This window comes from Podarcis pityusensis (genome assembly GCF_964106645.2).
Source record: "Podarcis pityusensis genome assembly, chromosome: 17".
NCBI classification, from domain to species: domain Eukaryota; kingdom Metazoa; phylum Chordata; class Lepidosauria; order Squamata; family Lacertidae; genus Podarcis; species Podarcis pityusensis.
Genome location: NC_138042.1, coordinates 35,861,268 through 35,932,495, shown reverse-complemented (window position 1 = coordinate 35,932,495; position 71,228 = coordinate 35,861,268). Strand labels below are relative to the sequence as shown.

The window sequence follows — 71,228 nt, the reverse complement described above, 5'->3', positions numbered from 1 at the left end:
AATAAAGTGAGATGAGCGCCGCAACCCCAGAGTCAGTCACGACTGGACCTAATGATCAGGCGTCCCTTTACCTTATATTTACTTATGGTTTATCTATGAAAGCACTCCATGTGGCAAGAGTACGCAGGATAGAATGGTGGGACCTGAAAAAGCCAGGAGATTCAACCTCCCTTTAAATCCATATGAGCGAAAAGACAAGAACGCACTCTGAAACTCACTTACAGGTGGTACCTAACACCATGGAAACTAACACCAATACGCCCAGGAACCTCACCAAAATGCTGGAGAGGATGCACCTCCACAGGCACATGTGGTGGGAATGTCCTAAAATCCAACATTTCTGGACATCAATCATACAAGAAATATGTAAAATAACTAAGCAAGTATTAGAAGTCACCTCACAACTGGCCCTACTAAACATCTTCCAAGATAACAATGCCCACTCACATCACAAAGAGCTCATAACCCACCTAGTCTCAGCAGCCAGAAACATCATAGCCAGACACTGGAGAGACCTGTCAGGAGTACGCATAGACCGGTATCAAATTGTATGGGAAACAGCCTTATTAGAAAAACTAACCAATAATCTGAAACAGACATGGGAACAAATAGAAGACGCCTTCACCCCGATATGGTTACCCTTTATCACATACACAGCCCAACAAAACAACAAGCATCCTCCAACAGCACACAAATCAATACAGTCAGGTTAAGAACTTAATTCGTTCTGGAGGTCCGTTCTTAACCTGAAACTGTTCTTAACCTGAGGTGTGACTTTAGCTAATGGGGCCTCCTGCTGCCGCCACACGATTTCTGTTCTCATCCTGAAGCAAAGTTCTTAACCTGAGGTACTATTTCTGGGTTAGTGGAGTCTGTAACCTGAAGCGTCTGTAACCTGAGGTACCACTGTATGGCTAACCTGATCCAAAACACACACCCACACCCCACTCACACACGAAAACAAATTTCATTACAGCCAATCAAAGACAACCAACCACCCCCTAGGCCACCCCCAACTTCTCTCACCACCAAAGAAATACAAGCAAATAGTAAAGAGAACCCACAAAAGTGACACTGACACAAAACCCCACACATACACTAAGCAGAAAAATAGAAGCATTGCCACTCCACACACCCCTCACCATCCCCCCCACCTCTTTCCCCCTTTTCTTCCTAATGTAATACTAATGTCTCACAACAAACGAAACTGATCGGTCAAAAACACAACTTGAAAAAAGAGACATTGCACATACTTTTATAAACTGAGAAATTTTTAATAAAGTATATATTTTAAAAAGTTGGAGATTCCAGCAGTAAAAGGGGGAAACTTAGTGGGGATTTACCCTTTAGTTTAGCTCAACGGAACAGAGCATCTTTACCCCAATAAGGATAGTTTACTTAGATTTACCTCTAATATAGGAGCAATGCTCAACCAATGAATGAGTTAACGTGATGCGATGCATTGAAGGTGGACTCGAGAGACCTCAGCTCAAGTCGCTGCTCAGACATGAACCCAACACTTAGAGACAATCACTATTTGTCTGCCTATCGTAACTCACAAGACTGTTGAGAGGATAGCAACACACAAAGCAGCCTTGAGCCAAACCACTGTTCCATCTATACAGTGGTACCTTGGTTCTCAAATGCCTTGGTACTCAAACAACTTGGAACCCAAACTCTGCAAACCCGGAAGTAAGTGTTCGGTTTGCGAACCCTTTTTGGAAGCCAAATGTGCTCCGTTTTGAGTGATACACTTCAGTTTCAGAGTAACACTTCCGTTTTGAGTGCCACACTTCCAATCTGAGTGCAATCTATTTTGTGTTTTTGCGGCTCTTTTTTGTTTTGTTTTTGTGACTGTGTGGAACCCAGTTCAGCTACTGATTGATAGATAGATTGTGTGACTGCAGCACATGGTTTATTGCTTTCATTTTATGGATCAATGGTCTCGTTAGATAGTAAAATTCATGTTAAATTGCTGTTTCAGGGGTTGTTTTTAAAAGTCTGGAACGGATTAATCCGTTTTGCATTACTTTCTATGGGAAAGTGCACCTTGGTTTTGGAACGCTTTGGTTTTGGAACGGACTTCCAGAACGGATCAAGTTTGAGAATGAAGGTGCCACTGTACTGACAACACGGATTGCCAGCACCTCTCAGGGTTTCAGATTGGGGATGCTCCCAGTCTTACCTATAGAGCTAATGAGGATCAACCTGGCATTTTCAGCATGCAAACCTGGCATCCTCCACAGAGCTAAGAACCTTCCCTGTGCCCACTGCCCCAAGCTGCTTGGACAAAGGGCAAGAGACCCACATGATTAAAAACTGGCCTTCTTTAACACCAGTCAGATGAAATCAAATAAACAAGGAATATTCGGTGTTACGTTGGAGGGGATGCCAGGAAACAGGGAATTACGTTCACATGTGGTGGGGGTGCAAATATGTACAAATTTTTTGGCAAAGGGTGCTTAAGGAGATAACAGAAACCACCGGGTTAAAGCTGGCTGAAAGTCCAGAGGTAACATTATTATCAATTGACGAAGGGGTGGAAGGTTCGCAGGCTATGAAGGACTTGCTCACAAATTTATTGACAGTTGCACAAATTATTATAGCCAGGAAGTGGAAGGGGCAAGTGGAATATAAAGTAGAAGAATGGTATAAAGAGGTGTGGGATATAGCTATTAACGATAAATTAACATGCACCATTAAAGTAAGAAGGGGAATACGCAGGAGAAATTATTTTGAGGAGATATGGAGGGTGTTTGTAGAATTTGTACTGTTAAAACAGAAAGGGGTCAAACCATAGCTAGAGGTGTTGAAATTTTGGGAGGTTGGATTGTTACAATGGAATGGTCTCGAGGGTGGAGTGCACATTTTTATTCTTATTCATTTATGATTATTACTTTGTCAAAAACAAACAAACCCACCCACTGGCCTTCATTTGGAGGATGAAATCTTTGTCCACATGTCCTATTAAGAAGTGGCTGTCGAGCTTTCTGCTTTTCAGAGAACCCCTTCCAACTGGCTGGCCTGCCAAGGAATTCTTGCATGTTTGTTACGCAATCTGCACACAGTGCAAAGGGTTCTGGGAAATTGTTCAAGGGTGTACATTCAGTTCCAATTGGATGCTGGCCAAGGCTCTTACCCTCACTCTTCTTGTCCACAGGAACTGATAACACACCCTCAGGCAGAGATGGAGAATGGGCAGCTCTCCAGAGACCAAGGGATAAGAGGAGTCATATCCACCAACCCCTAGAGGGCTCCTGGCTCCCCATCCCTTCCCTAAAGACTCCCCCAATATCCCCTGGCACCCCCCTCCCTATAGCAGCATGTTGCCTTGGATGGAAGTAATGAACTGTCTTCAAAGGAAACACATCCACAACTGATCTTTTAAAGGAGCCATAGTTTTCTGCTGACCACGGTTTTGAAGCCAAATAGGATGGAGGAAGGGGAATAGTGCAGGCAAATCCACACCATGCATTTAAAGTTCAGTCAGTGTGCATTGAAAGTACATGGCTTCCTCTACACCACTTAAGAGTTTCAATTTACAATCCAGAGATATATACAGTTTGCTAAATAAACAAACCTTCAGTGGCCTGGTTTGCACATGATAAACCAGGGTTTATTAAGCCATTGATTGGCATTATCTGTGAACCCTGGCCCAGCGGCTTAACTAGAGTTTGTTTGCTGTCAACAAACTATGATCTGAAGCCATGGTTTGTTGCTGGCTTGCAAACCTTGATATGTTTAAGGCATAGCTTGGCACTGTGCATGAACATTGTGCATGCTTAAAGCATAGCTTGGCATTGTGCATGAACATTGCATGTGTTTAAAGCATAGCTTGGCATTGTGCATGCTGGAAGCTGCCCAGAGTGGCTGGAGAAACCCAGCCAGATGGGCAGGGTATAAACAACAACAACAACAACACACTTTTCCTTAACTATGATTTGTTTGACCACTTGACCCCAGAAGCTTGCCAAAGTGCCAAAGGACAAGGCACGAGAAGTTGGAAAACAAAGCAACTTTAGAGAAACGAGCCATGGTTTCATCATCTGTGGTTTGTTTGATCATCTTGAAAAGCACAGGGCCTGAAGTATTTCGGCAGAAATCGTTTGCATGATGAAATCTGTAGGATTTGATCTGTGAAGGCGTGCAACTTGTCACTTACTGCTGCTGTCACCGAGTGAGGAAAGTCCATGCTGAACTAGATCTAAGAAGACCATGTCAGGACAAAACAACTTCCAAATCTATAATTTAAACAGTACTGTAACTTTAACTCACTATGGCTCCAGTCCTGTGTATACTTTCTTGAATGCAAGTCCCCTAGAGCTCAGTGTGATTTTCCTTAGACTAAATATGTATAGGAGCAGCCCACCGGACTGGCAATAGCCCTTGTGCCTGGGGGAAATCCCAACCTTGCTTCTCTGTTACAGAAATATACAGATATCCCAAAATCTATTTGAATAAATTCCACTGAGTTGCATTGCGAGAGTCATTAGTCCAATAAGCACAATTATTATACTGTGTGAGTGCCATGGGTTCATCTCTGTAGGAAAATAAGCATGTACACACCCCTTGCCATAATTTCTCTCAGAGATGTGGCACTCTTAGCATGTGTGATAATTTCCTCCATCACCATACCCATGTCAGGAAAAACTTTACCTGACGAGCGTCTAAAATGTCAGATGGTGGGAAGAAAAGTAAAGAACTTCCAATTCTTCATCTGTCTGCTATTTAAACACAATATGCACTTCATCCAATTCAATTTTATTTTTCCATCTTTCTCTTCCCCCCTTTCCCCCCATAACAATTACAGTCATACCTCATGTTACGTTTGCTTCATGTTACAGTTTTTCAGGTTGCGTCCCGCGGCGACCTGGAAATACTGGAAAGGGTTACTTCCGGGTTTCGCCGCTCGCTCATGCGCAGTAGCGCTAAATCGCGCTTCGCGCATGTGCACAAGCACCACACCTACACAGATACAGTGCTTCAAGTTGCAGGCTTTTCATGTTGTGAACAGGCCTACGGAACAGATCCCATTCGCAACCAGAGGTACCACTGTATCTTTTTAACAAAGTTTTTATTTATACTTTTCAAATTGATACATTTCCTTAGTTTTACAATCATGTTAACATTTCAAAGTTTGACTTCCTTCCCCATCTTTCTGCAGTTCCTTAAATTTTTTTAAAATATCTTCTGCATATCCAAATTTATTTAATTTGCTCATTTAATTATCTACTTTAAATATATACTCTTGTGAAACTGCAGGTTTTTACAATAATCCTGCCAGTGTTTTTATTTGTTTGCAATTTATCTGTAAATATTCAATAAACCATTTCCATTCTTTTATAAAAAGTTTGTTATCCTGATTTCATATTCTTCCAGTAAGTTTCGGTAAGTAATTTTTCTATCTATATATTCTCTATATATATATTCTCTATATATATATTATATATATATATATATATATATATTCTTCCTTCTCTATTTCTCCTCCCCCCTTCATGATTTTACTGTATCTAAATAAAGTCTTGGTTTGGTTTAAAAAAGGGAAAAGATATTAAGTTTCATGTTTTTCTCTATAAACCTTAATAAATTGTATTTTAGATAAATAAAATAGCAGGTGGCAGTGGAGAGAAATGGGAGGAGAGCAAATAAAATGAAAAAGAAAAAAAAAAGCTGGCAATGCTTTTGTTGGGCTTTAAATTCACATTGCTAGTGGCACTATAGAACTAACGCCAAACTTTCTCCCAGCCCAGATATATGCGCATCCAAACAATGGCCCAACAACTGCCAAGCACACGCCTACCTAATGAACAGGCAGGATGTCAAATCCTGCTTTTACTAAACATCCAAACTTTAAAAAACAAAACCAAGCAGTGCCTGATCTGTGCTTCTTTGTGGAAAGGGCGATCATTAGCCTGTGAATATTTCATGCTCTTGTTCCCAGCTGACAGCCAGGCATTTGCAACCAAGTTGTACTTTCAAATTTGCACCTGGATTGCTATTTCTGCAAGCTGTTCAGTCCTGAGGTCATGGAACTTTAGATGCAAGAATGGGATGATGCTGTGCACCTTTAACCCCTGTATAGAAGGGGTTGTGCCAGGTATAGCTCCCTCGAGTTCTGCCAGGTGTAGCTCTCCTCATTTCTCCATTACAGCAGTCTGAATCTGCAAAAATCTCTCATCCACAGGATAGTTAAAAAGGAGCTAGCTAGCATAATCTGCTGGAAGGGGGGGGGGGGGGGACCAGACAGGTCCCTGGTGCCTTTAATTAGCTGTGTAAACTTTTAGGCACAGCTATTAAAGGTACAGGGACACGGGTGGTGCTGTGGGTTAAACCACAGAGCCTAGGACTTGCTGATCAGAAGGTCAGTGGTTCGAATCCCCGTGACGGGGTGAGCTCCCGTTGCCTGGTCCCTGCTCCTGCCCACCTAGCAGTTTGAAAGCACGTCAAAGTGCAAGTAGATAAGTAGGTACCACTCCGGCGGGAAGGTAAACGGCGTTTCCGTGTGCTGCTCTGGTTCGCCAGAAGCGGCTTAGTCATGCTGGCTGCATGACCCAGAAGCTGTACGCCAGCTCCCTCAGCCAATAAAGCGAGATGAGCGCTGCAACCCCAGAGTCGGCCACGACTGGACTTAATGGTCAGGGGTCCCTTTACCTTATTAAAGGTACAGGAGCACTGTTTACTTTTTCACCAGGCCCACCCTAACAGAAGTCCTGAGTAGCAGGAGCTCTATAAAGGAAGGACTTTGCTTACAGAAGGTCTCAACTTCAATCCTGGGTATCTCCAGGAGATTTTGCAGGTGGGATTTGCAAATTAAGGTTGCAAAGTTAAAGGGGATTTTGCGCTTTTCTGCAACAGCCACCCCCCCCCAAATCAAACGAGTTGCCCCTTGTGGGGAAATGCACTTGAAAGTACGAGTTCACAGTTGCTTGATGCAATTGTCCTTGCAGACAAATCAGAATGACTGCCCAGCAAACAGCTGCTGCTGTAGGGCCTCCCCACAAACTGTGGGCACTTCCAGTCTAATTTTTGGGTGGGATTCAGTCACAAAGCAGAAAATCCAGACCGAGCAGTTATTGTTGATTGGCAGTGCTTGCAACACAAACCTGCTCCCGCAAGATATCAGACTTTTTTTTGCAGAAAAGAATGTGTGGGATAACACTTGTTTTGACTGAGCATCATCTAACCTCCCTGCAAACAAATAGGAATAAACGGTCATTAAATAGCCACGGTCATCTCATCTCCCTGGAAACCAGCTGGGAGGACTGCTCAATTGACAGTCATCTGGTAGCAACTGAAGACTGTGGAAAACCATCAGCAGTCGGTCATGCTTTGTCTTTGAACACAGTAGCAGCTTGAAATGCAACAAGGTTGCTTCCTCCCCCGTCCTGCTACATTTCAAGCCATTTTTTAAAGTTGCTGTACAGACCAGAGAGAGGGCAGGGGGTGTCTTCACCTGATATGCATTACCTGACTTGTTTCCCCTGCACGGAACTCCAATTATTCACTGGCACTGTCATTTGAGCATGTGCAATGGCTGCCGGAAGTGTACACACCTCGGCCTAACTTTGGCTTCCGTTTTCAAACTGGATGGAAGCTGGTTTAAGGGAAAGTGAACCAGACGTATTTCTCAAAAAACGGCAGAGTACCTATGGATGTTGGCTCACGCCACATGTGCTGAGCTTCAACCACTGGCAGTGGTGTCACACTGGAGCCAGAGGAGAGGGTAAAATGCACATAGCCTGGCCTAGATTATTGCTACTCAGTTCATTATGTGTTTAGCCCAATTTAATACTTGGTGGGAAATATTTTTTGGCAGAGAACAACCTGCTTTGGAGGGATGGCATTTCTGCAGAGACTGTCTATTGGGGCTTGAATATCTCACACTATTTCGCTGTTGTTGTTTTTTTGGAGGGGGGAGTTATTGGGTTGTTGTTTTTATTTTGATTATGTATTTTGTGCTTTTATATTTTGATTTTATTCTGTGAACTGCCCTGAGACCTCCGGGTCTAGGGCAGTAGGTAAAGGTAAAGGGACCCCTGACCATTAGGTCCAGTTATGGCCAACTCTGGGGTTGTGGCGCTCATCTTGTTTTATGGGCCAAGTGAGCCGGCGTACAGCTTCCGGGTCATGTGGCCAGCATGACTAAGCCGCTTCTGGCAAACCAGAGCAGCGCACGGAAACGCTGTTTACCTTCCCACCAGAGTGGTACCTATTTATCTACTTGCACTTGACATGCTTTTGGACTGCTAGGTTGGCAGGAGCAGGGACCGAGGAACAGGAGCTCACCCTGTCGTAGGGATTCGAACCACCGACCTTCTGATCGGCAAGCCCTAGGCTCAGTGGTTTAACCCACAGCGCCACCTGCGTCCCCTCTAAGGCGGTATATGAAGTCAATAAATAATAAGATGTCTCAAAATGTCTCCAGTATGAAGGCAGCTATTTATCCTCAGAGCGATTTCCTAGCGTGTACCCAGAAGAGACGTTGGGAAGATCATATGGATAGGATCCAATACCCCATATTAGTTAACCCTGAGGATTTCCCCGCCTCCTTTTTGCGAGGGGTTCGATACTGCGTTACAACGACAGAAACGAAGCACGAGAATAGCGTTTTCAAAGCAGATCATGAAGGAGACGCGCAAAATTGCAGGTTGCATTGAACTCAGCATCATTACGCAGAACGCCAAGGCGCTCCCTGAGTTCCAGGCTGGGAGCGAAGCTAGGTTAGGAACGCGGCAGTCCCGAATGCAATTGGATCGACTTCCTAGCAATGTGATCTACTACTCTGCGCTGATGCCACTAGGTTTTGGATGGGGCCACAGTCCAAGCGCAGTATCTCCATTTGGGGCTTGCTTGATGGAAGGCAGAAGTAAAGCACAACAGAAATATTGGGCGGAGCGGGGGGTTGCGTTATTTTTGACCAAAGCGCCTTACGATCTGGCTATCCTACTTTAAACTCACTCTCCGGCGACATTAGGAGGCGGGAGGGAGGAAGCGATTTCAGATCGGCAGGGAGTGGCCGGATCGCAAAAGTTAAAACGCACCATTTCAATCCATCCTCGCAGAGGACGGACAGAGGGTCGCGGAGGGTGCGAGAGCCGCCTGCCACTTTCCGCCAGGGGTAGGGATACTGAACGCCCCCTAGAAAGCAGCGGAGCACCCCAAGCGAGGAATGGGGTGGCACGGCAGCGCTTGACCCCCAGAGGTAAGCGCGCCCTGCAGCTTGGAGCCGCGATCGTCACCTCTCCCTGCCCCCTGCCTGCCTTCCCTGGCAATCGCAGGAGGCGAAGGGCAGCCTCGGCCGAGAGAAAGAGCCCCGTCGGACGCCTCTCCATCAGGGCGACTCAATTCAAGAAGCGCAAAATTGCCTTGCGCTCCCGGCGCTCGCTTCTCTGGGATTAAGTCGCCCTCCTTGCTTATTTCAAGCGCAGGATCGGGACGCTTACCTCTGCCGCCAAACCTGCCCGAGTGATGCTCAGAGCGCGCTTTCCCAGCTCCACGTCCCGCCGTTCAGGAGCCGGAGGTCTGGGGAACTTTTTCCGCCGGCGCGCGCAAAGGAGACGGGGAATTACGGTACCCTGAATTACGCCGCTCCGTCCGCACGAAGCAACTGCAAGCGAGCGAGAACTGGGAGCCTCCATCCGGCCAGCAGTGGCAGGTGGGGGCTGTGCTCTGGGGCCCCGCCCCGCCCGGAAAGCCCCGCCCCTGCCGGCTGGAGCCTCTGCTGCTTGGAGAGCCTGTGATTCAAGGCATTCAAAATTCTGTGATTCAAACTCCGATCTTTCCGGGAAGCAGTTTTGCTGCGCAAGACCTTGAAATCAGCTTTAATTGTGCAAGCTGAATTTACTAGGGTGTGACTGGATCTCACCTGATAAATAGTGACAGTCCCAAAGTGCAATCCAAGTCTGCATCCAAACAAATGTTTTAATTACCTTGTACAAGGATAGAAATGGTCACCTGTCCCATTTAATTACAACATTGCATTTGTCAAGAGCAAAAATAATGACTAGCCCCTTGATATATGAGCTACTGCATGTAGCTCCATCCCTTTTTTATAATCTTTTTATTTGATTTTCAAAAAGAGAAAAAGAAAAACAAAGAGAAAATAAACATACATAAAAAAATAGTACTAAATTGCTCTGAATCTTCTGACTTCCCCCCCATCCCTTCCACGGGTCCATTCCATTTACAACTACATATAAATATATCTCCAGTTTTTCATCTTCCTGAGTTATCTATACATTCTGTTACATTACAAATGTATTTAAAATCCTGCTAATGTTTTAACCTATTTACCATAATTTTGCATATAAATTATAAACATTTCCCATTCTTTTTTAAATTTCTTGTTTTCTTGATTCTTGAGCTTCCCAGTTAGTTTTGCCATTTCGGCATAGTCCATCAACTGGATTTGCCATTCTACTCTGGTCGGGGCTGTCTCTTCCTTCCATCTCCATGTAGTTCTATCCTAAGCTTGTTTAGCTGAAACCCAGCCAGATGGGCAGGGTATAAATAAATTACTACTGCTACTGCTACTATTACTACTACTTGGATACAAGGTCTGTGGAGAGCAAACCAGCAAGTTAAATATAACTGCATGCAATAAAACCCCAATGGCTGCTTCTTCTAGGGAAAAGCAGCTTCAGGAGGGAGGCAACTGGAAGCAGGGACTTTCACGCCACCCCACAAAATTTGCCCTCGCCACAGGGTCAGGTTTTTGCCAAAAATCCAACACTGTCCAATTCACTCGAAAGTGGTGTCAAAGACTGACAAGGGCCCCCTGAAACGTTTGGCAGTGGAAATAGAATGTTTTACGGAAGGCAAAAAAACCAGTTCTTGGTGCCCTAACCCGCAGGGTCAGGATTTCGCCAAAAATCCAACATTGTCCAATTCACTAGAAAACAGCGCCAAACACCTGCAAATGGTCCCCTACAACCTTTGGCGGTGCAAACTCTACGTTTCACAGTAGGCCATAAAATGAGCCCTGATTCGTGAGGCAGGGATTTGCCAAAAATCCAACGTCTCTTCAAAACAGCACCAAACACCCAGAAAAGGCCCTCTGCAATGATTGGTGGTGACAATACTACGTTTCACGGCGCCCCACAAAATCTGCCCCCAGCGCCCTAACCCGTGGGGGTCAGGATTTTGCCAAAAATCTGACGTCGTCCAATTCACTCAAAAGTGGTGCCAAACACTTGCAAATTCTCTCCTGCAACGTTCGGCGGTGCAAACAACACATTTCACAGAAGGCCAAAAAACCAGTCCTCAATGCCCTAACCTGCGGGAGGGGTCAGGATTTTGCCAAAAATCTGACGTCATCCAATTCACTCGAAAGTGGTGCCAAACACTTGCAAATTGGCCCCTGTTCTATCACTGAACCACAAGCTCTTCCCCAAAGAGACGGTTCTCTTGGTGTATTATTCTCAGAGAGTGAGTGGCATGTACTCCTCAACAGGAGCACATGATTGAAGTTTAAAGGCCGTGTTGTATTTATGCGGGGACTTCCAGTTCATCTCGCTCAGCTTCCCATCCTGATATTAACAATGCCTCTGGTGTCTCTGGCACATATTTTTAATGAGCTACTCCCTGCCCTGTAAGTACTGTTGAGATCACATGATCCCTTCCTCTCTCTGATAATAGCACACCAGATCTCTGTGTGATGCTCGATGCTGTATTCTGTTCTGCAGGAGATGCCTGTTTCATAAGTCAGAGAAGGGAGTTTTTAAACGGTATTCAACACCAAATTATAAACATGACTCAGGATGACATTGGGGGATCAGCCTGAGCTGGCCTTGGCTTATGGGTTTGCCAGCTGATTTGGACTCAACAGAGGCTGCCTTTTTTTGAACTAAAAGCCAGGCTGAAAATCAGCTGGAAATGGCTCTCAAGGGATTACAAGATGGAACAGAACAGTGACATCAACTTCCCATTCCTTCTAGCAAGCTGCTATTGCAATTTGATTTATATTAAATTACTCAGCATAAGAGTTTTCGTAGAAAAAGCTTATCTGGGTGACCTCTCTCTCTCTCTCTCTCTCTCTCTCTCTCTCTCTCTCTCTCACACACACACACACGGTTGGAAATTGAATTTCTAGCAACAGATATTAACAAATTTTCACAGATTGCTCCCCAAGTGGAACAAAATTAATGGAATGAAATAGATTCACAATTTGAATGTGAGCACAGTCTTATACATGTCTGCCCAGGGGTGAGTACCAATGAGTTCAATGAGACTTACCCTCAGGTAAGTATAGTATAGGATTGCCCTTTCTATCCATCGGCAGAGTACTTATCTGGGAGTAAGTCCAATGAGCAAAGTAGATTTGACTTCTGAGTAAACATGCATGGGATCTCACTGTTAACGATGGGCGGCATTTGGTGGTTTTGCTCTCGGGGAAGAAAGGATTTCTGAGGATCCCAATTCCGTCTTTAACTCCTAAAACCTGCACCTCTTGCTGAAGCCCTTAACCTCAGAAAAGATTGTCACATCTCTCTATGGCATGTGTGTTGTCCATCGATGCTCCTCCACCTGCTGCTCCCAAGGGGCTCAGGATTCTGCGTCTGCAGTGCTTCCAGCCTCTGCCAAAGGAAGGAGTGAGGATGAATTATAGATAACTGCTAATTGCCAATGTGTGAATGTGTGAACTCCCTAGACGCCGCTGCTTTCCTCAGACTTCTCATATAAAGTGCAGAGCAGTGACGAAGCACTTGCATGACTTCACTCTAATCCCTCAGGAACCTTCAAGCAGCGAGATCAGGAGAAACTTCTCTGAACCTGTGCATTGATGATCAATCATCTTCTTTTGCGATCACTCATAGCCGAGTAAGATTGTCTTCCATGAACACAGTCTTAACAGGGAGTCCGTAAGTGACTGTGGAGGCCAATTCTGAATCCACATGTCCTTCCACAGTGGGGACATTGGTTTCTGGTCGGGAGTTGATCACAGTGAAGGTTTGCCAATCATGCCTTCCTCTTAGCACGTTTCTCCCTTGCATCCTGAGTTCGAGCGTCTTCAAAGCCCATGACACCTTTGGTAAAGGCTGTTCTCCAATTGGAGCGTTCGCAGGCCAGTGTTTCCCAGTCGTTGGTGTTTATACCACATTTTTTTTTTAAGATTTGGCTTGAGAGTCTTTAAGCCTCTTTTGTTGACCAATAGCATTACGCTTTCCATTTTTAAGTTCGGAATAGAGTGGTTGCTTTGGAAGACGATCATCAGGCATCTACACAACATGGCCAGTCCAACGAAGTTGACGTTGAAGAATCATTGCTTCGACACTGGCTCAGCCGGCCTGCTTTTATAGGCAGCCAGCTGTCAACATTGTAGCAACAACCCAGGGTTTCCTGCCTAAAGTAACTGATGTGGACCTGAGTGAAAACTATATACATGATACTCCTGGTGGCCAGGGTGAGGACTTCAATACATAACAGTAAGTTCTTTGGTTGGAACTTCGCTCGTTTTCCATTTCTGGGCTAACAAAACAAGGGCCACAGTAGTAGCGTACATAAATAACCTTTTCTGACACCTGGGAATTTCAGTCTGAATTATCCCCAACAGAAAGGACTCTGGTTTTTTTGGGAAAGTACTTTTTAACATTTTTTCCCAATTCATTATGGATCTTTCCCCAATACTCTTTTGCCCTTTTACAAGTCCACCACATATGACAGAACGTTCCCTCCACCTTTGCATCCCCAGCACTAGTCTGATTCAGTCTTACACATCTTAGTAAGCCTACTTGGAGTTAAATACCAGCTGTAAATCATTTCCAAGTAGTTCTCCTTCAAAGAGTAACATGCTGTAAACTTCAAGTCACTTTTCCAGAGTTTCCCCCAGAGGTTAAAATCTGCATTGTGTCCTATATCTATTGCCCAAATCAGCTGTACGCTCCTGTTTGAAAGCTGCAATTTGGGTGCCAGGCTAAGACCCAGAAACCTCTACCTGCATCCTTCCACTGGACAATGCTTGGCATCAGTTGCCACCACCCAAATGATCCTGTCTGACTAAAAACAAGAAGTGTGGCTCAAACATCCACCTGTGCTGCAATGTGGGTTTGCCATTATTCTGCCTTGCGCCTTTGGGATTTACATTCCTGTTGGACATACATGGCTACCTGCAATTGTGCCAATATGGGACAATTCAGGGAGCCAGAATTCTGTAAATCAGAATGCCAATATGGGACAATTCAGGGAGCCAGAATGAAGGAATGACCAAGTACGCAGTCTTGAGAAGGGGACGCGGGCTTAATTCCATGCAACGGCAGATGTTGTCTTAAGCCAGAACCGACGGCTGCTCCGTTTAATCAGGTTACTGGCTGCAAGCAGCCAAAACAAAATCCACATTGCGCCGCAATTGAATTACACCCCTGTTGTGATGCCTAGCTGCGATCGCAGTGGGACATGCAACTATCCTGCTGTCGGTGATTTGTGATCAAGGTCACACGCATTAGGGGATTGCCTCTCAACCTGCTCTCGTGCGAAACAGGCCCTTTTGACAGATGGACAACCAGGTACCACAGTTTTCCACCTGCGCCTGGAAACTGCTTCTTATAGGTTTTGAATTCCTGGGTAGCCTGGCCAAGCTTGGGCCATTAAGGGAAGACGGGACATGGGTAGTACTGTGGTCTAAACCACTGAGCCTCTTGGCCTTGCCAGTCAGAAGGTTGGCGGTTCGAATCCTTGCGTTGGGGTGAGCTCCCGTTGCTCTGTCCCAGCTCCTGCCAACCTAGCAGTTTGAAAGCACGCCAGTGCAAGTGGATAAACAGATACTGCTGCGGCAGGAAGGTAAATGGCATTTCCATGCGCTCTGGTTTCTGTCATGGTGTCCCGTTGTGCTAGAAGCGGTTGAGTCATGCTGGCCACATGACCCGGAAAACTGTCTGTGAACAAACACCAGCTCCTTCATCCTGAAAGCAAGATGAGCGCTGCAACCCTATAGCCACCTTTGACTGGACTTAACCACCCAGGGGTCCTTTACATTATTACTATTATTATTATTATTAGAATAGAGGGCCATTGAAGGCCTGTTGCCAGTGCAAGAGAACTCCTTCCCCCCTTGCCCTGAAGTGTGGACAGAGACAGAAGTTTGAAAGGTTGACAAGGTGACGGGGTGTATATTTGAGGTGACAGGAAAAGGGAGTCTGGTCTGGGAGTAAGGGTTGCTGGAAAGAAGAGGCATGAAGAAGAGCTGAGGTCCATTTGGGGCAGGCTGGCTGAAGGCTGCCTGTGCTGCTGCCTCTTGAAATGCCCATGCTGTACGACCTGGATTTCTTCCATGCAGACTGAAGGTGCAAATAGGCGAATAAACCATATTTCTTAAAGCCATGGCAGTCTCCACAGTGTCTTCCATCCCCCAAAGGGATGGGTGCCTGGGACCCCATGGGCTTTTGCCACCGCTCGGCAGAAAGACGGGCAGACACCCGACTTTTGCAGCAATACTATTCCTTGCCTTTGGTCTACCCCATCAATTTGCTCGTGACATGTTTCATCTCTTTGTAGCTTTTGGGAACAGGAGCAAACTGAGTCACTTAGGCAAGTGCTGCCATAGACTGGCAAAATGAGTTTCTAACAGAGAATAAGGGAGGGCAGAGGATCTGCTCTGCATGTGGAAAGCCCCAGGTTCACCCTCGGTGTCTCCAAGTAGGATGGGGAAAGTCTCCTGTCTGGGAGCTGTTGCCAGTCAGTGCAGAATACTGGGCCATTGGTCTGACTCAGGATAAGGCCACTGCCTATGTTCCTGTGAGTCTTAAGAACATGGGAGGGAGTGACAGATATTCACAGGAAGGTCCACAGAGGAGAGTTCAGATTGTACCAAGACTTGCTGGAACAACCAGCACAACAGCAGCTAATGCCCCATTTTCCAGAAATGAATCTCTACCACGGTTGATATTAAGGATACCTAGTGTCACTGTCCGGTTCACAGTCAATCAAAGTCCTGGCTGGGGATGTCTGGACCAGGGGCAAGATGGCGGGGTGGGAGCAGGAACGGGAGTCCAGAAGCCAGGAGTCAGAAAGCCAAGAATCCGAGGGTCAGAGAGCAGGGAGTCAAGAAGCCAAGGGTCTGAGGGTCAGGAAGCAAGGAGTCATGAAGTCAGGGATCCGAGGATCAAGAAGCAAGGAGTCACAAAATCAGGGGTCTGAGGATCAAGAAGCAAGGAGTCACAAAGTCAGGGGTCCGAGGGTCAGGAAGCAAGGAGTCACAAAGTCAGGGGTCCGAGGATCAAGAAGCAGGGATTCAAGAAGCCGAGGTTCAAGGATCAGGAAACAAGAAGCCAAACACAGCAAGGGAGGAAGCGTTTTGCTGTGGCAAAGAGCCGAAGGGAAATGCTGACCTTATATCCCTTCCCGGCTCTTGCCACCAGGTGCTGTGAGTTACTAATTGGCCTCACCTGTGTGGCTGCGCCTTGCCTCTTCAGAACAAACTTAGGAAGGCCCTAGTCCTATAGAGTCCTATTGGTCACAGGGCCTGGCTTCTGCACTCACACCTGACACCTAGTTCCTCTTCCTTCCTGTTTTCCACCTACCAAGGAACCTGTGTGTTTTGCCTAGGGATGGAGGCAGACCTGGGAAACAGGTGGGTTTTGCATTTCCAGGTGGTGATAATGATAATAAAATGATGGTGGTGATGATAATGAAAGCAAAGCAGACACAATAGGTCCATTTACACAGCATGCAAAGGATTGCCACCTTTTAAGCTGCATTGTCAGTGCAGCCATTTATCATGCCATCAGGGAAAATGAATAGGTTATTTAGGGGCTTAATTTGACTAGTGTATAATCACAGCTATCTGGTCTCATTATTTAAATCTATTAAAGACAGAGCTGGAAAACCGATGACTAATGCCTTCATTCAAGGGTCCCTCAGCCCATGTCATTTCTCCAGGGATTGCATAATTTGCTCAATCACACACACACACACACACACACACACACACACACACGTACATTTGGCTGAGTGTGACTGGCCCATTGAGCTTCCCGGCTAAGTGGAAATTTGAACTCTAGTCTCCCAAGGTCCTTGTCCAGCCCTCTAACAACTACACCACACTGCCTCAGACTGTTGCATTTTATTAATTTCTGTTTTGTACAGAAACCAGCTGCTCTGAAGGACTTCAACAACTAGCTTAAGGTTGCAGAGAGGATGATGATGATTTGGAGTGGATGTTTAGAGCTTAGTGATGTGAAATCTGGGTCTGCATGAATACTGAGAACTTTCCCTGCCCTCGTTTCTCCACTTCATCCCAGCTTGAATTATACATCTGATTTCCACCAGGGCAGTTCAGGGTCAAGAACCGTAGAAAAAGGATAGTATGAGATGCTCTTAATTTTAAATCTAACAGAGAACGACCCCTGCTGGCAGCGTAATAATTATTTCCATGCAGAATAGTAAAAAAAGCATGCCTGTTGCTTTTGCTATCATCTGAACCTCTGCAGCTGCTGGTAGTTCTAGAAGGCTCAGCCAATAAAAGTAGTAGTAGTAGTAGTAGTAGTAGTAGTAGTAATAGTAGTAGTAGTAGTAATAATAATATTTTATTAGGTACTTCCTCCCCCCCTCAAATGTGATTTACATAAACAAGGATAAAACAGCCCAATACACGCAAATAATATGTACAAGAACAGATCCTGCTCTACTGTACCCCTCTAAAATCAAGATCCAAAGGCTGGTGTGAATTTGAATGTTTTGCCTGGCACCTAAGAGCAGCTAGTGATGGCACTAGGTGTGCCTCCCTGGGGAGAGCACTCCATAAATGGGGGGCCACCACTGAAAAGGACCATTCTTGTGTCACCAATCTCTGCTCCTTGGAGGCAGGCACACACAATAGGCCTGAAGTGAAAACAAAGGTATTGGATTCATCTGAGCCTCCTTTCCCCTTCATCTTCTCCTCTGGTGGGAGTGTTGATGTGCCCACCACCCTGCCTGACAAGTGCAAGTGCCTGGACAAATTGCCCCTGTTGCCTCCCCTCTGAAAGGCAACAGCACAGAGAAGTGTCCCAAAAATAAAACAATTCCCACAACAAAGCAGGATGCATCTGACAAAACCCTCTTTGAATGTTTATGCTGTAATAAACACACGTCTGTGAATGCCCCGGCTGCAAGACTCTGTAGTTTCCGCCGTGTGTGTTTGCAGAGTGAACACACTTTCACCCAGTCACAATTTATGGGTTTCTTCATTTGTTTTGCCCCACCCCACCCAGTAAGAAGCTTTCACTTCCTGTCCAGGGAGGGGAAAAGAGGTTTGAGGAACTAGGAAATGGGTGTCCTCCATTAATTAAAAGTCCATGCAGCTAAGAGATGGGAAAAAATTAGTGTGACGCCCATGGGAAATACTCAATGAAGCTTCATTCTTCTTCTTCTTTGCAAACAACTGTTCTTCATTCTTCTTCACCACCACCACTGATATTTGAAAGGTGCTCTGGAAGCCAGAAGAGCAGGGCAAAAGTATTTTAAAAAACAAAAAAACAAGAGCAAGCACACACACACAATTTTTATTAAATCTTCTGTTTTGCAATTTAAAATACTCATTTTACATCCTTAAGATATTAACGACTTCCCTTCTTCTTTCCCTGGTTCATTTTACATATCACAAATCCCTGCATATTTGACAAAAACTATATACCATTCAGTATTCCATTATTACATCCATCAAAACTTATTTACTGTTGAATTTATCTTAATGCTGCCAGCGTTTTCAGCTGTACACAATTATTTCCGATATATTCAATAAACGTTTTCCAATCTTCTTTAAAATGTATGTTTTTCTTGTTCACTTATTCTGTATGTTAACGTAACATAACATAGAGCAAGCGCTCTTTGGTCTGATGTGATTAAAACATTTGCATTCTGCTTTTCCAACTACAAATATTCAGCTGAAAGCGGCTCACAATAATCCGTGGTTGACACCCATTTGTCTCGGGAGACAGTGGAAGAGTGCACTTTTTTGGGTGAAGTTAAACTGCCGGACATCTAAAGCACCCGCTGTGGCTGTAGAATCAGATACAGGAGAAAGATGTTTTGTTGCAGCTGGGGTTGCGCTGCTACAGACGAACCAGTGTCTCTTCTCTGTGGTTATTCCCCCTCTGGTCACTGTTATGGATGCACAACTTGACTGCCCGTCTCCAATGCTTGGAGTTTGTTTCCCCTTTCTTACACACACACACACACACACACTCCCCTGGATTTCCCTCCTCTCCTCTCCTATTGTCAGTCATTTCCTCCTGCATCTTTTATAATAATCTTTTATGTAATCTCCATTACACCCAAAATTCACCATTATACAACAAGTATTATTTCAACCCTGCAGGGACGCGGGTGGCGCTGTGGGTAAAACCTCAGCGCCTAGGACTTGCCGATCACATGGTCGGCGGTTCGAATCCCCGCGGCGGGGTGCGCTCCTGTCGTTTGGTCCCAGCGCCTGCCAACCTAGCAGTTCGAAAGCACCCCCGGGTGCAAGTAGATAAATAGGTACTGCTTTATAGCGGTAAGGTAATCGGCGTTCCATGTGCTGCGCTGGCTCGCCAGATGCAGCTTGTCACGCTGGCCACGTGACCCGGACGTGTCTGCGGACAGCGCTGGCTCCCGGCCTTTAGAGTGAGATGAGCGCACAACCCTAGAGTCTGGCAAGACTGGCCCGTACGGGCAGGGGTACCTTTACCTTTACCTTTATTATTTCAACCCTACTAACGTTGTCAACTGTTTCAATGGTTTTCAAGGTAAATTACAAGTTTTCCCCATTCCCTATTAATATTTCGGTCCCCCAAAAGACGATTAATGCAATTCAGTGGAGTCACAGCAATTCAAAATGTTGTTTCCTCGGATTTAATAGGGCTTTTTATACTTCTAAGTAGACATGGCTAAGGGCTGCTCTTCATGCAAACCTAAAAAATAATAAAAACCCCCACTCAAGTAGCATCGCTCCATCTTCATATGGCTCCTGACGCTGCTACTACTTTTCCCGTTCTTTGCTTGGTTCTGGTGGAAGGAAGGAAGCTTGTCCCTAGCGGGCACCCATACGGGAGAGCGGTGCAGCGACGGGGAACGAAGCTTGTCCCTAGCAGCGACCCGTAGACGGCACAAAGCAACCGTGGGGAAGGAGTTTTGTCCCTAGCGGGCACCCGTACGAGAGAGCGGTGCAGCGACTGAGAAGGAACCTTGTCCCTAGCAGCGACCCGTAGACGGCACAAGGCAACCATGGGGAAGGAGGTTTGTCCCTAGCGGGCACCCGTACAGGAAATCGGCGGAGCCGCGGTGGGCGGGAACAGGAAGGCCCTTTCCGGCGCGAGTTCTAGCCAGCGGCCTTTCGCTCCAGCCGAGCCGGGAGGGGAGACGCTCGCCTGAGGGACGCGGTGGTGCGGGAGGCCATGTTCCGCATCGAGGGCCTGGGGCCCAAGCTGGACCCGGAGGAGCTGAAGCGGAAGATGCGCGAGGACGTCCTCTCCTCCGTGCGCACCTTCCTCATCTACGTGGTCGCGCTGCGCATCAGTGAGTGGCGGCGGGCGGGCGAGGGGGGAGAGGCCTTGCGGGACGCCGCCGTGGGGACAAGCGAGGGCAGGCGGAGGCAGGGCCGGCCCAAGACGGGTTGTTGTTGAGTCGTTTAGTCGTGTCCGACTCTTCGTGACCCCCTGGACCAGAGAACGCCAGGCACTCCTGTCTTCCACTGCCTCCCGCAGTTTGGTCAAACTCATGCTGGTAGCTTCGAGAACACTGTCCAGCCATCTTGTCCTCTGTCGTCCCCTTCTCCTTGTGCCCTCCATCTTTCCCAACATCAGGGTCTTCTCCAGGGAGTCTTCTCTTCTCATGAGGTGGTCAAAGTATTTGGAGCCTCAGCTTCAGGATCTGTCCTTCCAGTGAGCACTCAGGGCTGATTTCCTTCAGAATGGATAGGTTGGATCTTCTTGCAGTCCATGGGACTCTCAAGAGTCTCCTCCAGCACCAGAATTCAAAAGCATCAATTCTTCGGCGATCAGCCTTCTTTATGGTCCAGCTCTCACTTCCATACATCACTACTGGGAAAACCATGGCTTTAACTATACGGACCTTTGTTGGCAAGGTGATGGGTTGGCGCCTGCCAAAGCCTGCAGTTGCCAGTCCTAGTTTGTCTAGGGAGGGAGTTCCAAAGAGCAGCCCAGCCAAGGCCTTTTTATCATCTCATTTTCCACACACACAAGGAGTCACAACTGGGTGCAGCTACCCACAGAGTCTAGGGCTTGCCGATCAGAAGGTCGGCGGTTCGAATCCCTGCAACGGGGTGAGCTCCCATTTCTCGGTTCCTGCTCCTGCCCACCTAGCAGTTCGAAAGCACATCAAGTGCAAGTAGATAAATAGGTACCGCTCCGGCGGGAAGGTAAACGGCGTTTCCGTGCGCTGCTCTGAGTTCGCCAGAAGTGTCTTAGTCATGCTGGCCACATGACCCGGAAGCTGTACGCCGGTTCCCTCGGCCAGTAAAGCGAGATGAGTGCCACAACCCCAGAGTAGGCCACGACTGGACCTAATGGTCAGGGGTCCCTTTACCTTTACCAACAGTGTGCTTCTGTTGATATCTGTGAATTGGAAAAATATGTACTTGAAACATTGCATGTTTTTTTGGGAGGGAGAGAGGCGGGGGTCAGATGTACCTAAATGGAAAGGACATTTGATTATGTGTTATTATTATTATTATTATTATTTATTGAATTTCTATATCACCCTATACCCAGGGGTCTCAGGCGGTTCACAGAATAATATCAATATATAAAACCACAAAATACATAATAAAAATAACCCAGTAACCCCCCCAAAAAACCACACATTTTAAAAGGGCATCGGATGTCAATCAAATCAACCAAAGGCCTGGTTAAAGAGGAATGTTTTTGCCTGGTGCCTAAAGGTGTGTAATAAATTACGTGTTCCCCATAAAATGTTCCCCATAAAGTGCTGGCATACAAATGACTAGCTCCACAGCAGTGCAAGTGGAACGTCTGTGCAACCTTCTGGATGCAAGAGGGAATGTTGCATGGTGTGAAAACCAAACCACTGCTGTTTTAAGAGAGCTCCCTTTATGACACACCACTTCTTGGAGACGCGATTTTCACTCCACCTTGTAGATCCAAGATGCGACTGAATGTAATTCATGTGGCAGATGCGTCTCCAAACTTCAAAATTCCCAAAGCTCAATTCTACAAAGAATTTTTGGAAATAGTAGGAATGAAAATCACATTAGAGCCACACACACTTAGCTTTACTCCTTTTTCTTTCTGGGTCTCTGAAGCCAGACAGTGGGCAAGACATGATGAGAGCAGCCTTGTAGGCCAGAGATTCCCCACTAGAGTTGTAACTGCAGTGTTAAGATATGAAAATTCAAAACACGAAGTTATTTTTCATCAACTCATGGTAGGTAGGTACAGATAGCTCACTTGTTTTTGCTGGGATGCAAAATGGAGATTCCATTGATACAGCCGTGAGACAAGAGAGTTGGGCAGCTGTATGTTGCTTGAAATTAATATATAGATTGAGTTGGAGAAGGGAAGAGCAAATATATTGAGAATGTTAGAATAATAGATACATTTTCTAGGAATGAAAATGTAATTGGCTAGATTGAGTATTCGAGGAGAGATGCTCTAATAGGTATATAGGAATGCTTTATGGAATAACTGTATCAGAAGCAACCAGTGAATATTGGGAGATGCTCAAGTGTAGAACTAATGTATAGTTCAGAAGCTTCATTTGTTCTAGCATGTGGTTGACCATATTCTGTGCCAATGCACAGTTAACTTATGGAATTCACTGCTATGTGGTTATGACTACAAACCTAGGTGGCTTTAAAAATGGGTGTATGCTTCTTTCTTCAGCTCCATTCATTTTAAAGAAGCTGGAAAGCATATGAAAACAAAAGAACATCAAGGACGGGCTGAATGGAAGACCCAGGCGGACAGTGGTTGCTCTCCCATTGAATGGGCTGCAAAGAAGAGGCTCTGTATCCTGACAAATGCATCCAGACATTTCCTACTGAAATATTTGGGAAGATTGTAGAAGAGCCGAAGAGAGAAAGCCAATAACCGTTATTTACATGTGTCAGTATGTGGTTTCTTTATGTTTGGTACAAATTTATTGTTCTTCAGAGATTATATCAACCGATTAGGGAAAATTGCTACCTGTAAACAGAGTTCTTTGGAGCAGAGTTTATCTCTGAGATGTTAACGATATGGTTATCACCAGAGTATCTCATTGTATCCTGTGCAATCTCGGTGGTTAAATCTTGAATGGCTGAAATAAAATGTGGCATATGTTCTAACATGGCATTCTACAATTACAGTCATTGTAGAGGATTTTATTCCCTTTGCAAATGTCTTTTCACATATAATGCGAGGAGGATAGTAGAAGCTTAGTGTGACTAGGCAGGAATGAAGAACAGTGAAGATAATGTTCTAGGTTTTTCAAAATGCAAAGATTTGAAAACCAATTCATGCTAAGTAGTGCCAAAGTTGTATCTGACTAGTCTTCCTCTTTGCTTAATGAATCAGGGTGACATTGGAAAGAAGGCAGCAGAAAATGGTGACAAGCAGATAAGTTCATCCCCCTCATAATTGGAGATTGAGATCCTGCAGTGAAGTTGACTGGCAGGTTGTTTATGGGCAGACAAAAAGAAGCCGTTTATATCAATATGTGGCTTGTGAATGAGAGGGCTGGGAGCATTACTCCCCATACCACCATTGGGAGCAGCCATATCACAGCGGCTTCTATGCTATTGCTTGCAGCATATGGATGGGCCCTGATATGGCTTTTTAAAAGGATTAGACAAATTCTTGGGAGATGGGTCAATTAGCAGCCAGAATACCTAAATGGAACATCCACAGTCAGAAGAGGCATACTTTAAAAGGGCACTTGGCTCTTGGGAGACAGTTCTCGTCTTGGTTCGATTCCACAAGGCAATCCTTGAAACTATTAACTGGCAATCTTATTAGTGAGTCTTTCTTTCCCCATATCAAATAGTCAGCGATGCCAGATTTACTACAGTGGTACCTCGGGTTAAGTACTTAATTCGTTCCGGAGGTCCGTTCTTAACCTGAAACTGTTCTTAACCTGAAGCACCACTTTAGCTAATGGGGTCTCCTGCTGCCGCCGTGCTGCCACAGCACAATTTCTGTTCTTATCCTGAAGAAAAGTTCTTAGCCCGAGGGTACTATTTCTGGGTTAGCAGAGTCTGTAACCTGAAGCGTATGTAACCTGAAGTGTATGTAACCTGAGGTACCACTGTATAAGTGAGTTAAAAATCAATGATATACCAGAGTGTCAGTTGCTCTCCTTAACAGAGAAAAGAAATTGCTGCGTGTTTTAGTGTATGAAAGTAGCCACCAGGTGTCAGCAGCCAGTAGCTTTTTCTTTGCAAAAATCTAGCGCGGCTGTTTTTAAATAGCTATTTCAGCTGTTGGTCACGCAGATTAGTGTAGATTTCTTTGATCAGGAATGAATCCTCTCTTTTGAGGCGTTGGAAGGAGAGAAATCACAGATCTGCTAGAAAACTGCGCCTTGTAAGCGATCACTAAATTGGGAAGGAAAGCTATGCCTACGTTTCTCATGCAGGCTAATGCCGAGAATGAAAAATGTCTTCTGTTTAAGCATCTGAAGATGCTATTTTGGCCCACAAGTGCTACCAGAATGACTGAATTTGCCTGAAAGTTTGTGGCAGTGTCACAGCACTATTCTATGCTTACGTGGAAGTACGCTCCATGGAATTCAATGGGACCTATTCCTAGTTAAGTGTATGTAGGATCACATTATTTTTTTTTGCCTGCCCTGCTCTTCTGCCTTGCTTAAATTATGCATGATAGGTTAAAGGCATAGCAGTATGGAAAATGAGGGGAAAGGTCGCAATCCTTTTCTTATTTAAAGATTAAACAAAGACAACTGACAATGCACTGCCAGAAGTCAAGACAACAACAAATAGTCTTTCTTTGGGTTTACTTTCAAAGATACAAGTATTATAGTTCTACTGTTGGGATTTGTCTTTTATAGTAAATTGCAGTGAGAAGCCAGTGAGACAAGGAGAGGCTGCTCGGCTGCTGTGTTAGAACTACATCTGAGCGGCAGTACAAAGAGAGAAAAAATTAAGAGTGTAAAAAAACCAACCATGCTTTTATTGAGCATTTATTACATCATTCACTACATGCCCAGTATTAATCAGACACTCTAAGAAAAAGGTGTGCAAACTGCACCGTTAATCAATAAGAATATCAAAATGGTATCTTCTAGTCTTCAGCAAGTTAAGAAAGCAAATCACTATTCCATGGGTTTCTAGTCTGCTTGGCTCTGATTCCCTCAGAGGTAGTCAGATCACTTCATCCTAGAAGGAAGGGATGGAGGGGAAAAGACAGTTATTGGGTGAGATCATCTGGAGATGCATTCAGACTACTAACCTCCACCCAAAGGTTGTGCAGCAAAATCCACTTTGCAAGATCCTTTGGCCAAATTAGAGGGCCACATTGATACGGAAATTGTAGAAAAGCAAGTACTACTATTCACTTCTCTTTTTAACCCATTTTCTGATTGCTTTCTCTCTCAGATTGTCTCCAGGCTGTCAGTATTTTGTGGTAGGGATTAACTCTGAGATTTTCTTTCAAGTGGATATGTTATGCTAGGGCCACATGACACTTTAATTGTGCAAACCGAAAGCATCTGCATTAATCACCTGCGAAATACTGACATGCCTGGAGGCATACCTAGAAGATGGAAGTACTCAGTGCACGACAAGAATCTTTGCTCTTGGAGAATACTACTTCCAGCAACATGATCCACTCTATTGTGGGAACAGTGCAAATAAGAAAACCGCTTTCCCTATCCTTCTGGATTTTGGAGCTTTTACATTCAAAGAATAATCTCAGTGCTCGCTTGCTGACGTTTTGAGCCTTATTAACCCCCTCCCATTTGATAGCCTCAAAAGGCTTTCAAAGCAGCTTGCAGCGCTGTGAAAACGCAGTAGTTGCAATAAAGTCACATTTAAATGACAAAGTCTGTCGCCTGAAAGAACATGTCACAAAAAAACCCCAACCTGTCAGCAATAAATTGGGAAAAACCTGTCTACATGCCCACATTTCACCATGTAAAAAGCAGCTCAATAATGAACACTCCTCTCTAGGAAGGAAGTTCGACAGATGGGAGGAGAATGGAGTGCAACTGTTGTATCCACCCATTTACTTGACGGCTAAGAGGCAGAGACACTTTAAGCTGGGCTTCCTTAGCTGATCTTAAAGTACATGGGGGGGGGGGAGGCAGATTGAGAGGTCCCCTGAACCAGGTGTGATATGTCCTCAGGTGTCATGGGGCCAAACTTGTTGACACCATCTCACAACACACTTTATCCTGCAAGGGGCTTTGAAAATGGGATGACGAGCAAAATGGAATTCCTCTACGATTCCTCTTTTTAAAAAAAATAAAATAAAATTATTTATTTGGTTTTTCAGATTAAAGTTTTTCAATCACATATTCAACATACAACATAAAAACAAGGTTCCAAAGAATCTCCTGGACTTCCCTCTTCCCTTTTGTGGGTCCTATTGTAAATCATTTCCTCCTGCATCTTTCATAATAATACAAATATTTTACATCTCCATTATGTCCAAAATTCCCATTAAACTGCAAGTGTTATTCCAGGGACATCCAATTCCCAAGAGACTGCAATCTACTCCCAGAAAAAAATATGGAAGTGATCTACTAATTTTTGGGGGGCGGGGGGAGTTCAGAGTTGTCAAGCTTTTTTTAGGGGGGCAGTGCAAAGTTTTTGACTTTTTTAGGGGTTCAGGTCAAAGTTCACCTTTTTTTAGGGGGGCAGGCCAACGTTGTTAAGGTTTTTTTTGGGCCTAATCCATCAACTTAATCTGCCATTCTTCTCTGGTCTGGACTTTATCTTCTTTCCATGTCTGGGCCAAGAATCCCTCTACAATTCCTTTTACCTGTCCTCAGTAACTACACTAAGTTGCTTAAAAATGAAACCTTTGTCTTAACCCCCCAGTCCTGGGTAAAAACCCCTTAAATACATTGGAATGAAGCATGATAGTAGACCATGGAGGTGAGCGTAGAATTCCAAGCAGGTGAGAGAGGGAGGAGGGACAGATCTCCCAGTCTACTTTGTGTGCTGGCTGCTGAGGAAAGGAAACTCATCCATGTGCTCTACTCTATTCCACTAGCTTGTTTGGGAAAAGGCTTTTCCCAAACTGGCTTGCTAACTAGTATTTACCGTATTTTTCGCCCTATAAGGTGCACTGGCCCTGCGGGAACTCCCGCCGGGCGCGCAAGGCTTGCGAACACCTCCGGAGGGCGCCCCGTGCTTCGTGCTGCAGGCTGCCACCCAAGCCTTGCGCGCCCGGTGGGAACTCCCGCCGGGCACACAAGGCTTGCGGATAGCTTCTTGAAGCGTGGAGAGCGAGAGGGGTCGGTGTGCACCGATGCCTCTCGCTCTCCACGCTTCAGCGAAAGCCTGCATTCGCCCCATAGGACGCACACACATTTCCCCTTCATTTTTTTTTTAAATAATATTTATTAAAGTTTCAAAAGAAGAAAAATCACATTAATAAAAAAGGAAAAAAAATTAACAATAAAAAGGAAAAATACAAAGTAGAAAAAAGAAAAAAGAGTTAAAAACAATTCCATCTTTTCTTCACTTCTTTTACGTTTACTTGTTTCCCGGACCTCCTCATACCTCCCTCTTTTGTATTTCAATTCAATTTGTTAATCCAACAATTCCTTTCCCTCCTTTATTCCTTTCCCTCCTTTTTCCCCTTCATTTTTGGAGGGGAAAAAGTGCGTCCTATAGGGCGAAAAATATGGTACATGCTAGTTGGTGAGGAGGGATTTCCCACGTTTGGACAGAAACACTGGCTGCCCGCCTCTTAGTGCGCTATTATGAAGGCTTATTTTTAAGGCTGTTCTAGAAGTTCCTTGGTATTCATGCCTCTGCCTTTCTCTCCTTGAGTTGAAATTAACATTGTAAGCTCCTCCGGGCAGGAACCTTTTCATTAAGAACATCATGTAAACCATGTACAAATCAGTGCTGACTATGACCCAAGCTGGACATACACAGTGTCTTAAAATGGCACTCCTAGACTCAAAGAGCACTAGCAGCATCAACGTTACCTTGCTACTTCATGTCATCCGATGCCGGGAAATTACCCCTCTTATTTTTGCTTTGCTCTAGGACTTTAATATTCCCCTCTGCTTGTGTTTCTCCCACCATGTTTGTAGCATGGCACTGGTAAATGCCCTCGTCTTCTTTTGTCAGTGGGTTAATCTGGAAGGGAAACAGACACACAAAGAAGAAAAGGTGAACCGCAGCAACCAAAAGGGTTGGTTCATGTCTGTACAATTCATAGATTCAGAATTCATGGCAGCTGCCACAAGGGAAGACTGGTGGGTTTTCCCCAGGGATATTCTGCAACACTGATGCAATAACAATGGATTTATACCGGATGGTCCACACATCATCCTGCTCTATTTGTTGTTCAGCAATGCTGCTCCACTACAACAACAACAACAACAACAACAACAACAACAACAACGATAATTTATTTATACCCCGCCCATCTGGCTGAGTTTCCCCAGCCACTCTGGGCGGCTTCCAATCAAGTGTTAAAAACAATAAAGCATTAAATATTAGAAACCTCCCTAAACAGGGCTGCCTTCAGATGTCTTAAAGAGAAGATAGCTGATTATTTCCTTCACATCTGAAGGAAGGGCATTCCACAGTGTGGGCGCCACTACCGAGAAGGCCCTCTGTCTGGTTCCCTGTAACCTCACTTCTCGCAACGAGGGAACCTGCTGTACGGAGAGGCACTCTTGAACTATATAGTGCAATGGGAACTTACCAAAACCCAGCCTGTGCTCTCATGTTTTGAAGGACCACCTCGGACCTGCACTGCCATGTTGACTCTGTCTCCAGGAAGTTCTTCTAAGAGCTTCACTCCCTTTGGGGATTCCGTGACCTGCAGAGTTTTAGCAAGGTGAAAACACAGTAGACACAGGCTTTAAGCCCAGATCCGATTGTGAACCCCACCCTCCATGAAACTAAGCTTTCCCTGGGCCATAAAATTGGATGCTGTTTTTGCATTTGATGTTAGAATTCCTGCTCCATGATTGCAGTCATGGGATTGTTGTCTATCACATGACAGTGTATGTTTTGACTCCACGGAGTTGGAAGTGACCGAGACAGGATATTTGTGTCACTGTGTTCCGTGAAGTAGGACTATTGTCCTTTGTTCTTTTTCTCTTTGCTGTCTGATGTTAGAGAGAGAGGGAGCCATGTTGCAGTGCTCCGTGTGTGTTGATATGTAAATAAAGTAGATTAGCCAAAATGCTGAGTTGCTGAGGTCTGTCACGCGCATGATGCACAAACTATGCAGATCCCTAAGTGTGCCGGTGTTGGTTGGCATCGGTCGCTGTGATGTTCAGGCAGAAGAAAGCTTTTGAAGCTCCCGAACGAACGACCAGGAGGGAGGGAACATGCTAGTCGGGCATGTGTCTCTGCCAGGGTCCTACATGAGTATAGGGCTGAACTCCTGATATTTGAATCCCCTGGTTCCTATTGCTAGTATTGTAAGCAACCTAGAGTGGTGCAGTTATACCACTTCAAGCTTGTTCGGTAGAGCAGGAGACTTAATCTCAGAGAAATGGGTCTGAGCCCCATGTTGGCTAAAAGATTCCTGCACTGCAGGGGGTTGGACCAGATGATCCTTGTGGTTCCAACTCTACAATTCTATGATTCTAAATTTGATGTAAACATCTAGGCCATCTGAACTTCTTGGTTATGAGAACAGCCTTCCTTAAGCTAGTGCCCTCCAGATGTTTTGGTAGAGGCTGATGGGAGGTGTAGTTCAAAATACCTGGAGGGCAGTTGTAGGAAAACCAAGATCTGGAGAGGACAACAGCGTATATATCAGTTTCCAGATCACTGGCTCTACCTGAAAGTGAAGCTTCATCTTCTATAATAAATTGATTTTACAAATATAAAATTGTAACAATATAACCACCCACATTTAAAGATTCCTCCGAATATCTAGACTTCCCACCTCCCCCTCCATGGGTCCTAACCTTTTCTGCTGCATCTTCTTCAATAGTCCATATTTTATACAACTCCATTATCTCCACAGTAATTGCTACATTACAAGTGTTATTGCAATCCTGCTAATGTTTTCATCTGCTTACAGTGGTCTTCAATATAAATTACAAATTTTCCCCATTCTTTGTTAAAGTTTTGGCCTTGGTTCCTGAGCTTTCCGGTCAGTTTTGCCATTTCGGCATAGTCCAACAGTTTAATTTGCCATTTTTCTCTGGTTGGGACTTTATCTCCTTTCCATCTCTGGGCTAGTAACATCTGTGTGGCTGTTTTTGCATACACGAAAAGTCTTTTCCTTTCCCTTGGAATATCAGCACCTACAATTCCTAATAAAAAAGCCTCTTTTTTAAAAAAATAAAAGTTAATTTGAACATTTTTTTCAACTCATTATATATCATTTCCCAAAATGACAGAAGCTTCAGCATCTAACATAAGAAACAAGGCTGGCTCAGCTCTAGATCTCTACCCCACAAAACACTTGGCATCTTTCACATACCTTCTTCCAGGTGATGATGGGTGTTGGGACTGCTTTCACTTCACAAGACAGGTAGACTTGGGCTCCAGTTACATTGTGAATCCTCTTTGGGGGTACAACAATAGCGGGAGCTGGAAGAGCAAGGGGGAAATACATGCATTTCAGAATAGCAGTTTCGTGGGCTTGTCATATATGTTGTCCTTTGGCATAATGAGTTTTCTATAGAATGGGAAGCTAGCTAAAAAAGTGATCGGCTACACTTTTTGTTGTGCTTAGAGTATGCTAATTCTTTGTGTTAAGGCAGGGCAAACAAAATGCATCCATTGGCTTTAGGACCATGTTTAGTTTGCTGCTGCCCTGGAAAAAAAATATCTGTCCAGCAATTTATAGCATGCCACATTTACAAAATCTGAACACCATAAACTGCTACTTTTATTTCATTTTGTTCATCATCCAAGCCCTCGCGGTTGTGGAGCTGAACAGAAAGGAAAAAGAAAAGAAAAAGAAAAGGCTCCGATTATCCAGCACGTGGAGCTGTCTCCCTTTCTCATAGATTCAAACTGTGTTTCCTCATACTGGACCCAAACTGCTTCTGTATAGCTTTCTTCCTGCCGCTATTGAGCTGTTTGCAAGTTGATTTCGGACCCTGAAAAAAACACTATTTAAAATATATAAAAAAATGTAAATCGAGCACGAAGAGAGGGTGCATCAATTAATATTTGGGACAACCAGAACAATGATGGGAAAAGTAAAACTTGAGCTGGATTTTTCTGCAAGAATATTAATTTCTAGGTATTGAAAATATTTGGAGGGTCTCTCTATAAAGGCACGGTATGAAAAGTTGTCATTTCTAGCAGTTTCTGAGCAGCTAACCACTAAGGTGCAACAATTTAGGGGACACATTTAAAAAGGCAAATTTTTCGCCATTAGTGTAATGAGGTTGGCTTGAGATTCAGGAAAACACCTTCGCCCAACTCCTCCTCCTCTTCTTGTAAGGCCTTGAGGAGAAGCACCTGTTCCCTCAGTTAGACCAACCACAGTTTGTCTTTATGTCACTACTGGACCAATTTGCGTTAGATTCAAGTATAGCTTATTAAAGCTAGCCAAGATCAAGCTACGGTTTCTAATCCTGGCTTGTTTCAGCAGACGGCAGTTGAAACAACCTGCTGTTCCCGTTCCTATAAAGCTACTTCTGCCTTAAGGAGGAGGTGGGGTTGCGGGCTATCACGACCCCTCCACTTGCGCGGGGCGGGTGGTCAGCCCTGTGCGATTGGGGGCATTCCCGGCCGCGTCACTGCCCAGGCAACCAATGGGGGTGTGGCCTGCTTGATTTAAGCAGGACGCATTGGGGAGCTCTCCCCTTTTCATGCTTCGAGCTGCTCCGGTTTTCCCACCCTCCCACCCTTTAGGTTTTTCATCTCTTGACCTTGCTATGGACTTCGGTTGGTCGCCGTTGAGGGGCCTGGTAGAACTTTTTCCACTTGGCAAATTGGCCCGGGCCATTGGGTTTTCGCCTACCTCATAGCAAATCATCACAACTTTGTAAGGTTTGGTGGTTAGGCATTGGAATATTGCTGGAGAAGAGAGGTGGGGAGGTAGTGCCATCATCTCCCTCGCACATTGAAGGGTATTCCGTTAAAGGATTCTGGGGGTGTGCCCCTGTCCGAAGCCTGGGGAGGCTAGGGCCTAAGGCACAACCCCTATTGGTGACCCCGGGAGAGCTCCTAGTTGATGTGCATCACCAGGACTCCCCCTACTGATGGTTAACCCTTCCCGGACTCCCTGCATGACGGGCAGGAGTCAGATATAGTCAGTTAGGTCCAATGCCTAAGCCAATACAGTGGTACCTCTGGATGCAAACGGGATCCATTCCAGAGCCCCGTTCGCATCCTGAAGCGAATGCAACCCACGTCTGCGCGTGCCACGAATCGCCACTTCCGCGCATGCGCGTGACGTCACTTTGAGCGTCTGCGCATGCACGAACGGTGAAACCTGGAAGTAACGCGCTCCGTTACTTCCGGGTCGCCGCAGAGAGCAACCCGAAAATGCTTATCTTGAAGCTACTTCAACCCGAGGTATGACTGTACCGCTCACAATCTGTAGGCAATAAAATTGTGGTCTTTTTTTAGCCCATTAACCTAAAATACTGGTGTCAAGTGTCTTTATTCAACCTCCGGGGGGGGGGGGCGGTTGAGACCTTGCCACGCAACGCAAAACGTATGGTTTAGCGTTGCATTTGAATTGGGCTAGTGGGTTGCAAGTATTCTGCAGTTGCAGCCAGTTGTGATGTTCTTGGGTGTCTACGGTCTGCTCACTGAGCAGAAGAGCTTTCATCGCTGGAGGAAAAAATGCTGCGATGTCTGTGGACCAACAAAGAGCTTTTCATTGAGCTGAAACTGGTTTGAGAGTGGGGGATCACTGTCTGTGAAGCACACGCAAATGTATTTTGTGTCGTGGTTGCTTTTGATCAAGGAGGTTTTGTGATACAACGGCAAAACCTTATTAACCAGAAGTAAGAAGGAGCCGAGCGTGCCTTGCATACCATCAGAAGCGAGTCCTCTTTCAACCTAGCTTCACTTCTAGGAATATCTCTTGGGGGGGGCTGGGGGTGGCAGAGTTGCGTTTGTCTGCCAAGCCTGTGGCACAACAAAGGGAACACAACGGTTCAGGTGTCTTCATTTCCCTACATTTCCCCTCGTTTTATTTCACGCAGAGTGCTTTGTTGGCGGTATCTATGGCAACATTTCAGAACAACGGCAAGCCTCTTTTGCGGGGACACCCTGGCAAAATTAAGCCAATTTTCTTCCGGCTTTTACGACGCCGAGGAAGACGCGGGCTCCCTGGATTCCCTCGGCATTAGGCCTTTCAGACGGCAATTATCTCAGGGGGAGACCTCGGAATCAGTCTCTGAAAGCACAATGCCAACCCTGCTAGAGTTCCCATCTATATGGAGCTTAGCTCCTTGGAATCAACATGGCGGCACGTCTTCCATGGGGCTGCTGCCATCGCACCTGCCACCCGCCACAGATGCTGGGGGAATAGAGGACACGGCAGAGGATGCCTTAGGCTCAGGAAATAGGAAGGACACGGGGCTTTCTCCTCTGTTGGCACCAGTCCCTGGCTACACTGCTCTTGGGTGGGTGGGGGGAGAAAGGAAGGCCATCTGTTAGGAGCTCTCCCATCTGTAAAATTACCATTGACAAATGAATATTTGTATTAATGCTACTTAACTGAGTCTGTAAGGAGATGAAGCGTCCCATACAGAATGCAGAGTAATTCCCTTTGGATCCCAGGATTAATACCTGCTGAGTCCCTTCTGTTCCAAGATTTTAGTGTGTGTGGTTTTTTTTTTTTTTTGCAGTGTGTATGTGTCTAATGGCATAATTGTTCACACCTGCTTTGAGATGCGGTTGCCCCGCACACACGCTCCACGCGGCTCGTGAAAGGGAGCGCTGAGCAGAGCCTGGGATGCATATAGGCTCCGCTTAGCGCTCCCTTTAAATAATATTTTTTTCCTTGAATTCCCCCTCTAAAAACTAGGTGCACCTTATGGTCAGGTGCGCCTTATGGAGCGAAAAATACGGTATGTCCTACACTCAAAGCTCTTTAATGAAAAGGCAGGATCTAAATATCATCAATAACGAGGCTGATTTCAGTCCTCTATATTTTAATAAGATGCTTGTGTGTGCATTTCTGCTGTATTTCAAAACCAGCTGGGGACAGAACCTTTGATCCATTCTCAAACTTGACCATTACGAAGGCTTTCCCCTGTGGCTATTTTGTCCCTTTGCTCTGGCTCTGATCACTACCTCTCTCTCTCTCTCCCTCCCCACACTACAGAGTGCACTTCTATAAGGCCGTTTCTTATCAGCACAATTTCTCACCGCCACATGTCAACACAATTCTTTCCAGGCGCAATCCACCCCGGCCCCACTACAAAGACCGACTGTACAAGCTTTGTGCAGGGAGCTAAGCCAAGCTGGGAGGCAGATGGAGACACCCGGGCTGTTGCTCGTCTCTTGCAGCTTATCCAAGACTCTAGGCAAGGAGGGAGGGAGTGCAAATTAGCACACAGCGCATCCTTTCCTGGAACTCCTTGATAATTACCATTTGCTGAATATGAGGAGCTGTCATATTTATTGAAATTAGTTAAGGCTCCTGCAGACAATCTGTTTATTCAGCATCCATCCATCTTTCCTTGCACAAAGTGCATGTGGTGGTCAGACTATGTCTGGTCTTCATCAAGCATTTGTTCTGAGTGGGTATAGCATAATGAGCATTCATCCCAATTTGCTTGTGGGGTGTTTCCATGTCTTCCTAGCACACCACGTACAAGGCTCCATCCAACTGTCTTGGGACGCTACTCCAGATTTGTGTAGGGTTTACTCCTTTGCCTTTTCTTCTCCTGAGGACATCCCGCAAGGCAAAAGTTTAGGATCAGAGTTTTCCTTCTAGATCGGCTGCCTGTGAGAATGTTGAGGATAGTAGGAGAGGATATATTGATTAAATATTATCCTTCCTCACTCTTGCTAGTGAGCTAGTAGCAGAGCACATTCCCTTGTACATTGCGGGAAGTTAGTTGATGCGTTCGTTAGAACCATATAAGTTGAGCAATCCAGTCTGGCTTGTCCAGATAGGATTGTTCCTGGTAAATTCCCCTTTAGTTCCCTCTTAAAAACAATAATGATACGACAGTCTTCTTTTAAACGTAATGGTGAAGTTTACTTACGTTCAGTTCACAGTACAGTGGTACCTTGGGTTACATACTGTCAGGGGTTCAGGAGCAGAGGCAAGGGCAAGGGAGGAAACAGAGAGCGAGGGAGAGGAGGCAGAAGAAAAGATGAGTGATGACGACGACCCGAGATCTCCGAGTCTTTCCAGTGAATCAGAAGATTCACAGAAAGGAGCACCAGTGGCCAGGGCAAGGGGGGAGCCTAGGGGGACACCCCAGGAAGATAGAGCCAGAGGGGACTCAGAGGGGAGCAGTTGGAAATCAGGACCAGCGTCACCGCCAGAGAGCAGGGAAGAGGAAGGGCGCCAGGGATCAAGCGCTGGCAGCTCACAACAGGGGGGAGGGCACGAGTCAGGAGTGGCCACACCTCCATCGGGGAGCGAAGAAACGGTCAGACGGAAGGTGGAAGGTTGGGCGCGCGTGCCAAGTTCAAATGCACAGGAAGGTGGCGCAGTAGGCAGCCCGGAAAGGGAGCCAGGTCCTAAAGCCCGCCGAAAGGAGGGAGAAGAGTCAGGGGGGTCAGCGTCAGAGGAATCCCGGAAGGAAGAGACCCCGGGGGGCAGAGGGACCCAGAGAAGAACAGTCAGGCGGAAAAGGTGGAGCAAGGCTAGGATATTAAGTTGGTGTACAAGGGGCGGAGACTCAGATGGGGCTTCGCCGATCTAACCATGAGACGTAGAGTTGCACGCAGCAGCTTGAGAATGGAAACTGTAACTCAATAAAGACTTTTATTTAATGATCGCTGGCTAGCGTGATCCTCTGTGAGCTAGGATCTGGAAGCAGCTCTGACAGTAAGCCCCATCTCTTAATTGTGGGCATCTACGTCCTCGCGGAGAGGAGAGAAAGAGGGTGCCTACTAGCGAGCTCACGAACGGCAGACAACATGACGGCCGAACAGCAGATAGTGGAACTCAGAGAAGCAGTGACACGACTGAATGCCGAGGCTCTTGCATCCAGGAAGAGAGAGGAGGACGCAGCTGCCGCCTACAGGGATCTCCAGGTCAGGTTGGAAGTGCTTACGAAGCAAGGGCAACTGACACCCAAACCGGAGGGGATTGGGTTGGGGAGACGAACAGGCGGTCTGGTCTCTCACTTCGATGGGAATTTGCAACAGTACCCCAACTTTAGAGCAGATGTAATGTGTGCACTGCAACTGCTGAACAAAGACTTTAGAGATGAGCAAGAGAAGGTGGGATTCATCATGTCCCATTTGCATGGAGATGCTAAAGCATGGCTGCGCAATTTGTGGAGAGATAAGGATCCGGCGCTCCAAAATGCGGATGCCTTTATTAAAGCGATGGATGGGTGCTTTTTATCAAGCATTGACGTGGATCTTGCTCGGGAGGAGATACATGGACTGAAGCAAGGGAGGGCCAGCGTACGGCAGTACCATGCCCGCTTTTTCGCTTTGGTCAGTGCCCTGGAATGGGACAGAGATTCGGCTCCTGTAAGAGACCTGTTTTGGGAGGGATTGCACGGCTCGGTTAAAGATGAAATTGCGAGGGGGGAGAGACCCCGGACCACGCAGGAGATCGTTCAGAGGGCGCTGGCGGTGGGGGTGCGGCTGGAAGGACGTCCGTGGAGCAGGGACGAAGGGCGTGGAGGGCGCGAACCAGCCAGGGGCTCCTCCTTCCTTCCCAGAGAAGCAGCGCGTGCGCAATCCACGCCTCCGCCAGGAGGAGGAGCGGAACCTATGGAGGTTGGAGGTGCAAGGGCTCAGTCAGCAGCCAGAGCCCTAGCACCGGCAGCAGTGAAAGCGAAGCCTCCTAGAGGGAACAGGAAGTGTTACATCTGCGATGATCCACAGCATATGGCGAAAGAGTGTCCCCAGAGGCTCCACAAGCACACTGCAGCCTCAGCAATGGTAACTGCAGCAACGCAGCAAGGACAACCACAGCAGGGAAACGAAGGAGTCTGGTTGGAAGAAGAGGCACTGGGGCCCAGCCAGACGTGTCAGTGAAGCAGTCCCCAGAGATTTTACAGCCCATGGACCCCCTCCCGCCCAAACCGGTAGTGAAGCTCACCGCGTCGCTCCAGCTGCCCAATGGAATCACCATGGACGTGCCAATCACCATTGACTCCGGAAGCAATGCGGACTTTATAGGGCAGGACTTTGTCGACCGGCATGCTATACAGTTGCTGCCTGCCACGCTGCCCCTGCAGGTTGTCACGGTGGATGGCAGGGAGCTGCTAGGGGGGCAAGTGGTGAAGCAGACGCCACCAATGGTGATGCGACTTGGGAATCACAGGGAAATCATCAGCTTCAATGTCACTCAACTATCGGACACGCCCATTGTATTGGGCATGAGTTGGCTGGACAAGCACAGCCCGACGCTGGCTTGGTACCAGAGGCAGCTGACCTTCGGCTCTTCCTTTTGCGCTGAACACTGCATCGTGCCCAGGCAGGAAGGAGGGGAAGAGGAGTCACAGCTGCAGCTAGGCACGCTGCAAGCGGTTCCCCACAAGTACGCAGAATTTTTGGAGGTTTTCTGCGAGAAAGAGGCAGACAGGCTACCCCCCCACAGACCATATGACTGCAAAATTGACCTGCTGCCGGGGGCGGCGCTGCCCAAAGGGAAGCTGTATTCCATGTCTGAGGACGAACTGCAGGAACTCAAAGAGTTCATAGATCATAATTTGGAGCGCGGTTTCATCCGAGAGTCCAAGGCAGTGGGGGGCAGTCCGGTATTCTTTGTTAAGAAGCGGGACACGCCCCAAAAAAGACTTGTAGTGGACTTTCGCATCTTGAACAGTGTGACCAAGCCATCGGACTTCCCCATGCCCCGAATCGACGACCTCCTCGCAAAGGTACGGAAGGGCAGAGTGTTCACCAAGTTGGACCTGCGAGGGGCATACAACCTCATTCGCATGCGGGAGGGAGATGAGTGGAAGACAGCCATGTTCACGCCCCTGGGCACCTACGAATATAGAGTTATGCCTTTTGGATTGCAAAATGGCTCCCACGTTTTTCAAGCTTTCATGCATCACGTGTTGGCGGGGCTCCTCTACAAGACGTGCGTCTGTTTCTTGGATGACATCCTGATCTTTTCGGAATCGCAGCAGGAGCATGACAGACACGTCAAGGAAGTGCTGAGCAGGCTACAGCAACATAGGCTTTACGCCAAGCTGGAGAAGTGCCAATTCGACGTGACGGAGGTGGATTTCCTGGGCTACAAGTTGTCTGATAAAGGGCTCGCCATGGACAGCGCCAAGGTCCGAGCAGTGTTGGATTGGAAAAGCCCACGCAACCGGAAGGAGGTCCAACGGTTTGTCGGCTTCGCGAACTTCTATCGCAAGTTTATCAAAGGCTTTGCGATGCAGACAGCGGCCATCACGGACACGCTCAGCTCCAAGAAAAAGAAGTTCATCTGGACAGAGCAGGCGGAGCAGTCCTTTCAGGCACTCAAGCGTCTCTTCGCGTCGGAAGAGCAGCTGCTTCATGTCAACCCCAGCAGGCCGATGAGGGTGGAGACAGACGCTTCGGACAGAGCCGTGGGAGCAGTCCTGCTGCAGAAAGACCCGCAGGGGGTTTGGAGGCCGGGAGCGTTTTACTCAAGGAAGCTCAGCAAGTCCGAACAGAACTACACCATCTGGGACAGGGAGTTGCTGGCCATTCATGCAGCGTTCAAAGCGTGGAGGCACTTCCTGATCGGCGCCAAGCACACGGTGCAGGTCTGCACGGACCACAAGAATCTAGAGCACTGGCGCACGGCACAGTTCCTGAACCAGAGGCAGATACGTTGGGCTGAGTTCTTTGCGAATTTCGACTTCCGAATAGAGTATGTCCCGGGGGACACCAACATCATGGCGGATGCTCTCTCCCGTAAGCCACAGTATCTGGAGGAGGCAACGCCAGCGGCCGCCATGCACATCTTCGCACCGACAGTGTGGGCGTGCGCGGCGGCAACAGTTGACCTGGATGCGGTGCGACGAGCGTTGCAGGATGACTCCTTCGCGCAAGCAAAGATGGCAGAGGTGCACAGGGGCACGGCAGCGACCGACGAGTTCCAGCTGCGAGATGGTTTGCTCATCCGTAAAGGGGCCATCTACGTGCCGGGAGATGAACTTCGCGCCAAGGTACTGCAGCAGCTGCACGACGCGCCCACTGCCGGGCACTTTGGCAAGGAGAAGACGGTGGAATTAGTAGCCAGAGACTTCTGGTGGCCCGGAATGAGAGGGGAAGTCGCGGACTACGTGGCGAGGTGTGACACCTGCCAGAGGTCCAAACCAGTGCACAGACCGCCGGCCGGACTGCTGGAACCGCTGCAAACTCCGTTCGAGCCATGGGAGAGAGTGGCCCTGGACTTTGTCACGGATCTGCCCAGCTCGAGGGGCAAGACGGCTGTGCTGGTGGTGGTGGATTTGTTCTCCAAGATGGCACATTTCATTCCGTGTGCGAAGGTGGCCACGGCGGAACAAACCGCCAAGCTGTTCATAGACCACGTGTTCAAGGTTCACGGTCTGCCGCGGTCTATTCTGTCCGACCGAGGGCGACAGTTCATCTCGAACTTCTGGCAGAGGCTGATGGGCTTCCTGAACGTCAAGATCAACCTGGCGTCGGCTAGACACCCGCAGACCAACGGGCAAGCGGAGCGGGTCAATGCCATCATGCAGCAGTACCTGAGATGTTATGCGAATCAACAGCCTGCGACGTGGGTGGATTACCTGCCTCTCGCCGAGTTCGCCTACAACAACACGAAGCACGTGTCCACGGGGGTCACGCCGTTCTTCGCCAACAACGGGAGGCACCCTAGAACCTTCCCGGGACTGGAAAGAATGGGGGAGGGGGAGCCGCAGACAGCAGATGCGTTCGCGTCGGAGTTGCAGGAGGTCCACGATCAGCTGCGGCGGCACCTGGAGCTGGCTAAACACGCATACAAGGTACAAGCGGACAAACACAGAAGGGTTGGCGAAGAGATCCATGTGGGAGACTGGGTCTGGTTAGCAGCACACGCAGTGCCGGCCAGGTCGTTGGCGAAGAAGAAACTAGGGCATAAACAACTGGGGCCCTACCAAGTCGACGAACAGGTCAACCCGGTGGCTTTCAGGCTGGCTCTTCCGGAGGGTTCCAGAATGCATCCGGTGTTCCACAGATCGGTGCTCACTCCCTACAAGGCACCTCACAGGTTTCAGGAACCAGGAACGGCACCGGGTCCGCTCCGAGAGAGAACCGGGCAAGGGGGAGTGGCACAGGAGGAGCGCATCAACGAAGTCACGGAGATTTTGGACTCCAGATGGGGGGAAGAGGGGGTAGAATACCTTCTCGCCAAGGAGGGCACCCCGGCCAGTGCCAACAGCTGGGTGCCGGGCTACGCTTTAGACGAACCTCTGCTCAAAGAAGAGTTTCATGCCCTCTTCCCACATAGGCCAATGCCAGCAGACTTTTTCGACGACTGGCTTTTCACGCCCACGCTTTCAGCCAGCACGTTCCGGGGGTTCGACTCGGACGAGGAACCGACACGAGACGCCCGTTCCCCAGAGGGGTCACCCTCGGGATCTGCTTCAGAACCCTCGTATTGGTGGGATGATCGACCAGAGGAGCAGTTCCGCAGAAGGTGGCTGGAGGGTCCAGGACGAGCAACGTCTCCAGAAGGCAACGAGGGAGAGACGGACATGGACGTTTTCGGGGACGACCCAGGTTTCGAGCACGGCGGCACAGAGATGGAAGCGGAGGTGACCGTCGTCAACGAGAGCAGGGAGGAAGAACCGGAAGACTTCGGATGGCGGCCCGCCACGGGAAGCGAACTGTATCCGACATTCGTCCCCCTGACACGGCAGCACCCAGATCCCGCACCGGAAGGAGGGGAGGGGGGAAGAGGGGGCTTCGAGGGGGGGATGGATGTCAGGGGTTCAGGAGCAGAGGCAAGGGCAAGGGAGGAAACAGAGAGCGAGGGAGAGGAGGCAGAAGAAAAGATGAGTGATGACGACGACCCGAGATCTCCGAGTCTTTCCAGTGAATCAGAAGATTCACAGAAAGGAGCACCAGTGGCCAGGGCAAGGGGGGAGCCTAGGGGGACACCCCAGGAAGATAGAGCCAGAGGGGACTCAGAGGGGAGCAGTTGGAAATCAGGACCAGCGTCACCGCCAGAGAGCAGGGAAGAGGAAGGGCGCCAGGGATCAAGCGCTGGCAGCTCACAACAGGGGGGAGGGCACGAGTCAGGAGTGGCCACACCTCCATCGGGGAGCGAAGAAACGGTCAGACGGAAGGTGGAAGGTTGGGCGCGCGTGCCAAGTTCAAATGCACAGGAAGGTGGCGCAGTAGGCAGCCCGGAAAGGGAGCCAGGTCCTAAAGCCCGCCGAAAGGAGGGAGAAGAGTCAGGGGGGTCAGCGTCAGCGTCAGAGGAATCCCGGAAGGAAGAGACCCCGGGGGGCAGAGGGACCCAGAGAAGAACAGTCAGGCGGAAAAGGTGGAGCAAGGCTAGGATATTAAGTTGGTGTACAAGGGGCGGAGACTCAGATGGGGCTTCGCCGATCTAACCATGAGACGTAGAGTTGCACGCAGCAGCTTGAGAATGGAAACTGTAACTCAATAAAGACTTTTATTTAATGATCGCTGGCTAGCGTGATCCTCTGTGAGCTAGGATCTGGAAGCAGCTCTGACACATACGCTTCAGGTTACATACGCTTCAGGTTACAGACTCCGCTATCAGAAATATTACCTCGGGTTAAGAACTTTGCTTCAGGATGAGAACAGAAATCGTCTGGTGGCGGCGCAGCAGCAGCAGCAGGAGGCCCCATTAGCTAAAGTGGTGCTTCAGGTTAAGAACAGTTTCAGGTTAAGAACGGACCTCCGGAACGAATTAAGTACGTAACCAGAGGTACCACTGTATGGTCCTGAAGGCAGGCTTTAGCTTGTAGTTACAGTTACAGAGAGAAGTGTGGGTTCATCCTCTGTGAGGGATGAGCCCATGTGCTGCTGGCTGAGAGCTAATAGAGAGGAAGATGGCAAAAGAGCAGTAGCAAAAGAGGAAGATAGCTGCGTGACTAGTTCCTTTATAGGGTCTGCTAGGGTCATGCCCATCTACCTGGTCACATCTACCTGCTCCAGGGCAGGTATGACTGGAAGTCCTCCCGGTCTGGAGCAACATTCCCCTGTGTTTCCACTCTAGGAAACAGGAAACGTTGTATTTGACTGCTACAGTGAAGATACATCCCACACTGTCTTCCCAGGCTGACAAGACCCATCTGCCCCTCACTTCCCTCTGCAGCACGTACAGGAACCACCTTCTTGACTGTTGGACCCATTATTGGTCTCACCTGCTCAATCCATGGGACCCTGTCTTTGCATGCAAGGGACGGCCGTAACTCACTGAGGGTTTGAGATCCATCGGCTACCTTCATCTGGTTTAGCCGTCTAGTGACAGCCATTTCCAGGGGTCTATGGGATCGTCGTCATGCTCCTTCTGGGGTAACTTGTCCACCTTTGGTCCTCAACCTGCACTCAGCTCTCACCTGTGTCTCCTGGAAGCTGTCAGCATGAGATTACCTAAGGAGGTGTGCTAAGAGGCAAGGGGAAGGCATGGCAGCAATGAAGGTGTAAACGACTATCAGACTTTGAAAAGTTGGTTCCACTGGTCCAAGTTCATCAGTTTTGTTTTATTGAACTAAATAGTTTTAATTGGATTCTGAATTCTTTGTTAGTACAGTGGTACCTTGGTTTTTGAACGTCTCGGAAGTCAAACGTTTTGGCTTTCAAACGCCGAAAACCCGGAAGTAGATGCTCTGGTTTTTGAATGCTTTTCAGAAGCTGAACATGCTACGTGGCTTCCATATTGAGTTTTCTGGACGTAAATGCTTCTGGAAATGCATGCTTCAGTTTCTGAATGTTTCGTAAGTCGAACAGTCTTCTGGAATGGATTACGTTCGAAAACCGAGGTACAACTGTATTTTGAGTTTGATTGTTATTATCTTCATTAGTAGGTCATGCAAATGTCTATTCTGAGTAATGCTATATATAGAGAAAGGGCGCTGGGCCTGAGTTTATGGAACCAAGGGAGCAGTGCCCTGAAAAACTTTAGGAATCACTGTCCCAAATGTGGGCACTCTTAAGTTCTATGAAAATGACCTACATGTTTTTTGGGGAGGTGAATACAGCTGCAAAATTACATCCCCCCCCACAACCAAAATAAATAAAGGGTAACTCTTCTATTGGGACGCAGGTGGCACTGTGGGTTAAACCACAGAGCCTAGGACTTGCCGATCAGAAGGTCGGCGGTTCGAATCCCCGCGACGGGGTGAGCTCCCGTTGTTTGGTCCCTGCTCCTGCCAACCTAGCAGTTCGAAAGCACGTCAAAGTGCAAGTAGATAAATAGGTACCGCTCCGGCGGGAAGGTAAACGGCGTTTCCGTGTGCTGCTTTGGTTCACCAGAAGCGGCTTAGTCATGCTGGCCACATGACCCGGAAGTTGTCTGCAGACAAACGCCGGCTCCCTTGGCCTATAGAGCGAGATGAGCACGCAACCCCAGAGTCGGTCACGACTGGCCCTAATGGTCAGGGGTCCCTTTACCTTTACCTAACTCTTATATTCATTTCCACCAGAATCTCTTTTTCATTTGGGAGTGGGGAGAGGAAGAAGAGAGACATGACATTTCTGAACGTCGTATTTCTACTTGCACTGTTGCAAAGCCATAGCCGGCATCAGTTAAAGCTCAAGGTTAAGCCAGGCACCTGTCAATCAAGCTTGTGCAACTATTACATAGAAGAAATCTCTTCTGCTCCCCCCCCCACTTGCATCTTTTCCCTCCAACTGGAGAAGGGAGGGAAGCAAGATGCAGATGGGAACTTCTTCAAATCCTCCGACTGGCTGATCAGGTATGATGTGCGTAGGAGAGATAAGCCGGCCCAGATGGCAAAATGCATCTGGTTTTTTTAAAAAAAGCTCCTCTATGTTATGGTACCAGCAGGTTTCACTCTGTCTTTAATCTTTAGTACATCCAAGGTCACAAGGTTTTAAAAAAAGAGTCAAGTGAGAGTTGGTGCTTAATACTTGATGGCATCTGCAGATGGTGACAGCAGCCACGAAATTAAAAGACACCTGCTTCTTGGGAGAAAAGCAATGACAAACCTAGACAGCATCTTAATAAGCAGAGACATCACCTTGCCAACAAAGGTCAGTATAGTAAAAGCCATGGTTTTCCCAGTAGTGATGTATGGAAGTGAGAGCTGGACCATAAAGAAGGCTGATTGCCGAAGAATTGATGCTTTTGAATTATGGTGCTGGAGGAGACTCTTGAGAGTCCCATGGACTGCAAGAAGATCAAACCTATCCATTTTTAAGGAAATCAGCCCTGAGTGCTCACTGGAAGGACAGATCGTGAAGCTGAGGCTCCAATACTTTGGCCACCTCATGAGAAGAGAAGACTCCCTGGAAAAGACCCTGATGTTGGGAAAGATGGAGGGCACAAGGAGAAGGGGATGAGAGAGGACGAGATGGTTGGACAGTGTTCTCAAAGCTACCAGCATGAGTTTGACCAAACTGCGGGAGGCAGTGGAAGACAGGAGTGCCTGGCGTGCTCTGGTCCATGGGGTCATGAAGAGCCAGACTAAACGACTAAACAACAACAACATAAAACACACCTCAGCTATATGTACACACACACACACACACACACACACACACACAATTGACCCCTTTCCTGAAGGCTTTCTCTCTCAATAAAACTACTTGTCTGAAACTACTTTCCCCACCTGCCCTGTTCACATGCAGAACTGCAGCCTAATGAATTTCATCGTTGCTTACGCTTGTGTGTATTTGGTGCTGAAATATTCTTTATTTATAACAAAGGAAAGAACATTTGGTGGTTAGCAGATGGTATGCAACAGAGCTTCAGATTTCTAAAAGACCCCCAAATAGGTTTCATGATAATTTCACGGGCTTCCCCCCTTAAACTAATAATACCCTCTCCCTAATAATGCAAACTCCTGAAACAGCATCTGCAATTTGACGCTTTTAGGCTGCAAATCTAAGCAAAGGACCAGCTCTCGTTTCTCCTCTGAAGCCACTCGGGTGGCAACACAGTATTTGTGTCACCCTAGTTCCTGTCATCTTAAGCCATTTCTGAGATCATTAAAGTGTCAATCTCCATGCATCTAGAATATTCCGGTCCCCCAAGCGTCTTGAACCTTAACTCTTCACTTCCCTGGAATCTGATGGTTTAGCGCCACCATGGATGCAAATTCAACGATACTCAGCTGGTGTTCCACCCGCTAATTAGCTGTCCTATACATCACATGCAGATTGGGCTCTTTGCGTCTAAGTGACAAAAAGCTTGATGTTAAAACTATGACATATCTAAGATTATAACCATAAAGAAGTACAACCATAAAACCAGGGCTCTGAGCAGGTGATGTTGCACGGGGAATTAGAAAAAGCAAAGCTGATCTGAGATGAGAAGCAGCAGCCCCAGTTATCACGAAAAAATTATTGCCGTATTGTTATAAAGGGGGAGAACCCCCCCTAAACCCTAGAAAATAATAAATGCTAGGATTTTGATTATTTGGGACATGAAGGGATAATGCAAGCTGCAGAGGAATTCCTGTGGCTAAGCTAAGGAACAATAAAGGTAAAGGTAAAGGACCCTTGGACGGTTAAGTCCAGTCAAAGGCGACTATGGGGTTGCGGCGCTCATCTCACTTTCAGGCCGAGGGAGCCGGTGTTTGTCCAGAGACAGCTTTCCGGGTCATGTGGCCAACATGACTAAACCGCTTCTGGCGCAGCAGAGCACCGTGACGGAAACCAGAGCGCATGGAAATGCTGTTTGCTTTCCCGCCACAGTGGTACCTATTTATCTACTTGCACTGGCGTGCTTTCGAACTGCTAGGTTGGCAGGAGCTGGGACAGAGCAATGGGAGCTCACCCAGTTGCAGGGATTTGAATCGCAGACCTTCTGATTGGCAAGCCCAAGAGGCTCAGTGGTTTAGACCACAGTGCCACCCTGTCCCTGTTAAGGAACAATAGAGAGCAACTGAGGGACATTAACAGTACAAGAGAACTCTTTTCCCCTTGCCCTGAGTTGTGAAACAGAGACTGGGGATTTGGAAGGTTGCCAGAGTAACTGCTTTGGGAGCAAGGGTGGCTGGGAGGAAGGAGGAGGAAGAAGAGCTAGGATCCATCTTGGAGAGGCTGGCTGCAGGGCTGGCTGTAGAGAGGGACTGCACTTCTGTGGGGTACAAGCCCCTCTTGAAAGGTCTGTGCTATCAGATCTGGACTCCTTCCATGCAGACTGAAAGTGCAAATAGGTGAATAAACCACATTTCCTAAAGCCACGACAGTCTCCACCGTGTCTTCCATTCTCTAAAGACCCTGTGTGTGCATTTGGGATGCCATGGGCTCTTGCCACCGTTCAGCAGAGAGAGGAGTAGGCAGCCGAGTTTTGTAACCATATGTTTTCTGGAAACGGAAAAGAGTCTACTGGATCAGGCCCATCCAGACCAGCCTCCGGTGGCCCATGTCGATGGGAAGCCAGGATGTAGGACCTGGTTGCAACAGCACTCTCCTCATTTGTGATTCCCAGCAGCTGGTTTTCAAGCAGCCAATGACAGTCTTGTCCTCTTTTCCACCACACAAGGCAGCCTCTCTCTCGTGCTCAGTCGGATTTGCCCCGAGTTGAACTGCATCTGTGTGCTGTGGTGGGATCATCTTAATAGATGGTCCTGGTTGCGGGCAGGCCCTCAACCCGGTCCCTCCCACCCTGGCATGGGTGGAGCCATCACCCTCACACCAGGGTGGCACCATGATCACCCAGGGCTATTGCCCAATCAATCTGAATGGGTGATCATGGGGGAATGTATAAAAGCGGCAGCGCGACGTGTGCCAAGCACCTGTTTCACGCTGCCGAACACCCGCCCACCCTCCCTTTAATTTAAGTGTCCTTTGGCCTTGCTTTGGACTTCGGTTGGTTGCCCGTCTTGGGTCGGGGACCGGGTAGGAATTTTTCCATTTGGCGAATTGGCACGGGCCACTTGGTTTTTGCCTACCTCTTAGCAATCGTCACAACTTTGTAAGGTTTGGCGGTTAGGCATTGGCTTATTGTTGAGTGGGGGAGGGGAGGTCGGCCATCGCCTGTCCCTCCATTGGTCAAGGGTATTCTGTTAAAGGAATCCGGGGCCTGGTTCCTGTCCAAAGTCTGCTTGAGGGGCTAGGGCCAGGCCAGGCCTCTGGGGACACCACGGGAGATGCAGGCGGGTTCCCCTGAAGCAGTTTCCCTTTGGGTGGTTTACTCTTACAGACTTCCTGCAAAGGGGGCAGGAGTCAGATATAGTCTTTTGCGCAGGTGGCGCTGTGGGTTAAACCACAGAGCCTAGGGCTTGCCGATCAGAAGGTCGGCAGTTCGAATCCCCGCGACGGGGTGAGCTCCCGTTGCTCGGTCCATGCTCCTGCCAACCTAGCAGTTCGAAAGCACACCAGTACAAGTAGATAAATAGGTACCGCTCCGGCAGGAAGGTAAACGGCATTTCCGTGCACTGCTCTGGTTCACCAGAAGTGGCTTAGTCATGCTGGCCACATGACCCGGAAGCTGTATGCCGGCTCCCTCGGCCAATAAAGCGAGATGAGCGCCGCAACCCCAGAGTCGGTCACGACTGGACCTAATGGTCAGGGGTCCCTTTACCTTTTAAGCCAATACCGCTCTCATTTCCTGTAATCAATAAAGTTGTGGCCCAAAAATTTGCCCAATAACCATAAACAAAAATTCTCTGTGTGAATTTCTTTATGCTAATGGGGGGTTGGGCTTGAGGGTCTTGCCACGCAGAACGGCGAGACGCTCATTTCTTCAGCTTTGGTGCTAAGATTCAGGCAACGGGTGTAACATCCCCCGCAAGCTTTTCCCAGTCTCGGTGCTGAAATTCTGGGGCTCTGGCCTCAGCCTTGTGTCACTGCGGTAATTGTCCTTCCGTGAACGTGGAAAGTGAGAGGTGATCATTAGCAAGGCTGGGATCAAAGCTGCCACTCAAAGAATAAGAAGGGGCCAGGGATCCCCTGCAATCTCAACTGACGTCTCCCCACCCCCTTGATTTTCTGAGCAGCCTTCCCTCCTGGCTCTCTTCCTGAGAGGTAGTCCTACACCTTTAATGATGATAAATATTATTTGTGTCACTATTCCTTGGCGTGTGCTGTGCAAATGATAAGATAAAGGAGATGGTAGTACCCTTGCCTCAGAATTACAGTGGAAAAATATTTGCATTTTTTCCACACTTCATAGAATCACAGAGTTGTAGAGTTGGAAGGGACCCTGAGGGTTGAGTCCAACTACACCTTAGGGCTGGGCAATATATCAATATATTGGCCAAAACCGGTTTGAAGTCCATATTGTGATATCGGTTTCATAATTTTTGACCTGGCAATAAGCTGATGCACATCAACTAGGCACTCCCCCAGGGTCACTGCTTGGGGGGGGGGGGTGCCTTGGGCCCTGGCCTCCATAGGCTTCAGACGGGGCCATGCTCCCCAGAATCCTTTATCGGACTACCCTTCAATATCTGGGGGAGGTGATGGCACTCCTCCCCCCAAACATCTACATAACAATACCCATACCAATGCCTAACCGCCACTCGAGCAAAGCTCGCCGCCAATACCCACAGACCTGCAACCAATCAATGGATCCAAACTACAAGAAAGAAGATTCCACCTAAACATTAGGAAGAACTTCCTGACAGTAAGAGCTGTTCGACAGTGGAATTTGCTGCCGAGGAGTGTGGTGGAGTCTCCTTCTTTGGAGGTCTTTAAGCAGAGGCTTGACAACCATATGTCAGGAGTGCTCTGATGGTGTTTCCTGCTTGGCAGGGGGTTGGACTCGATGGCCCTTGTGGTCTCTTCCAACTCTATGATTCTATGATTCTAATATATTGTGAACCATGGTGTGTGTGTGTGTGTGTTATGCAAAAATCAAAATCACAGTGCGGGGGGAAACGTAAAGCCATATTGGGAAATGATGCATAATGCATTGAAAAAAATGTTTAAAAGTACTCCCCCCCCCCACAACACCAGAGTCCTTTCTTTTGGGGATAATTCAGGCTGAAATTCCCAAGTGTCAAAAAAAGGTTATTTATGTATGCCACTACTGCAGCCTGTGTTTTGTTAGTCCCAAAATGGAAAATGAGTGAGGTCCCAACCAAAGAAGAATGGCAACTTAAGTTGACAGAATATGTGCAGCTAGCAGACTTAACATACAGAATAAGAGAACAAGAGGAACATAAGTTTAGAGAAGATTGGAAAACATTTATTGAATATATGAGAAATAATTGTGTGCAGCTGAAAACACTGGCAGCATTAAGATAAATTCAACAGTATAAATAAGTTTTGATGGATGCAATAATGGAATACTGAATGGTATAGTTTTTGTAAAATATGCAGGGATTTATGATACGTAAAATGAACCATGGAAAGAGAAGAAGGGAAGTCATAGATATCCTAAGGATGTAAAAATGAGTACTTTAAATTGTAAAACAGAAAATTTAATAAAAATTATAAAAAAGAAAGAAAAAACGTGAAGCCAGCCAATGCCTCTACATGGCTCCGTCCTTATTTCAGACATTGTGATGTATTGTGATATTTAGCAGGTGATATATCACGATGTCGAAAACCAGATATCGCCCAGCCTTACCGCACCTTGAATGTTGATGGGACCAAAGAAGGAGTTCACCTCAGGATCTTAGCGCCTGGGCAATTTCATAAAGGGAGATAATGATCTTTCAGGTAGTCAGTTGCTGTGATTGGCCTTGCTAAGTGAATAAGAACTGCTTGCAAAACCCATCTAATCGTTTTGAAAAAATACAGCCCCTTCAGATATTTTCTTCCCTTTGTTTTCTGGGAATCGACTCGAGCCCCTGCGCTAAGTGTCTACGCCCTGTCTTATAAGCCCTATACCTGATTTCAGCAAGCTGAAATTCAGCAAGAGAATGCTAATGGGCTATGCTAATTGGTGGCGAGGTCGTACTTCAAACAAGAAATTGCTGAATGCACCTCGTGGCAAGACTCTGAAACATTTTCTCAGGCACGAAGGCATCTCCCTCCTTTTGTCTCTTGCAGAATGGTTGTCTCAGCCACTTCATAGTTGCTTGGTAACATGCCACCAAACAAGATTCAGTTGTTTAATCACTCCCCATCTTTTAATTCATGCTACACTTTTGCTGTGACAAACATGAGCTGGAAAGTCTTCATTATTTACAGAGGTTACTGTTGCAGCATCAAGCTTTTAATGGGTTGCATTCAAAAAAGGTTTGCTTTATTTCACTTAGTCTGCTGAATCTCTGAGGTTGCCAAACTGAAGAGCATTAAATGTAAATTCAATCTGATACAATACATTGCAATTATCTTCTTCTGTATCTGATGTCTACTTTCCAGGGGACTTTTGGAATTGCGACAATAGCCTTCTGAACAATTTTTTTAAAAAGGATACAATGGATTTTTTTGTGGGGGGAAGAGCGGAATTGGAGCCAGAGGCCAATATATATTGTGCTTTACTATTTTATTCAATTTACTGAAAGTTTTCAAAGAAAATCCACGTTTTAAAACATTTCAGGCCATCTTTTGCTGTTTGATGCTACTTATTCATCATCCACAGTTGTGGATTAAGAATAGCAACGTTAATGGCTCGTGATGAAATAACCTAAAAATTCATTGATTTGAATGTAAAAAAAGGTAAAGGACCCCTGAACAGTTAAGTCCAGTCAAAGGCGACTATGGGGTTGTGGCGCTCATCTCACTTTCAGGCCGAGGGAGCCGGCATTTGTCCACAGACAGCTTTCTGGGTCATGTGGCCAGCAGGACTAAACTGTTTCTGGTGCAACAGAACACAGTGATGGAAACCAGAGCGCACAGAACACCATTTACCTTCCTGCCACAGTGGTACCTATTTATCTACTTGCACTGGTGTGCTTTCAAACTGATAAGTTGTCAGAAGCTGGGACAGAGCAATGGGAGCTCACCCCATTGTGGGGATTTGAACCACCAACCATGTGACTGGCAAGCCCAAGAGGCTCAGTGGTTTAGACCACAGTGCTGCTCGCTTTAGCTTAGAGACCAATATATTTGATGGTTAGTTTCACAAGAATTTCATTTGCATTATTGGTGATGTCCTTTGCTCTCCACCCCACTTTTAGAAACAAGAATCAATAGTGTACCTGGGTGGAAGATTTGCACATTTATAGATCTGTTGTAAGATGTCTTGAAAGTCAGTTGGGCTAAGAAATTGGATAAAATATAGATTAAGCTAACTAAATGTCACTGTCCCAAGTGGCAGTTTCATAATGAAGCAACTATAAAGGAGAATTTCCAGTGTGGAAATCTTGAGGGAAGGCGAGGGGAAGAGACCAAGAGATGCTTGCAGAAAGCCTGTTTATTGAGAATCTGTTCTGATTTGTTTTTAGGGAGATTAAACAAGCATTGTCTATTTCAGGCATAGGCAAACTTCGGCCCTCCAGATGTTTGGGACTGCAATTCCCATCATCCCTAGCTAACAAGACCAGTGGTCAGGGATGATGGGAATTGTAGTCTCAAACATCTGGAGGGCCAGAGTTTGCCTATGCCTGGTCTATCTTAATGATAATTCTTTCTGTTTTCTTCATGGGGAGGTTAAATGAGCATCTGTTTTGCATGCAGATCGCCTCAGGTTTTAGCATCTCTAGTTATGGCTAGGAGAGACTGAGAACCTTTCTGAAAACCCAAAGAGCCACTGCTAGGAGACTGAGCTAGATTCATTCTCAGTTCATTCATTCATTCAGCTTATTGTGCTAGCCAGAGGCCATGACAATTATGATGTACTTAAATACAAACATGGTAATAGCACAATGGGTGTTAGGGGAGGGTTAGTACTTCTGGTGGGGGACAAGTCATGCTCCTTCTGGGGTAGCTTGTCCACCTTTGGTCTCCACATTGTACTCAATTCCTGGAAGATGTCAGCAGCCACACCCTGGGAACAGATTCAGGTGGCTGGCTAAGCCATGTGAGGGATGCCAATGGGTGTCAAACCCTTGGGGAGTTAGGGACTTGGGAGAGCCAGTGTGGTGTAGTGGTTAAGAGCGGTAGACTCGTAATCTGGCGAACTGGGTTCACTTCCCCACTCCTCACATGCAGCTGCTGGGTGACCTTGGGCTAGTCACACTTCTTTGAAGTCTCTCAGCCCCACTCACCTCACAGAGTGTTTATTGTGGGGGAGGAAGGGGAAGGAGAATGTTAGCCGCTTTGAGACTCCTTTGTTGTTGTTTAGTTGTTTAGTCATGTCTGACTCTTCGTGACCCCATGGACCAGAACACGCCAGGCACTCCTGTCTTCCACTGCCTCCTGCAGTTTGGTCAAACTCATGCTGGTAGCTTCGAGAACACTGTCCAACCATCTTGTCCTCTGTCGTCCTCATCTCCTTGTGCCCTCCATCTTTCCCAACATCAGGGTCTTTTCCAGGGAGTCTTCTCTTCTCATGAGGTGGCCAAAGTATTGGAGCCTCAGCTTCAGGATCTGTCCTTCCCGTGAGCACTCAGGGCTGATTTCCTTCAGAATTGATAGGTTTGATCTTCTTGCAGTCCATGGGACTCTCAAGAGTCTCCTCCAGCACCATAATTAAAAGCATCAATTTTTTGGCGATCAGCCTTCTTTATGGTCCAGCTCTCACTTTCTTACATCACTACTGGGGAAAAATAAATAGTTAACCCCCCTAAAAAACAACAACACGCATATGTTGGCAGTCTCCTGTGGATGCTTCTTGTCTTCTTCTTTGGTGATCACTCATAGCTTCTTTGGTGATCACTCATAGCTGTGTAAGATTGTCTTCCATAAACACGGTTTTAACAGTGACTCCGTAAGTGACGGTGGAGGCATTTCTGGATCCACACTTCCTTCCAACATAGGTTTCCGGGCAGGAGTTGATCATGGTGAGGGTTTGCCAAACGTGCCTTCCTCTTAGTGTGTTTATCCCTTTCATCCTGAGTTTGAGCGTCTTCAAAACCCACGACACCTTTGGTGAAAGGCTAAGGAGTAAACCCTTCACAAGTCCAAAGTAGAGTCCCTTAGCCAGGCAAATCTACTAAAGGAGGGTGTGACGCAAGGCTGGGGGAGAGTGTGATTCAGGAGAGGCTGGGCCCTGAGAAGAGTCTCTAGGGCCAGACAGAGAGTCTTGGAGGATCATACTTTGGTTCCTCAAAACAAGCGGATCTTGCAACAAAGTCCTTCAGTGTGGAGTGTTGGTGCGTTGGAGCGCCAGCCAGCCACTCCCCTTCCCAGAATACTCATTCTGTTTCTCCTCCGCTGCAGTTTTCAGTTGTTGCCTCTCAACAGCATTCTGCAACAAGGGAGCATGTCCAGTCCTCGCTGGGCTGTTTTAGGGGTCAGCCCCTCTTATTTTTCTTTTAATACACTGCTGCAAACCTTGCAGTTCCCTTAAGTCTGTTGATATCTCCCTCTCGAGTGTGGATGGCTACATAAGCTTTTCCCACTTTGAGACTGAGCTGGCTATTAATAGAGATATCTCTCTATATAAATATTCACACTTTTAGCATCACTCATATTTTTGGCCTCACCAGATGGGTTTTACTAAACGGAAAATATTATCTTACACTGGAATGTGATCTCACTTGTCAAGGACCTCCTCCTTCTCTCTCTCCTCCTCTTGTCTCCCACCTCCTCTCCCTCATTTTTCTTTCTTTTGGGGCGCTTCAAGACTGTAGCTCTTTTCACCTTGGATTCAGTCTCATGCCAGCAAATTCAGGTTGTGCTGTTACAGTTGACAGGAGGTCTTGCACAGCAAACCAGCTTCTCCCAAAGATCTGATTTTTTGCAATACGGAAAAGGGAGGGGAAATGCCCTGGAAAGTGTGGGGCAACTTCTTCTTCTTTGGCAATCACTCATCGGTGAGTAAGATTGTCTTCCATGAACACGGTCTTAACAGAGAGTCCGTAAGTGACTGTGGAGGCCAGTTCTGGATCTGCACGTCCTTCCACAGTGGGGACACAGGTTTCCAGACGGGAGCTGATCACGGTGAGGGTTTGTCAAGCGTGCCTTCCTTTTAGCAAATTTCTCCCTTTTGTCCTGAGTTTGAGCGACTTCAAAGCCCATGACACCTTTGGTAAAGGTTGTTCTCTAATTGGAGCACTCACAGGCCAGTGTTTCCCAGTTGTCGGTGTTTATACTACATTTTTAAAGATTTACCTTGAGAGAGTCTTTAAACCTCTTTTGTTGACCACCAGCATTACGCTTTCCATTCTTAAGTTCCATTTTTAAGTTTGGGCAACACTTACTTTGACACAACGTCACAGGCAGATAGGGGGCTGCTTTTTCCTGAGTCAGATTGTTGGTCCAACTAGGTAATACAGTGGTATCTCGGGTTACAGACGCTTCAGGTTACATACGCTTCAGGTTACACACTCTGCTAACCCAGAAAGAGTGCTTCAGGTTAAGAACTTTGCTTCAGGATAAGAACAGAAATCGTGCTCCGGCGGTGCGGCGGCAGCAGGAGGCCCCATTAGCTAAAGCGGTGCTTCAGGTTAAGAACAGTTTCAGGTTAAGAACGGACCTCTGGAACGAATTAAGTACTTAACCCAAGGTACCACTGTAGTTGGGTTTTAGCTAATGTTCCTTCTGATTTTTCTTCTTTAATTATTATTGATTTTCAGGACAGGGCATGCTCTGTAACCAAAGATTGAGCGAGAGTGTCTTTACATTGGCTCATGGAACTAGATGGGGACTCGCTGTCAAAGACAGCATTTCCATATTGATGTTTTTATTATGCTTTCATTGTTAATCACTTTGAGGTGTATCATGGGAAGTCAATTCATAAATGAAATGAAAGGAATGAACAAATTAGGAATATCTCCTTCTCTTGGGAGCACATGGTGCGATGTTATCATATTCCAAGTTTTGCCTAACATATAACTGCTCCACTCGGTCTGTAGGGGAGGAAGAAGACATATTACTTATTTTGTTTAGTTCAGTGTTTTAAGTTGTTGTTGTTGTTTAGTTGTTTAGTTGTGTCCGACTCTTCGTGACCCCATGGACCAGAGCACACCAGGCACTCCTGTCTTCCACTGCCTCCCGCAGTTTGGTCAAACTCATGCTGGTAGCTTCCACAACACTGTCCAACCATCTCATCCTCTGATGTCCCCTTCTCCTTGTGCCCTCCATCTTTCCCAACATCAGGGTCTTTTCCAGGGAGTCTTCTCTTCTCATGAGGTGGCCAAAGTATTGGAGCCTCAGCTTCACGATCTGTCCTTCCAGTGAGCACTCAGGGCTGATTTCCTTAAGAATGGAGAGGTTTGATCTTCTTGCAGTCCATGGGACTCTCAAGAGTCTCCTCCAGCACCATAATTCAAAAGCATCAATTCTTTGGCGATCAGCCTTCTTGATGGTCCAGCTCTCACTTCCATATATCACTACTGGGAAAACCACAGCTTTAGCTATACGGACCTTTGTTGGCAAGGTGATGTCTCTGTTTTTTAAGCAGAGTGTTTTCAGTAGTAAACCATAACTCCTGCTTGGTGGATCCACTTGGTGGATATTGTCAGTCATATACTCGTATGACAAGGACAAGTTATCTTTAGCACACTTCCTCCTGGGGTGACCTGATACTGCTTCAAAGAACATATTTGGTTGAACTCGAACTGTCTTTGGCTCTCAGTCAAGACAGGCAGAGTTATTTGAATGGGCAACACCAAAGTGAGTGGTTATTTCATCTTTCGGATTTAGCTGTGCTTAGACGCTTGGCATTTCCCTTCCACTTTACTATTTCAATATATTTCCACCGTCTCTTGCATTACTGCCAACGGATATAAACATAACAGGAGCTCCAATATGAGAGATAAATATAGAACCATGTTGCTGCTCGTTGCAAGATTGCATCTCAGATTTCTAATGGAGAGAGAGGGGTAGAAGAAGCATGCTTTGATTTCAGTGTCGTATCTGGAAAAGCAGCACATTTCATAGGAATGCTAGAAGCTCAAAATGAGCTGGGCATGATTCTGCTACTTCCTTGTAGTATCCTGTCAGCACATGTGGCAGCATTCATTTCAGTTCATGTCAGGGTGGATAAAAATCAGTGATAAAAAAACAACACAGTTTTTTTTATTTAAACTGGATTTTTTAATATTTAAATCAGATTTTTTAATATTTAAACCGGATTTTTAAAATATTTAAACCAGATTTTTTTAATATTTAAACTGGATTTTTTAAAATTTAAATTGGATTTTTAAAAATAAAATGCTTTTGGAGGAAAAATCTTTCTAAAGATAGTTTTCTATTTAAGTTACATTATAGTCCAACGGCTATTCATCAGGAAATAAGGATTTGTTTTTGAATATGTAGCATGAGGCTTTATATGCAATGTTTAATTTTTTTGGTAAATGAACTCCATTAATCCATTCACAATGTCATGCTCTTCCAGAGGTTTCTGTAAGATTATTTGGGGCAGTTTTTCTAATGAGAAGATATTATCATAGATGTTTGTTTTTGCAGTTCTCAAAAGTGTGAATTTGTGTCTGCAGAGGTAACTTTTCTTCACAAGAAAAATGTTATAGAATAAACATGCAGTTGAGGAAAAAACCTTAATCCCATTGTTCCTTTGCAAATTTATATCCACAGAATTAACCCCTTACCTCTTAAATGCTAAGTTCCAAGAGGTTCAATGAATAGATTGTTTGGAGTGGAGTAGATCTGTAGAAGTAGATAAGTGTGTGAGGAGAACCTGAGCTTACAGGGTTAAACAGCTCAGAGTGTACGCCCTGCCTACTATTGGGAGGGGGGAGAGTCTGCGTCATATCCGAGAGTCTAAACCTCTTTGTTCTTTCTACTTTCGCTTTTGAGGAGAGAGGACGTGATAGATAATGGATAGTTTCTGCTTAAATAAAACTGCTTTTAGCTGCTAAGATCCTGTCTGGACTTTATTTAAGCACACTGAAGAAAGCACTGAAGTTTGCAGCTTTCTCTTACCACTGCTTAACTCTGCATTTGCTCAGAGCATCGGAATGTGGCCTTTCGAAGTGCGGAGGCCTGGCCGGTAGCTGTGCAAGCGAAGCGGGCTGGACGCCAGGACTTATCTGAGCAATAAATCTTCAAAGTGTGAAGCAGTAAAAATGAAAGTGCAACGTTGTGAGCAGAATACTCCACGAGTCTTGGGATCTTTGTGTGATAATTGTGCAAGTCAGTAATTTTTGATAAAACTGTAAAAACTACTCTGAAAATTTATTATTCAAAAAACGAAACCTTCATCTGGTTGTAAATATTAAGATTACAGCAGCAAGAATAAGTCTTTCTGTAAAAACAATAATGATTTAAATCAAGTCTTACTGACTAGCAATTTAAATCTTGATTTAAATCGATTTGATTTAAATCAAATCTATTAAGTTGTGGGTGAACATATCAGACGACACAGCAATTCTTCAAACAGCTCTTGTTTATTCACAGGCCAGAACAGAACTGAACTGAAGGGTTCAGCCAGCCTGCTTATATAGAGCTCCACTACAACGCAACTGTAACACTTTCTGTAACTATCCAATCACTGAATGTCACTTTCAATCTCTTATTTGCATATGTGTATCTGAGTGAAAACTATCTATAGTATCCCCCTGCTGGCCCAGGGTGAGAACTTCAGTACATAACAAAATCCACTCTGGCTCATGTCAACATCTAAGAGGACCTGAGCATTGACAAATGCTTGGACTGTCAAGAGACACTTGTGAGGATGGCTTGCAACAGAGAAAGGTAATTTGTGGGGCCTCCAGAGTTTATTAGACTCCAACTCCCATCAGCCTCAGCCATCATGGCCAATGGCCAGAGGTGATGGGCTTTGTAGTCCTGCCACATCCAGAGAGCCCCCGCCCCGCCCTCTACAACCCTGTCATAGAATGAGAGCCAAATTTGGACCTTAACATTGGCTTAGTTTATCAGGTGAATTTGCCTTTTGGAATCATAGAGTTCGACGGGATCTAGTTTAACCCCTTGCAATGCAGGAATCTCAACTGAACTAAACTCTTGGGGGAAGCGTATTTATTTAGCAGGCAGAGAGCACCCCCAGGAGATGACATCACCGTTCCTGCTGTGAAAGAAGTACCGTATTTTTTGCTCTATAAGACTCATTTTTCCCTCCTAAAAAGTAAGGGGAAATGTGTGTGCATCTTATGCAGTGAATGCAGGCTGTGCAGTTATCCCAGAAGCCAAAACAGCAAGAGGGGTTGCTGCTTTCACTGCGCAGCGATCCCTCTTGCTGTTCTGGCTTCTGAGATTCAGAATATTTTTTTTCTTGCTTTCCTCCTCCAAAAACTAGGTGCGTCTTGTGGTCTGGTGCGTCTTATAGAGCGAAAAATACGGTATTTCTGTGAGGAGAACCTGAGCTTACAGGGTTAAACAGCTCAGAGTGTACGCCCTGCCTACTGTTGGGAGGGGGGAGGTTCGTCATTTCCGAGAGCCTCCAGCCTTTGTTCTCTCTCTACTTTCGCTTTTGAGGAGAGTGGACGTGTTTTCACGATGCTGTTCGCTGTGATAGATAATGGATAATCTGCTGTAAATAAAACTGCTTTTAGCTGCTAAGATCCTGAGTGGACTTTATTTAAGCACACTGAAGAATGCACTGGAGTTTTTTGCAGTTTTCTCTTACCGCTGCTGATCTCTGCTTTTGCTCAGAGCATCGGAATGTGGAGTTTGGAATGCAGAGGCCTGGCCAGTAGCTACGCAGCGAAAGCGGGCCGGACGCCAGGCTTATCTGAGCAATAAATCAATCTCCTTCAGAATTTCATCCCTGCTTATCCATGTTCCACTCCACCACTAACTTTTTCAGTTGTGGAAAGAAGAAAAGCAATCAAGGAGAGAGATATTGAGTGAATAACGGGATGGAGCAATGGAGAACTTCTGAAACAACAATGGGATATTAGCTCCGCCCAAGGCATGATGGAGAACAGCAACAACTGGGAAAAGATAGACATAATATTTTACAAAGACTGGAAGAAACATAACGGACAGAATAATTGCCACACACGGGAAGAACAAGGATGTAGTTTGAATGCTTCTCCTGTAGCTTTATAAATCATTTAATGTGTCAATTTGAATGGAAGTCGTTAATACTGCAGTTGTTGTATAAGGGATTGTTATTTTGACTGGCGTGCGATTGAAATTAATAAGAGTTTGGAACGCAGAAATAAAGAAAGCCACCAAACCATCAATTATAGCACGCGGGGGGGGGGCACCTAAATTATATCATTTGGCACCCGAAGGATTGGTATTAATAATTGTTTTATAATTTGGCATTGTTATAATGAGGCTATTATTGGATTATTGTAATTGAAAACTAATAAAAATTATTATCAAAAAAGAGAGAAGAGATATTGAATGAATAAAGGCTCAGGGAAATAGATAGTTTGTTGTTGTTTAGTCATTTAGTCGTGTCCGGCTCTTCGTGACCCCATGGACCAGAGCACACCAGGCACTCCTGTCTTCCACTGCCTCCCACAGTTTGGTCAAACTCATGTTGGTAGCTTTGATGTTGGTAACACTGTCCCACCATCTCATCCTCTGTTGTCCCCTTCTCCTTGTGCCCTCCATCTTTCCCAACATCAGGGTCTTTTCCAGGGAGTCTTCTCTTCTCATGAGGTGGCCACAGTATTGGAGCCTCAGCTTCAGGATCTGCCCTTCCAGTGAGCACTCAGGGCTGATTTCCTTCAGAATGGATCGGTTTGATCTTCTTGCAGTCCATGGGACTCTCAAGAGTCTCCTCCAGCACCATAATTAAAAGCATCAATTTTTTGGCGATCAGCCTTCTTTATGGTCCAGCTCTCACTTTCTTACATCACTACTGGGGAAAAATAAATAGTTAACCCCCCTAAAAAACAACAACACGCATATGTTGGCAGTCTCCTGTGGATGCTTCTTGTAGGTTGGCAGGAAGAGAGAGTGGAAGCCATTTCCCGCTATTCTTCCACATTAACCCTTATTCTCCTATTTGAATTACATGCTATAAAAGTGCTAGACTTTGGACTGGATCGGGCCCATATGGTTTTGGAGGGCTGGGGTTCCCCCCCCCCCTAAGAAGTTCCAAGCAAACCTCAAAGCCTTTTGGTGCAATGGGATACCAGTTTGCTTGAAAGTGAGGTCCCCAAAGTCTCGCCCTTTCATTTTCCTGAAGATTAGAAGTGGATTTTCTGCTTGTAGCTGGCAATGTTATGGTTGTCAGACAGCATCACCGTTCATAAAGGCCCTTTGAGGTGGGGGTGGAGGGTGGGTTGCCATTTCTCGGCTGATTTGCATGCAGTTTTCCTCTTTTAAGTCAGATCATTTCTGAAGATTTTTCCTTGCAAGAGTTTTTTGTATTCTGAGAGTGCTGTGGCCGTGAGGCCTGTGAAAATCTGCACCCTATTAATGCATGTAGCAGGAACAACAGAGAAGCTTCTCCCATTTGTCGTGAGAGATAAATACCGGTATATAAAATTCTGCGAAACAGAAATAGAGAGGAGGGTTGCTAATTTCACGATGGGGGGTACAGTATGCAAAATGCGGAATATGGGGATGCAATCACATCTTGAGAACAAATGAATTCAGAAAAGGGTAGCTGCTACTTTCTTCCTTGCAAGAACCCATCAAGAATGTTTCATAGCCAATGGTTGTACTGAAGTAACTTTTACTCAAAGTTTAAATGAAAGGCCCTGACTAACTCAGGTTTCAGTTACTGTATCTTTTGCTCTATAAGACTCACTTTTTCCCTCCTAAAAAGTAAGGGGAAATGTGTGTGCGTCTTATGGAGCGAATGCAGGCTGCGCAGCTATCCCAGAAGCCAGAACAGCAATCCCTCTTGCTGTTCTGGCTTCTGAGATTCAGAATATTTTTTTTCTTGTTTTCCTCCTCCAAAAACTAGTTGCGTCTTGTGGTCTGGTGTGTCTTATAGAGCGAAAAATACGGTAATTTCCATGAGTGTGTTATAAGAAAAACTGCTCCCTTTCCCTTATGGGGGTATTCCGGAGCCTGTCTAGAGTTCTTAAGTGGGTTCCCCTATCGGCAGGAGAAAATAACAGAGGCCAACCAGAGTATACTGAGAAGCAAAGCAACTAGTAAGCCTGATCTTTATTAAAGGAACTGTTGCAACAGGGTCCCCACTTACCACACGCAGGAGGAAGAAGAACCCTGAACAGTGGTGTGCAAGCCCTTATATAGATTTTTGATATTGCCCACCCTGTAGCCCAAGACCTTCCCCCCCCCCAAAAAAATCATCTGACACAGAAATCCTGCCATCTGCCTGGGTTTCCCTAGCCACTCTGGACGGCTTCCAACAGAATATTAAAATACAAAACTTATTAAACATTAAAAGCTTCCCTAAACAGGGCTGCCTTCAGATGTCTTCTAAAAGTCTGGTAGTTGTTGTTCTCTTTGACATCTGGTGGGAAGGCATTCCACAGGGCGGGTGCCACTACCGAGAAGACCCTCTGCCTGGTTCCCTGTAACTTGGCTTCTCGCAGGGAGGGAACCGCCAGAAGACCCTTGGAGCTGGATCTCAGTGTCCGGGCAGAACGATGGGGGTGGAGACGCTCCTTCAGGTATACTGGACCGAGGCCATTTAGGGCTTTAAATGTCAACACCAACACTATGAATTGTGCTTGGAAATGTACTGGGAGCCAGTGTAGGTCTTTCAAGACTGGTGTTATATGGTCTCGGCGGCCGCTCCCAGTCACCAGTCTAGCTGCCGCATTGTGGATTAGTTGTAGCATAGGACTCCTAATCTCAGAGTTGTGGGTTCCAGCCCACGTTGGGCAAAAGATCCCCGCATTGCAGGGGGGGGGCGACTAGAGGACCCTCACAGTCCCTTCCAACACTACAATTCCATGATTCCATGACACGTGGACACCTGCCAGTCTACATTTTCCTCCACAACGGTATACAACACACTTCCTTGTCCAAACACACATGTGGGAGGGGCAGGGGAAATCAGTCATGAGCTGGCCAGAATGTCAGTCTTCTTAAAAGGGAATTATTCGGATAAGAGGGGTGGGGAGGAACCAGGGTCATGCCATGAAGGAGGCATCCTGCCACCTTTGTTAACAGACCTGGAAGAGATCATGGGTGGGGTTGTCACCATCCCTGTAACAAAAGATACAAGGAAGGAAAGGAGATTGCAGAGTTCAGAGCCAAGCTGCACGATTTTGCTACACCCATGCAAATATATTGTAGGGGAGGGGAAAAAAAAATCTAATTTATGAAAATGTAACCGCACAGGCAGGGAAACAAGCTAAGCTCTGAACTAATCTTCTGCTGGCGGAGTCAGCAAGAGGATTAAAGAGTGCGAAAAGCACTGGCGGGAAGAAAAGGAGATCTGTCATTTGTGACTTGATCTGTTCAGAGCATTGTAAAGCGAGCGTCGGGCTGGGGCGGCTCAAAGGAACCACAGGTCCTTTGAAAGATTCCCATCTCTGGTGAGATCCCAAGTTCTGCCTGAGGCACGGGAAAGGGAATGGGGTGGACTTTGTTTCGAGAAAGTGTGACAAAGCCATGAATGAAAAGATCTGGAGACACACAGACACAAAAACACACACACCTTTCTTCAATCTGAACGGCATTCCATTAAATAAATCAGGGCATCCTGTGAAGCAGGCAAAGGCACAGACTTTGAAATGTACTTTTGAAGTTGGGTTGTGCTGGTATCAAAACGAGAACAATAAAAAATTATGGAATCCCCCAGATTCCCACAATGCTCATTAGGAAAAAACGAAAAAAACACACAGAGCATATAACAAACTAGAAGGAATGGGCTTGATTACAAATGGGCAGAGAAGCAGCTGTTACACACAACCCTGAGTCCCAAAGGGGACTGTTAAATATTACCCCACTGATTATACATGAATAAATTAGTGCCCTTGGGTTAAGATATAATGAGGTACTTACTGACACATAAAAGCCCCCTCTTTGGCGGAGCTTTCATTATCATCAGAATGGACAGCTACAGAGGCAGTCGGTGATATAATAGCAAGCACCACCAAAAGCTCCATTCAGACAGTTCTTTCTTTGTTACATTTTTATCCTGCTCCAAATAACTCCAAGGTATCTCTCACCTGCTCCCCCTGGTTTTATCCTGACAACAACCCTGCGGGGTGGGTTAAGCTGAGAGAGGAGGGTGAGCCCAGGACCTCCACACACATGGCCCAGCCTTGCGCATCCGAGAGATCACTTCAGTGCTGCTAACGCAGTGGTTTGACTTCACCCCTGGAGGTGCACTCCATTGTCTCTCGAGACAGACAGGTGCCGGAAAAGAAAGATATCAGGTTACATTTATATATTGGGGGGAAACTTGGTGGCTTTTCAAGCTTGCAAACAGGGCGCCGTCAATGAGAGGTTAAAGATGCAGAATTTGCCAGCCATTATCTCAGACCCTCCCAGTGTCCCTTTTTCCAGGGACAGTCCCGGATTTACAGAAGCCATCCTGGTTTCTGATTTGATCCCAGAATGTCCCACTTTTCCTTAGGACACCTCCATTTTCATTGGAGAAATGTTGGGTAAGTCACCTGAAGTCAGCCGTGTTTAGGGAAGTTTTTAATGTCTGCTGTTTTAGCGTGTTTTTAATATTCTGTTGGGAGCTGCCCAGAATGGCTGGGGAAACCCAACCAGATGGCCGGGGTATAAAGAAATTATTATTATTATTATTATTATTATTATTATTATTGAAATGTTGGAGGGTATGCAATTATGCGACCCACAAGCCAAGGAGATAAGTAACTATACAATCTTTAGAAGGCATCTGAAAGCAGCCCTGTAAAGGGAAGTTTTTAATGTTCAATGTTCTGTTGCATTTTTGTATCTTCTCTCTTCTTTCTTTGTCTTTGGCGATCACTCGTAGCCGAGTAAGATTGTCTTCCATAAACATGGTTTTAACAATAAGTCTGTAAGTGACTGTGGAGGCCAATTCTGGACCCACATGTCCTTCCACAGTGGGGACATAGGTTTCTGGGCAGGAGCTGATCATGGTGTGGATTTGCTAAGCGTGCCTTCCTCTTAGCACATTTCTTCCTTGTGTCCTGGGTTCGAATGTCTTCAAAGCCCATGACACCTTTGGTAAAGGCTGTTCTCCAACTGGAGTGCTCGCAGGCAAGTGTTTCCCAATTGTTGGTGTTTATACTACATTTTTTAAAATTTGCCTTGAGACAGTCTTTAAACCTCCTTTGTAGTCAGAAGCCGCCCATAGTGGCTGGGGCAACTCAGTCAGATAGACAGGGTATTAATAAATAATAATAATAATAATAATAATAATAATAATAATAATAGAATAGGATGTCCCTATTTTCAGCTGAGAAATGTTGAAGGGTATGTTCTCCTAATGCTTAAAAAACCCGGCAAGTCCAATTTGACCAGAGCCAGTTTCAAGGCCAGCAAAATGAGAACTCAGCCCGGGAGGGAAAATCTGGTGGGGATTGGGCCCATGAGGCCAGTTCCACAAGCCATGCACATGTGACCCACACCTGAAATCATATACAACACCAGGTGTGCAGCAGTTGGAGGCTGAATGGCTGAGTTTGCCATAGGGAACTCAATTATGTAGACGAACCCTGTGAAAAGCTGCTTTCTAAGCCAGCTGGTTGTTGGGTGTTTGGGAAGCACTGCACACAAGACTCCGACAAGCTGGCGGGTCAAGCCACAGCCTGAGGCCTGAGCAGGTAAAAAAGGTAAAGGACCCCTGGATGGTTAAGTCCAGTCAAAGGTGACTATGGGGTTGCGGCACTCATCTTGCTTTCAGGCCAAGGGAGCCAGCATTTGTCCACAGACAGATTTCCGGGTCATGTGAGCAGCATGACTAAACCGCTTCTGGCACAACGGGACACTGTGACGGAAACCAGAGCACACGGAAATGCTGTTTACCTTCCTGCCACAGTGGTACCTATTTATCTACTTGCACTGGTGTGCTTTTGAACTGATAGGTTGGCAGGAGCTGGGACAGAGCGATGGGAGCTCACTCCATCATGGGGGTTTGAACCGCCGACCTTGTCCAAGTGACCCACACCTGAAATCATATACAACACCAGGTATGCAGCAGGTGGTGGCTGGATAGGCTGAATGGCCGATTATGCTCATTATGCAGATGATCCTTGCAGAAAGCTGCTTTCTCAGCCAGCTGGTTGTTGGGTGTTTGGGAAGCACTGCACAAAGGAGTTTGACCAGCTGGAACCAACCGAGGCCTGAACATATTGCAGGCAAAGCCCCCTTGTGCTGTGGTTCCCACCTGCCTAACAACTAGCTGGCTGTTAGGTACTTGGGAAACCTCAATGTCAGGTGATTGGCAGGTGGGTTGTCACACACACACCTGCCATTGTTGGCCTGCAGGAATGGAGATAGAGAATTACCGGTATCTGGCCTGCTAGGCTAAGAAGTCCCAGCTGGGTGCCGCAGCTCACAATGGGTGGGGAGTGTCTGACCCCATCAGAAGGCAGAATCTTCTCTCCAGGACATTCCTGTGCTTACCACAGAAACCTGGACATGCTGGACCTTTCGCTAGTGCCTGTCAGCTGTCTAAGATCAGCAGGGGTCCCATACGGGCTGCAGCACAACATGTGCTTTGGATTTGCAGGGGGTAGAGAAATTCTGAAACATTGCCAGGTCTTAAAATTAGAACCACAGGCAAAAGGGAAGTGGGGGATCTTCGAGGTTTAGATTCCCAGCAGGGGTGCCAACTTGAATAAAATATGAGGGGGCGGGGGGAATAAGCCCCACCCATATAATTGATATCGTGATGAGGTGCGTGCGCAGCTCCATATTTCGCAATCAAATCTCTGTCAGTCCCCAACTTTTCTATGGGCTTCTTCCTAGCTCTCAATTCTTAAGAAAAAAAGTACCCACTATTCTGTACCTTTCTGCAAGGTAAAGATAAAAGTAAAGGGACCCCTGACCATTAGGTCCAGTCGTGGACGACTCTGGGGTTGTGGCACTCTTCTTGCTTTACTGGCTGAGGGAGCCGGCGTACAGCTTCCGGGTCATGTGGCCAGCATGACTAAGCCGCTTCTGGCGAACCAGAACAGTGCACGGAAATGCTGTTTGCCTTCCCACTGGAGTGGTACCTATTTATCTACTGGTACTTTGACGTGCTTTTGAACTGCTAGGTGGGCAGAAGCTGGGACCAAACAATGGGAGCCCACCCCGTCACGGGGATTCGAACCGCTGACTTTCTGATCGGCGAACCCTAGGCTCTGTGGTTTAGACCACAGTGCCACCCGCATCCTTTACACCTTTTTGTAAGCTATGCTAAATCCATCAAAAGTGCCATGCATTGAAGTACCCACAACCCCTTGCATGTAGAATTATAGAATTGTAGGTATTTAATTAATTTCCTCTCCCAAAAAGAGACAGGGGACTGCAGCTTAATGGTAAAAAAGGGTAACAGTATAGGACCCCTGGATGGTTAAGTCCAGTCAAAGGCGACTATGGGGTTGCGGTGCTCATCTCATTTTCAGGCCGAGGGAGCTGGCATTTGTCCACAGACAGCTTTCTGGGTCATGTGGCCAGCATGACTAAACCGCTTCTGGCACAACAGAACACCGTGAGGGAAGCCAGAGCACACAGAAATGCAATTTACCTTCCTGTTGCAACGGTACCTATTTATCTACTCACACTAGTACGCTTTTGAACTGCTGGATTTGCAGGAGCTGGGACAGAACAATGGGAGCTCACCCCATCACGGGGATTCGAATCACCGACCTTCCGATCGGCAAGCCCAAGAGGCTCAGTGGTTTAGACCACAGCGCCACCCGCTCCCTTGGGCTTATTCACACTAGTCTGAAGTAAGTTTGACCGAATGCAGTGGGATGGACTTCTCAGTAAACATGGACTGGATTGCACGAGTCAACTGGACAACAAGACCTGACCAGAACACTATTTTCACTTGAACACCTGTCACTCCTTTACTTCCCCTCCTTTCCAGCTGGATCTGTAAGTCTTCAGCAGCCAATGGAGATAAAGAGACCATCCTCACCTGGATTCCAGGGGTTTTCAGACAGTTAATGAGCTGTCTCTGTGCTCTTCCTCTGAAAGTGCAGGCCGTTATTTATGTATGCCACTACTGCAGCCTATGTTTTGTTAGCCCCCAAATGGAAAATGAGCGAGATCCCAACTAAAGAAGAATGGCAACTTAAACTGGTGGAATATGCACAGCTTGTGGATCTAACTTATAGAATAAGAGAGCAAGAAGAACATACGTTTAAAGAAGATTGGAAAACATTTATTGAACATATGGGGGGAAATCGTGTACACTTGAAAACATGGGCAGCATTAAGATAAATTCAACAGTGTAAATAAGTTTTGATGGAAGTAATAATGGAATACTGAATGGTTTAGTTTATATAAAATAGGCAGGGATTTATGCTATGCAAAATGAACCATGGAAAGAAAAGAAGGGAATTAATTGATATTTTAAGGTTGTTCAAATGAATATTCTAAATTGTAAAACAGAAAATTATAGATAGATAGATAGATAGATAGATAGATAGATAGATGATAGATAGATAGTGCAGTACTATTTGGTACTGGCGCTGTTGGAATGGGGGCACCCCAGAGAGCAGGCTGCTTTGCCTGCGCTTCTGCCCAAAGTAGTGCATCACTTTGCAACTGAATGTCCCAGCATCAACACCCACCTTTCAGTGTCTCTGGTGATGGGAAAGTAGACAGCTCCCATTAAGGCTGCAAACGGACTTCCGGGGAAGGAATCTCCATTTAACTTGGTGGTACTTATTTCTGAATAAAGATGCTTAAAATTCTAATACAGTGGTTTCCAACCTTTTTGCATCTCTCCTAAGCATCTCTCAAATCCTGACCCCCCCCCCCGCGACATATAATTCTTATTATTCAAAAAGTGAACTCCTATTCACGTGGAGGAAGCCCAAGTCCCTTAACTTGGTCGAAACAAGCTTCCAAATTGCCCCCTGTGGTTCTAAGAGGTGTAGGTGTCTCGATTTTAACTGTTCAAACAGACAAGAAGGACATTTATCTGGACCAAGGAACAACAATGCAAACATTCAGAAATACAAACATTTCCCGATTGGCTGATTAACACTAAGGCGTAGAAATTTGGCCAGGGCCAGTCTATAGATTGCGACCTTCGGAGAGTGAGCGACACCCCAACCACTGCCCCCCAGTGCCCCCACACCCCACAGAGGCTTACCGAGCTTGCACTCGCCGTCGTGCGCCTTCCGGACGCGCTCCCGGCCGCTGTGGAGGGCGCGCCAGCTGTGTAGGTGCAGGGCGCACACGCTGCTGTAAGAGCGGCCGTCGGAGCCGCAGACTGCGCCGTCTTCCTTGCAGACGCAGCGCCCGGTGCCTTCTTCCTGCTCCTGCTCCTCTTCCTCGGCGGCAGGAGGCTCCGCTTGGCGCTGGCTGACGCACACCAGCCCCGGGCCACAGCGAGCGCCCCGCGCCCCTCCACACCGCTCGCCCTCGGCGCTCAGGCACCGCTCGCAGCAGCCGCACTCGTCCCGCGCCGTCAGCTCGGGCGCCGCGCACCGCGCCGTCTCGCACAGCTCAGGCCGGCAGGGAGCGCACGCCGCCGCCTCCGCCGCGCTCCTCGACGCCAGGCACAGCCAAAGCGCCAAGAGCGGCAGCAGCAGCCGCGGCGGTAGCGTCGAGCTCCAGACGGCGGGCATCACGGCGAGCTGGGCAGGCAGACCAGGCGGGCGACGGCAGCTCAGGAAGGAGCCGTCTAAAGGGGCGCAGCGTCGACGGCAGAGTCAGGGGAGGTGGGTGGGGATGGCGAGAGAGACGCCCCCTAGACGACCACGCCTCCGCACTAAGGAGCCTCAGCGCGCGAGCTGACTGCGACCTTCCTGCGTGCGATTCCTTAGCTACAGTTTTGAACTCCGCGGAGCCCGATTGCCAGCACCTCGAGGCTCAGGATCAGGCGCAAGCGCTGGTTCTGGAGAGAGAAGAAAAGCTAAGCGGTACGAGAATGGACGGGGAGTGTCGAGAGCAGAAGCGGACGATGCGTCCTTGTGCTTAATTATCCTTTCTCCGCCTGCCTTTTCTCCTGACCAAATCACCTCCGCGCCAGTAGCTAGACCCCCGCTCGCCAGCTGCGCTAAGGGGTTTGTGCGTGTTTTGTTCTAGCCACGAAACAGTGCGCTGCTTCAGCTCCTATCTGCTTCGCTTTGCGGGTGTTTTAAAAACATTACCAGGGATTGACCACATGCAAAGACCTACGGAGGCTTCCTTGTGCCATTAGCGAAGAGGTATGGCGCCCTCCTTGCACCCTGGGCAAGGAGCAACTGGCGGAGCGTGCGGGGTGCCGGGGAGTCGTTGCCCCGGGCGCGCAGAGATGCCCGTCAAGCGGCTGGGTTTGTGCGAAAGGTGAAGAACAGCACCCTCTGCGCCCTGCCTGGGAGACGCGGGCTGGGCGAGCGGAGGCTGAAGAGTTCCCTCTGCGCCTCTCCCACCCGGCGCATGAGCGCCCGCCCGTCGGCAGGAGGGCTGGGCAAGGCGCAGCGGGTGCTCCGCCGCTGCAAGGAGCAGCATACCCTCCAACATTTCGCCAGTGAAAACAGGGAGAATAATAGTAATAATAATTCCCCACCCATCTGACTGGGCTGTCCCAACCACTCTGGGCAGCTTCCCAAATATATATAATGCGCAATAAAACATCACACTTTTTTTAATTAAAAAAAAACACTTCCCTATGCAGGGCTGCTGTCAGATGTCTTATAAAGGTTGTATAGTTACTTATCCCCTTCATGGATCACCGCCTTGCCGTGGAGAAGGGGCTTGAATAACTCAGAGAAGCTATGAACTATGCTGTGCAGGGCAAACGTGAATTATGGTGCTGGAGGAGACTCTTGAGAGTCCCACGGAATGCAGGGAGATCAAACCTATCCATTCTGAAGGAAATCAGCCCTGAGTGCTCACTGGAAGGACAGATCCTGAAGCTGAGGCTCCAATGCTTTGGCCACCTCATGAGAAGACTCCCTGGAAAAGACCCTGATGTTGGGAAAGATGGAGGGCACCATGAGAAGGGGACGACAGAGGAAGAGATGGTTGGATAGTGTTCTCGAAGCTACCAGCATGAGTTTGACCAAACTGCGGGAGGCAGTTGAAGACAGGAGTGCCTGGCACGCTCTGGCCCATGGGGTCACGAACAGTCTGACACGAAAATGCAAAAGCACCTGAAGTTACAGTTTCAAATTAGGTCATTCGCTTTATTAGATGAAGATAAACGTGATCCAGCTTTATTCAGGCCATTTTGGACTGGAGTCCTGTTCTAGCTAGCTTTACAATATGTGCTATTTTTTTGCTCATGTGTGCAACCTGGCCATCATTTCGCAAGGTGAGGCTGCCCAATCCAGCTACACTCCTCAGTGCATTCATTTGCAGAGTGTCTTTGCTTAATCCTTGCTCAGTAGCAAGGGATTGTTTATCCAGGCGGCTTTCAGAACTGCATTGTACAGAGCATAATAGCAAGCTGATTCCCACAGCATTACTGCTGGACTGGGATTAGCATTTTTCAGCCTGGCGCTTTTAATGGGATGGGGATATTGTGCTCTGTCTCAACACTTGGCTAAACAGGCTGGCCTCCACTCCAGTCAAAGCAACACTCCAGCTTTAAGGAGTGTGAAAATGGCTCCGTAAGTAGTCTGTCTAGAAACTGAACAGTGGAAAGTGGAGTTGCCAGACTCCTGACTGCAACAATATTGGCTCTGGGGGCATCTTAAGCAGAAACAGGCTTTTGTGGGGTGGCAGTGTCCCCCAAGAACTTTGGAAGAGGCATGAGTCAGGAGCCAGCACCAGCAGCAGTGCTTGAATTATTTCTTTCTTTATTAGATTTATATACCATCCTTCTTGATAAGGTATCAAGGTGGTTCACAAAATAAAATACAGTGGTACCTCAGTTTCTGAATGTAATCCGTTCTGGAAATCTGATTGAGTTCCAAAACACTTTCAAAAACTGAAAGTGGAAGCCTCAATACGGAAAACTCAAAACGGAAGCCACGTTTCCTGTTCCACTTCTGAGGCGTGTTTGGAAACTGAAACACTTACGTAC

At 46.9% G+C, this 71,228-nt stretch overlaps 3 protein-coding genes across 3 annotated transcripts in view; 1 reads left to right on the top strand and 2 right to left on the bottom strand.

The window, feature by feature from the left end:
- FRMPD1 (FERM and PDZ domain containing 1) overlaps window positions 1-10,021 on the bottom strand; it is an 83,892-nt gene extending 73,871 nt beyond the window's left edge. The window contains exon 1 of the mRNA XM_080986665.1: window positions 9,447-10,021. The gene's annotated coding sequence lies outside the window, so the exon portion shown is untranslated. The remainder of the gene's footprint in view (window positions 1-9,446) is intronic.
- A 10,203-nt stretch (window positions 10,022-20,224) lies between these two features.
- TOMM5 (translocase of outer mitochondrial membrane 5) lies at window positions 20,225-23,260 on the top strand. The gene is made up of 2 exons (XM_080987059.1): window positions 20,225-20,472; window positions 22,818-23,260. The coding sequence occupies exons 1-2, from the start codon at window positions 20,352-20,354 to the stop codon at window positions 22,850-22,852; spliced, it is 156 nt and encodes a 51-aa protein (XP_080843185.1). The 5' UTR covers window positions 20,225-20,351; the 3' UTR covers window positions 22,853-23,260.
- A 1,813-nt stretch (window positions 23,261-25,073) lies between these two features.
- IGFBPL1 (insulin like growth factor binding protein like 1) lies at window positions 25,074-68,905 on the bottom strand. Its single transcript, XM_080987005.1, has 5 exons — window positions 68,367-68,905; window positions 30,567-30,676; window positions 28,824-28,940; window positions 28,096-28,249; window positions 25,074-25,309 (listed from the first exon to the last, which is right to left on the bottom strand). Exons 1-4 carry the CDS (start codon window positions 68,842-68,844, stop codon window positions 28,100-28,102), a joined length of 855 nt encoding a protein of 284 aa, XP_080843131.1. The 5' UTR covers window positions 68,845-68,905; the 3' UTR covers window positions 25,074-25,309; window positions 28,096-28,099.
- Window positions 68,906-71,228: the final 2,323 nt, after the last annotated feature.

Coding starts and splice junctions, on each gene's coding strand:
- TOMM5 (XM_080987059.1), top strand. CDS start 20,352: ATGTTCCGCATCGAGGGCCTGGGGCCCAAGCTGGACCCGGAGGAGCTG. Junction 20,473..22,817: donor CGTGGTCGCGCTGCGCATCA/GTGAGTGGCGGC, acceptor TTCTTTCTTCAG/CTCCATTCATTTTAAAGAAG.
- IGFBPL1 (XM_080987005.1), bottom strand. CDS start 68,844: ATGCCCGCCGTCTGGAGCTCGACGCTACCGCCGCGGCTGCTGCTGCCG. Junction 28,941..30,566: donor CCATCATCACCTGGAAGAAG/GTATGTGAAAGA, acceptor AAAACTCTGCAG/GTCACGGAATCCCCAAAGGG. Junction 28,250..28,823: donor AGAGCACAGGCTGGGTTTTG/GTAAGTTCCCAT, acceptor TTTCCCTTCCAG/ATTAACCCACTGACAAAAGA.